The sequence below is a fragment of the Nomascus leucogenys genome, chromosome 2 (genome assembly GCF_006542625.1).
Source record: "Nomascus leucogenys isolate Asia chromosome 2, Asia_NLE_v1, whole genome shotgun sequence".
Taxonomy (NCBI): Eukaryota; Metazoa; Chordata; class Mammalia; order Primates; family Hylobatidae; genus Nomascus; species Nomascus leucogenys.
Genome location: NC_044382.1, coordinates 104,190,311 through 104,262,399, shown reverse-complemented (window position 1 = coordinate 104,262,399; position 72,089 = coordinate 104,190,311). Strand labels below are relative to the sequence as shown.

The window sequence follows — 72,089 nt, the reverse complement described above, 5'->3', positions numbered from 1 at the left end:
AAATGCCATCTTTTTTTCCTTCTATTGCAAAATGCTCTTGTTTTTTCAACTTCTCTGCTGCAGGATTACTTGTTCAGTCAGTCTCCTACATATTGATTTTCTTAGGGTTCTGTCCTAGACTCTTTTCTCTCCTCTTGCTATACATTGTTCCTCCTGGAGCCCTTTCATCTGCTCTCATGGCTTCAGTGATTGCTCCTACATTGATGACTCTCAGATTTCAAATTATCAGATCCCGTATTACTCTCTTGAGCCTCGAGCCTGTATATCCAATTGCCTAGTCATCCCCAGTTGATCCTTCCCCAGCAAGCTTAATAATAAAAATTTGCTGACTTTGTCTAAAAATAATATTTTTATGCAAACTTAACATGTATAGAATTTAAATTACCCAAGGCAAACATAAAAGAAAAATAAAATAGAGATATAAAACATTAGGGAAAAGGGATAAAATCATCATTTTCAGATGATATGATTGTATGCCTGGAAGTCCCAAGAGACTTTAAAGTCAAAATATCAAACAAATATTAATAAAGGTATACTTTGCATACAAAATTATATATATATATATGCAAATGTGGTATTTGTGTGCATATAAAACAATAAATATTGTTGAAGGATTAGATAATGTATTCAGAGTTTCTGTTTAGATAAGACTGAGAAAGGGAGAAATTGTCCTATTTTCTAGTTACTGAAGAAAAAACAAATTAGAATTTAAGAATTTACTTAAATGATGAAAGGAATGAGAAGGGAGAGAAATAACTTAATTTACCTGTCTGATGTAAAGGAGATCTACCTTAGATTATACTGGTGTATTAGTCTGTTCTCACATGCTATAAAGACATACCTGCGACTAGGTAATTTATAAAGAAAAGAGATTTAATTGGCTCACAATTCTGCAGGCTGTACGGGATTCTGCTTCTGGGGAGGCCTCAGGATATTTCCAATCATGGCAGAAGGTGAAAGGGAAGCAGGCACGTCTCCACCCATTTGTGGCTGGAGCAGGAGGAAGGGAGGGAAGGGGGAGGTGCTACACACTTTTAACCAATCAGATCTCCTGAGAACTCACTCACTATCACAAGATCAGCAAGGGGGAAATCCGCCCCCATGATCCAATCACCTCCCACCAGTCCCCTCCTCCAACACGGGGAACTACAATTCGACATGAGATTTGGGTGGGGACACAAATCCAAACCATATCAACTGGGCAGTTCCTCTAGGAAGAAAGTGAATCCTCTCCTTATTGAGGAAGACTTCATAGCCTAATGGACTCAAGTGGGCCATTAAAGGATCTGTTACAAATCAGTCTAAAAAAAGGTCTGAGACATGGGTTTTTGCTTTTGCTGGGAGTGGGAGAATCAACAGGAAAACCAGCTAAAACAAATTGAAAAATTAAGTAAATTGTCTAGGAACAAATGTATGCATGCATAATCTATACATGTAAAGAACACCCACTTGCAAACTTAGTAGGAGAATATATTTCACTTACAGTAATAACAAAAAGGATAAAATCTCTTGGAATGCAACTAACAGGAAATGCATGAGATCTATATGAAGAAAACTTTAAACACTGATAAGAAAAGCAATTAAAAAAACAACATGAAAAAGGCATTCCCTGTTTGCTCTAGTTGCTATTAAGATAACAAATAAAATTATCCTAAAGTTTAGGGGCTCAAAACAGCCATTTCATTTTACTGACAAATTCTGTGGGTCAGAGGTTAGACAGAACACAATAGGAATGGCTTGTATCTGCTCCATGATGTCTGGGGCCTCAGGTGGGAAAACTCAAATGACTTGTGGTGATTCAACATCTTCAAGTGGCCCAGTGACTCGAGGCTGGAATCATCCTGAGGCACCTTCACTTTCATGTCTGACAGTTGATGCTTGCAGTTGGCTAGGACTTCAGCTGGGGCTGATAACCAGATGCCCTACACATACCCTGCCCTTGCATTCCTCACAGCATAGAGGCCTCAGGGTAGTTGGACATCTTACATGGTGGCTCAGGGGTACAGAAGTGGGTGTGCCAGTGAACAAGGAGAAAGTTATATCACTTTTTATAACCTAGTCTTAGAATTCACACAGTTTCACTTCAGCCGCATTCTACCAGTTACAACTCAGAGACAACATGGCTCAGGTTAAAGGGGTGAGGACATAGACCCCATTTCTTGATGAGAGGAGTGTCAAGGCCACATTGTGGGATGGGAAATATTGTTGCAGCATCTTTGGAAAATGTAATCTGACATACATGTTCTTGGATGAAACAGCTTGCCATCATTTGAATCTCAATTCTTTATTAGTTAATATATAAATTTTATGTGAATGTCCCCACGCCCAACTGAGAGGTGACAGTGTGCTGGCAGTCCTCACAGCCCTCGCTTGCTCCCGGCGACTCCTCTACCTGGGCTCCCACTTTGGCGGCACTTGAGGAGCCCTTCAGCCCACCGCTGCACTGTGGAAGCCCCTTTCTGGGCTGGCCAAGGCGGGAGCCGGCTCCCTCAGCTTGCAGGGAGGTGTGGAGGGAGAGGCGCGAGCGGGAACCGGGGCTGCGCGGCGCTTGCGGGCCAGCTGGAGTTCCGGGTGGGCGTGAGGCAATGAGGGGCTTAGCACCCGGGCCAGCGGCTGCGGAGGGTGTACTGAATCCCCCAGCAATGCCAACCCACCGGCACTGCGCTCGATTTCTCACCGGACCTTAGCTGCCTTCCTGTGGGGCAGGGCTCGGGACCTGCAGCCCGCCATGCCTAAGCCTCCCACCCCCTCCATGGGCTTCTGTGCGGCCCGAGCCTCCCCGACGAGCACTACCCCCTGCTCCACGGTGCCCAGTCCCATCAACCACCCAAGGGCTGAGGAGTGCGAGCGCACGGCACGGGACTGGCAGGCAGCTCCACCTGCAGCCCCGGTGCGGGATCCACTGGGTGAAGCCAGCTGGGCTCCTGAGTCTGGTGGAGATGTGGGGAACATGTATGTCTAGCTCAGGGATTGTAAATACACCAAACAGCACCCCGTGTCTAGCTCAGGGTCTGTGAATGCACCAATCGACACTCTGTATCTAGCTGTTCTAGTGAGGCCTTGGAGAACCTTTGTGTCCATACTCTGTATCTAACTGATCTGATGGGGACATAGAGAAGCTTTATGTCTAGCTCAGGGATTGTAAATGCACCAATCAGCACCCTGTCAAAACAGACCACTTGGCTCTACCAATCAGCAGGATGTGGGTGGGGCCAGATAAGAGAATAAAAGCAGGCTGCCCCAGCCCGCAGTGGCAACCCGCTCGGGTCCCATTCCACACTGTGGAAGCTTTGTTCTTTCGCTCTTTGCAATAAATCTTGCTACTGCTCACTCTTTGGGTCCACACTGCTTTTATGAGCTGTAACACTCACTGCGAAGGTCTGCAGCTTCACTCCTGAAGCCAGCGAGACCACGAGCCCACCGGGAGGAACGAACAACTCCAGAGGCGCCGCCTTAAGAGCTGTAACACCTCGAAGGTCTGCAGCTTCACTCCTGAGCCAGCGAGACCACGAACTCACCAGAAGGAAGAAACTCTGAACACATCCGAACATCAGAAGGAACAAACTCCAGACGCACCACCTTAAGAGCTGTAACACCCACCGCGAGGGTCCGCGGCTTCATTCTTGAAGTCAGTGAGACCAAGAACCCACCAATTCGGGACACACAACTTACATGTAATTGTTGTCCAATACTTTAGTATTCTTTTTTTTAACTGTAAAACTTAGTCATTTATGGAGTCCCGGCCTTGCAAGGGTTGGAGCCCCTTCCAGTGTATGCTGGAAAAATTTTCTCTTGGTTTCTCAGAGGATTATGGAGTCCGTCTTAAGAAAGGCAAGCTCCGGACACTCTGTAAATTAGAATGGCCAAAGTTTGGAGTTGGGTGGCCCTCTGAAGGGTCATTGAATCCTACAATTGTTCAAGCCATGTGGCGGGTTGTTACCGAAGCTCCTGGCTACCCTGATCAGTTTCCCTATATAAATCAATGGTTAAGTTTGGTCAGGAATCCTCCTCCATGGCTCCGTTCATGCGCCATTCACAATTCCACCTCCAAAGTCCTCCTGAGCCAGGCCGCATTTTCGCCTCGACCCTCGACCCTCAGCCGAGGGTCAGCCAGAGTTCAGCTCCCTCTGTACTGCCTCCCTCTGAAGAAGAGGAGAGTCTCCCTCACCCAGTCCCACCGCCTTACAACCAACTTGCTCCCTTAGGGTCATCCTGTGTCTCCTCGACGACGTTCCCTGTGGGCTTGCCACCCATTGCCTCTCGACTGCGGCCGCGGCGGGAGGAAGCAGCCCCTCTGCTACCACCGAGAGAGGCACAAGTCCTCCAGGTAACGAGCGCTCAGCCCCCTTCTTGGTTTATGCCCCTTTTTCTACTTCTGACTTGTATAATTGGAAAACCCAAAATCCTCCCTTCTCTGAAAAGCCCCAGGCTTTGACCTCCCCAATGGAGTCCATACTCCGGACCTATTGGCCCACCTGGGATGACTGCCAACAGCTCCTTTTAACTCCTTTTAACTCTCTTTACCTCTGAGGAGAGGGAGCGTATCCGGAGGGAGGCCAGAAAGCCCTTCCTTGCATCAGCCAATAGACCGGAGGAGGAAGCTAGAGACCTATTTGAGGAGGTCTTTTCCTCTACCCAGCCTAACTGGAACCCAAATTCCTCAAGTGGAAGGAGAGCTTTGGACGATTTTCACCGGTATCTCCTCGCGGGTATTAAGGGAGCCGCTCGGAAGCCCATAAACTTGTCTAAGGAGACTGAAGTCGTCCAGGGGCCCGATGAGTCACAAGGAGTGTTTATAGAGCGCCTCCAGGAGGCTTATCGGATTTACACCCCTTTTGACCCGTGGCCCCCGAAAATAGCCGTGCTCTTAATTTGGCATTTGTGGCTCAGGCAGCCCCAGATATTAAAAGAAAACTCCAAAAACTGGAGGGATTTGCTGGAATGAATATCAGTCAGCTTTTAGAAATAGCCCAAAAGGTTTTTGACAACCGAGAGTTTGAAAAACAAAAACAAGCAACACAGGCAGCTGAAAAGGCTGCTGATAAAGCATTCAAAGGACAAACAAAAATCTTAGTGGCGGCTATCCAAGAGGTACAGAATGAAATGGCCCGTTAATTTGGACAGACACATTAGAACAGGCTTTTCAAAACGTGACAAAGGCATTAACTGAAGCCTCTGCTTTCGTCCTCCCTAATATCTCAAAGCCGTTTCACCTGTTTGTCCATGAAAGCCAGGGAGTTGCTAAAGGGGTGCTTACTCAGACTTTAGGACCCTGGAGACGCCCAGTGGCGCATTTATCTAAGAGACTGGATCCTGTGGCCTCTGGATGGCCAAGTTGTCTGCGAGCCATAGCAGCTACAGCAAGCCTAGTCCAAGAAACTGATAAGTTAACTCTGGGCCAAAATTTAACCCTTACGGCTCCTCATGCCTTAGAGACTTTACTTCAAAGTGCTTCTGGCGAATGGATGTCAAATGCTCACATCCTGCAGTATCAGAGTTTACTGTTAGATCAGCCTCGTTTGACCTTCTCTCCCACATGGTGTTTAAATCCAGCTGCTATCCATGACTGTCAGGAACTGTTAGAAACTACCGAAACTGGCCGACCCAATCTTCAAGATGTGCCCCTAGAGAAGGCGGACGCCACTGTGTTCACAGACAGGAGCAGCTTTCTCGAGCAGGGAGTATGAAAGGCTGGTGCAGCTGTTACCATGGAGACAGATGTGTTGTGGGCTCAGGCTTTACCAGCAAACACCTCAGCGCAAAAAGCTGAATTGATTGCCCTCACTCAGGCTCTCCGATGGGGTAAGGATAAACTTATTAACGTTTACACTGACAGCAGGTACACCTTTGCTACTGTGCACGTACATGGAGCCATCTACCAGGAGCGCGGGCTACTCACCTCAGCAGGAAAGGCTATCAAAAACAAAGAAGAATCCCCCGTCTTCAAAGCCTAACAGATCAAGCAGCTCTCCGGTGCACAACCTGTGCCTGGGTAAATGCCAAGCAAGGTCCTAAACCCAGCCCAGGCCACTGTCTCTGAAAAAACTCGCCAGAAGAAAAGTGGGAAATTGACTTTACAGAAGTAAAACCAAACCGGACTGAGTACAAATACCTTCTAGTACTAGTAGACACATTCTCCGGATGGACTGAAGCATTTGCTACCAAAAACGAAACTGCCAATACAGTAGTTAAGTTCTTACTCAATGAAATCATCCCTCGATACGGGCTGCCTGCTGCTGTAGGGTCTGATAATGGACCTGCCTTCACCTCATCTATAGCTCAGTCGGTCAGTAAGACGTTAAACATTCAGTGGAAGCTCCATTGTGCCTATCGACCCCAGAGCTCTGGGCAGGTAGAATGCATGAACTGCACCCTAAAAAACACTCTTACAAAATTAATTTAAAAAACCGGTGAAAATTGGGTAAGTCTCCTTCCTTTAGCCCTTCTTAGAGTAAGGTGCACCCCTTATCAGGCTGGGTTATCGCCTTTTGAAATTGTGTATGGGCGGGCGCCGCCTGTCTTGCCTAAGCTAAGAGATGCCCATTTGGCAGAAATATCACAAGCTAATTTATTGCAGTACCTACAGTCTCTCCACAAGATATTATTCTGCCACTTGTTCAAGGAGCCCATCCCAATCCAATTCCTGAACAGACGGGGCCCTGCCATTCATTCCAGCCAGGAGACCTAGTGTTTATTAAAAAGTTCCAGAGAGAAGGACTCACTCCTGCTTGGAAGGGACCTCACACAGTCATCCTCACGATGCCAACGGCTCTGAAGGTGGACGGAATTCCTGCTTGGATTCACCACTCCCGCATCAAAAAGGCCAACAGAGCCCAACTAGAAACATGGGTCCCCAAGCCTGGATCAGGCCCCTTAAAACTGTGCCTAAGTCGGGTGAAACTGTTAGATTCTTTTTATTTACTTGTTTGTTTTCGCCTAGTATGTCCTCTGTGCCTTTCCTACTCCTTCCTCCTCACCTCTTTCACAACAGGACGTGTATTCGCCAACACTACTTGGAGGGCCGGTACTTCCAAGGAAGTCACCTTTGCAGTCGATTTATGTGCACTGTTCCCAGAGCCAGCTCGCACCCATGAAGAACAACACAACTTACTGGTCATAGGAGCAGAAAGTGTCGACCTTGCAGCAGGATTTGGACACTCTGGGAGCCAAACTGGATGTGGCAGCTCCAAAGGTGCAGAAAAAGAACTCCAAAATGTTGACTTTTACCTCTGTCCTGGGAATCATCCTGACACTAGCTGTCGAGATACTTATCAGTTTTTCTGCCCTGATTGGACATGTGTAACTTTAGCCACCTACTTTGGGGGATCAACCAGATCTTCATTCCATAACTTAGGCTTCTCGTCCTAAATTATGTACTAGAAAAAATTGTAATCCTCTTACTATAACTGTCCATGACCCTAATTCAACTCAGTAATATTATGGCATGTCATGGGGATTAAGATTTTATATCCCAGGATTTAATGTTGGGACTATGTTCACCATCCAAAAAAAAATCCTGGTCTCACGGAGCCCACCCAAGCCAATGGGGCCTTTGACTGCTCTAGGTGACCCTATGTCCCAGAAACCCCCTGACAAAGTTGATTTAACTGTTCCTCCACCATTCTTAGTCATAAAAGATACACTCCAAAAGTTCGAGAAAATCTAGATGGGCACCAACAGGAACGAGAAAATTACATCCCCTGGTATCAAAACATGTTCAACTGAAACCCCTGGCTAACTACTTTAATCACTGGGTTAGCTGGACCTCTCCTCATCATACTATTAAGTTTAATTTTGGGGCCTTGTATATTAAATTGGTTTCTTAATTTTTTAAAACAATGCATAGCTTCTGTCAAACTTATGTATCCTAAGACTCAATACAACCCCCTTGTTATAACTGAGGAATCAACGATTTGATTCCCCAAAAACACAAGTGGGGAATGTAATGCCCAACCTGGTTTTTACTAAGTGTTTTTAGACTCTCCCTTTTCCTTTAATCACCTAGCCTTGTTTCCACCTGAATTGATTCTCCCTTAGCTAAGAGAGCCAGCCGGACTCCATCTTGGCTCTTTCACTGGCAGCCCCTTCCTCAAGGACTTAACTTGTGCAAGCTGACTCCCAGCACATCCCAGAAAGCAATTAACTGATAAGATACCGTGGCAAGCTATATCTGCAGTTCCCAGGAATTCGTCCGATTGATAACGCCCAAAGCCCCGGGTCTGTCACCTTGTAATAGTCTTAAAGCCCCTGCACCTGGAACTGTTTATGTTCCTGTAACCATTTATCCTTTTAACTTTTTGACTACTTTACTTCTGTAAAATTATTTTAACTAGACCCCCCCTCCCCCCACTTCCTAAACCAAGGTATCAAAGTTAATCCAGCCCCTTCCTCCGGGCCGAGAGAATTTTGAGCGTTAGCCGTCTCTCGGTCGCCAGCTAATAAAGGACTCTTAATTCGTCTCAAAGTGTGGCATTTTTCTAACTCACTCGGGTACAACAATTATTCTTGTTCTAAAGGTCCATGTCTGTTTGAACTAATCCATGTGTTAATCACTCTCTTTTCTTATCATTCTTTCTCACACTCATTCTTCCTCCAAGATTTCCTTGTTCCTAAAATTCCTACTTTAGTAGTTCTTTCACAGCTAGGGCCTATTCATGGTAAATTCTTCTGATTTCTGTCTGAAAATAAGCTTTCATTTCACTTTTATTCTTGAATGATAATTTAGCAGACTAATGAATTCTAAGATTCACTAATGTTAGTTTCTGATTTACATATTTTTACTAAAAAATGCTTTTCTATCAAAATACCCTCAAGGCCAAAAACAGTAGGGTCAAAATGGCAAAATCAAAACTCTACATTGCCTTGTTATGTTATACAAGTAACTTGAGAAGACTTGTTTCTGATAGCAGGGATCTTATTGTCTCTTTAACATTAAAGTCAAAATATTAAACAAATATTAATAAAGGTATACTTTGCATACAAAATTATATATATGCAAATGTGGTATTTGTGTGCATATAAAACAATAAATATTGTTGAAGGATTAGATAATGTATTCAGAGTTTCTGTTTAGATAAGACTGAGAAGGGGAGAAATTGTCCTCTTTTCTAGTTACCAAAGAAAAAAAATTAGAATTTAAGAATTTACTTAAATGATGAAAGGAATGAGAAGGGAGAGAAACAACTTAATTTACCTGTCTGATGTAAAGGAGATCTACCTTAGATTATACTGGTGTATTAGTCTGTTCTCACACAGTATAAAGACATACCTGCGACTAGGTAATTTATAAAGAAAAGAGATTTAATTAGCTCACAATTCTGCAGGCTGTACAGGATTCTGCTTCTGGGGAGGCCTCAGGAAGTTTCCAATCATGGCAGAAGGTGAAAGGGAAGCAGGCACGTCTCCACCCATTTGTGGCTGGAGCAGGAGGAAGGGAGGGAAGGGGGAGGTGCTACACAATTTTAACCAATCAGATCTCCTGAGAACTCACTATCACAAGATCAGCAAGGGGGAAATCCGCCCCCATGATCCAATCACCTCCCACCAGGCCCCTCCTCCAACACCGGGAATTATAATTGGACATGAGATTTGGGTGGGGACACAAATCCAAACCATATCAACTGGGCAGTTCCTCTAGGAAGTAAGTGAATCCTCTCCTTATTCAGGAAGACTTCATAGCTTGATGGAATCAAGTGGGCCGTTAAAGGATCTGTTACAAATCAGTCTAAACAAAGGTCTGAGACGTGGGTTTTTGTTTTTGCTGGGAGTGGGAGGAGGTCCATGGATATGTTTTAGGAATTGTTGAACCCCCAAACATTATAGGTAACATTTTGTCTTTTCTCCCATTCTCCTCCCAGCATCCCTTACTTTCCTTACAGAAACAGAAAAGTAAGGAGATAGCTAAATCCTTTTGGAATATCAAAAAAGAAAATCTGGGAAGGTTTCTGAGTAATAAAACCCCATGGAAAAACACTAGAGATATAATTCTGTTGAGATAGATTTTGACCAACTCTTTTGTTGAGATGTCAGTTAATGTTTGTGTGTTTCTTGACAGTTATTAGCTGTAAAATAATCATTGAAAATGAAAAGCCTTCTCATAGTGAAGTAAAAAACTGGGTAACTATTAGATTACAGTAAAATTTGATCTAGTTTATAATCATTATAGAGTTGGGTTTAAAGCAAGCTCCCCACAAATACTCAATTCATTTTCTTTTTATAAAGTTATATTAGAGGAGTGTACTTCATACACATTATTACCAGCTGAACTCTATTGAATTTTTAAAGAAAAATTTTAATCACTTAGTTCTGTAAATAAAACTGAAAAAGTTGAAAATCAGAGAACTTTTTGTTGTGATTTAACCATTAATATATTTTTAAATGGTCACTGACATGCTAGTAACATGGAGTTATTGAATTTCATGAATGAAATACTTAATTATATATGCTATGGTTTAAATTATGGTGTCCCCTCCAAAATTCATGTTGAGACTTTATCCCCAATGCAGCCATATTAAGGAATGTGGCCTTTGGCAGGTGATTAAGTCATAAGTACTCCATCCGGGCTGGGCATGGTGGCTCACGCCTGTAATCCCAGCACTTTAGGAGGCTGAGGTGGGCGAATCATTGAGCCTAGGAGTTCGAGACCAGCTTGGGCAACATAGCAAAACTCTATCTCTACAAAAAATACAAAAAATAAAAATAAATAAATAAATAAATAAAATAGCCAGGTGCGGTAGTGTGCACCTGTAGTCCCAGCTACTTGGGAAGCAAAGGTGGGAGGATCACTTGAGCCTGGGAAGTTGAGGCGGCAGTGAGCTGAGATCTTGCCATTGCACTCCAGCCTGGGTGACAGAGGGAGACTCTGTCTCAAAAAAAAAAAAAAAAAAAGTACTCTATCTTCATATATGGGATTAATACCCCTATAAAAGTTCTCAAGTTTGAAGAGTACACTCTCTTGACCCTCTGTCCCGTCCACCATATGAGGATGCAGCATTCTTCCCTTCCAGAGGATGCAACAATAAGGCACCATCTTGGAAAAGGAGACTGATCCTCACAAAATGTCAGTGCCTCAATCTTGGACTTCCCAACCACTAAAACGGTGAGAAATAAATTTCTGTTCTTTGTAAATTACCCAGTCTCAGGTACTATGTTATAGCAGCACAAATGGACTAAGGCAATATATTTATTTATTTATTTATTTATTTATTTTTAAGGCAATGTATTCATAAGGAACATATTATGGGGCTGGTTTTAACTCTTTAATTGATACTTTATTTTATTAATCATTTAAAGGTGACCTATATTTTATTTAAACCTATTTTTATAGATTGACATGTAACATTCTATACATGAGTCTAAGTAAAATAATTTTAAAAGTTAAGTGGAAAAAATTACTACTTCCTATCAACTATTTCATATTAATCTGTTTTGATTCCACAAAAAGATTTGCCATCTCCTTAGACTAGCAGCTGCTACAGTCATGTGTCTGCCACGTGTCCTTAGACTATCTAATACCCAGAGCTAATAGAATAGATTATTTAGGCACAAAAACAAACAGAGGGGTCAGACAGAGAGCTATTTTTCCAATGAAAGAATTTATACATTTTATAATACACAAACATGAAAAATATTGCAATCAGGGGTTGCAAATGAAAGAAAAATCTAGAGAAATGTAGAGAATAATGAAAACTATTTCCAAGGTCAAAACCATTAGATCTCTGCCAGACTCTTTTTTCACTTATATCAAAGTGAGACTTTGTCTCTGTGTGTGTGTGTGTGTGTGTGTGTGTATGTGTGTGTGTGTATGTGTGTGTATGCACTGTGAGGGAGACAATCTTCTATTTGTTTATCTGCATGCATGTTTGTCAGTGTTTGTGTGTCTGTTGGGTCTTGAATGTAGAATACAGAAAGGGGATAACAGTGGTATAAAATGAAGAAGTCCATTTCTGTTGGAGTCTATCTTCCATTGTATAAGAAAAAAGAAATATATTCTGATTACCAAAAGCTCTGAATAATATGTGAAATAATTGAGTGATTTAATGTCTATAGGTTTTTAATTTTTATGAAACTATTTTATTACAAAAGAAATACATGTTTACTATTTTGTTTCAAATAAATAAATCCAACCACCCATTGAGAATCACTTGATATGTACATTTCCAGATATTTTTATGAATATATGATATATATCCTTCCAGATATTTTTGTGAATACATGCATACATATTTTTGAAAAATGAATTTTTTTTTACTTTTTTTTTTGAGATGGGCTCTCACTCTGGTTGCCCAGGCTGAAGTGCAGTGGTGCAATCTTGGCCCACTGCAGCCTCCACCTCACGGGTTGAAGCAATTCTCCTGCCTCAGCCTCCCAAGTAGCTGGGACTACTGGTGTGTGCCACCAGGCCCAGCTAATTTCTGTATTTTTAGTGGAGACGAGGTTTCACCATTTTGGCCAGGCTGGTCTCGAACTCATGACCTCAAGGGATCCACCTGCCTCGGCCTCCAAAAGTGCCGGGATTACAGGCATGAACCACCATGCCTGGCCCTAAATAAACCATTTTTTAAACAATGTAGCATGGAGTCAATAAATACTTTTTCATTCTATCCCTAATACATAGCACAGCATAGAGTACATGGTAGACATTCAGAAATTATCTGTTAAAGAAACAGAGAAATACTTTGTGATCATCTATATAAGTTCTTTGCCATTTTCCCTAATTTCGAATGTTTTTGTACTTATTTATGAATTCTGTATGAAGTGAGGATTTTAGCCCTTTGCTAAATATGTTCCAAATACTGTTTTCCCCTGCTTATACTTATACTTTCCTTTACCAAAAGAACAGAAAATAATACTCAAACATATAGTTAGACTTAGTCAAATGAGAAATACTTCAGATTTAATGCAGATGGTACTTTATAAAAAAAAAAGAGAGAAATACTTCAGATTTAATGCAAATGGTACTTTATAGGAAATTTTAAAGAAATAAATGAAGTAAATGCAAACTACAGCAGTGAAGTGCTGAATGTTCCTCAGTAGATTTTTTGCTCTATTTCTTTTTTATTTTTATTTTTTTTGAGGCAGAGTCTTGCTCTATCACCCAGGCTGGAATGTAGTGGTGCAATCATTGCTCACTGCAGCCTCAAACTCATGGGCTCAAGCAAACCTCCTTCCTAAACTTCCAGAGTAACTAGGACTATAGATGTGTGCCACCATGCCCAGTTGATTTATGAAACTTTTTTTTGTAGGGATGGGGTCTTGCTATGTTGCCCAGGCTTGTCTGGAACTTCTGGTCTCGAGTGGTGGTCCTGCCTTGGCCTCTGAAAGTGCTGGGATTACAGGTGTGAGCCACTGTGCCTGGCCTCTGACTATTTAAATAAAGATACAGGAATGACTCGTAGATAGTAATGTAGAATATATCTAAGAGCAGCAAATTTTTTGAGTTAGACAAATTGGTTCTTATTTTATTTCTGCTCCTGGGCAGCTGAGTGATAAAGTCACTTGATGCCTCTGAGCATCTGTAAATTGGGGACACTCAGGCCTCTCTCCCAGAGTTGTGCCTGGACGTGCTCTGCAAATGGTCTCTGTGTGAATCCTATCCCTTGATGGATATTTCCAAATTAGATATGTATTTTTAAATATGAGGACAAACTACTTTTTGAGCCCCAGGACTTGCTGTGGTTCTCTGCCAAAAATTTGAAGATAACATGAAAAATTGTGCGTGTGTGTGTGTGTGTGTTTTGGTTTTGCCATACTTTTTTTTTTTAACACCTGGGTTTTATGGTGTCATGTTTTACTCCTCTTAGTGAGAAGGCTCTTTGTTTTCTTCCTCTACTGACTCTGTTGACTGAAAGCAAGTACCATGTGCTCTTAAGTTTCCCCTTAAGAGAATTTTGGTATCATGAAATGGAAGTACTAGTACAGTTTAAAATAGAAAAAGCTACCTTTAAGGATTTAAATATGCTCCATTAACTTTTGTTCAGTAAAAGAATATCATCAAATGATGTAATCCACTATTGTTGTTACTGGTTTTTTCTAGAACATTACTGAATTAGAAATCTAGCTTTATGATTACTGTGTATTGCCGTCAGTCTGTAAAACATATGAAGTCTGTCGAGCTCTCAAATGTAACTGTTGTACAAAGTCTACATCTCATGGCAACTTTCACAAAGTGGTGTTTTCTCAGCATGCAAGTATTTGTTCTGACACTGATCTTACTTATAGGGATCTTCTAACATTTTGTCTAAGCACAAAAGCTCTCACTATTTTCATGAAATAAATTATAGACCTGTTGGGGGGATCTAGTTTATAAATGATTTTCTTGACAACTAGCTTAATATTATTTTCTTCCTAAACTGAGGATGCTTTCTCTTTGTCTAGCCAAGATCAGAATACTACAGATTTGGATTTAAGTGTGTGGGAATGAAGCTCAATACTAATATACTGTATGCTACCAGTATAGATGTTTTAGTTAAAATATTATTAAAACAATATGATAAAAATATTTTTATTACCAAAATTGGTAGATTTTTTGTTAGAGCAACTATTGATTAGGTTATGCTCTCCTTATCAAAGGTTTACAAAGCCCTATTGGAGAAGCAGGTTCCTATGGGAACCTGGTTAAATCTCCCAAGCTAGCAGAGTGTTTTTACTACAATAAGACAGTGATTAATTGTGTCCCACTGGGCACTGGCCTGATAAGGTAAGAGACTGACCATGCCTCCAAAGAATTATTGCAGTTGCCACAATTTTCTGCTTTTTATCAAGAGGTTAAGTGACCTAGGAATTAGAATTCTAGAATTGTAGAATTTCAGAGTTATAAGGGACTTTAGAAATCGTAACTCACATTTTACAGATAAAGTACTGTAAAATAGTGTAAAATACATACGTGTTACTTGTTAATTAACTATTTTAAAAATCTTTGTGGCCTTTGCTATAATGTTTGAACATTAGGGAGTATCAGTAAATTACAAAAATTGTTTTTTCAAATTCTTGTGGTGTGGATTCTTCACCTCATCTAAGTAACTGAAGTGATAAAAAGGAAAATATTTTAAGAAATAAAGATGAAAGTTATATGAATCCATATATGTGATAACATGGCTTAGAACTACACTCATACCACACACTAGTACATGTAAAATTGGTGAAATCTGAATCAAGTCAGTGGTTTACAGCAATGTCAAGTTCCTGGTTTTGATATTGTACTATAGTTATATAAGATGTAGTTATTGGGGCCGGGCACAGTGGCTCATGCCTGTAATCCCAGCAGTTCGGGAGGCTGAGGTGGGCAGATCACTGAGGCCAGGAGTTTGAGACCAGCCTGGCCAACATGGCAAAATCCCATCTCTAAAAAAAATTTTTTGGCCAGGCGCGGTGGCTCAAGTCTGTAATCCCAGCACTTTGGGAGGCTGAGGCGGGCACATCACGAGATCAGGAGATCGAGACCAGCCTGACCAACGTGGTGAATCCCCATCTCTATGAAAAATATAAAAATTAGCCAGCCATGGTGGCACATGCCTGTAATCCCAGCTACTCTGGAGGCTGAGGCAGGAGAATCATTGCTTGAACCTGGGAGGTGGAGGTTGCAATGAGCTGAGATTGCATTACTGCACTCCAGCCTGGATGATGGAGTGAGACTCCATCTAAACAAAAAAAAAATTTTTTTTTAATGTAGTTACTGGGGGAAACTGCATGAAGGGCAAATGGGCACCCATTACTATCTAAAATAAAATTTAAAAATATAGATAGCTACTATGAAATTGCTTTATTGACATGATTAAATATAAACTATAGGTGGTTAGAATTTAATATAAAAATAATTACAACATGAGACACTGCTTTAGCTTTCACCCCTTTGATCATTCCTCATGACTCCCTAACTGTTAATATTTTTATAAGTTTTTTCTTCTTGATGCTCTTCATAGAAAACTGAGTAATATCCATGGTTTCGGGGGCTGGCTCTATGTTGAAGTCCCCAGATCTTTCTGTCTGGCCCAGATGTCCCATTCAAACTCCAACTCTTTACTAGATTGCTCTTGCTAGATCTTTGCATGGTGTCTGACACAAAGGCTTTCAAGAACTATTAGATGAATGAATGAATGAATGAATGAATGAATAACTTTTAAAATAACTATAAGATATTTGTACTTGAAACTCTCAGAGTCTTCTAAATTCAAAATATAGCAAAACAAAACCAGTATTTCTTCCCACTATGCTCACCCACCAAACTTGCTCACTCTGGCAATTTCCGTAATTCTCCCATTTCTACTATTTTCCAATCCAGCCAAGCCTTTGAAATGTAAGCTGCCTTGGACTCTTCCTTCACTTTTATTTACCATATATGTCTAAGCAGTTATCTCTTATGTCCATTTTCCTCTCAAATATTCTTTATATTTGTCCCTTCTGTTTCATTTCTATGGCTACTGTGTTAGCATTTTTTGTTGTTGTTGCTAAATGTTTCTGATTTTTCTCCCTGCTCTTAGTCTTGATTCCTCTTCAGTCTATTTTGTGCACTAGTTCCTGGTAAATGTTTCCCATTGGCCAAGTCACCACACTAAGAGCATGATCATAATCTTTGATGCTACCTATGGAGTGCTCACTGTATACCAGGCACTGCGATACTTACTGTACATATATTATCTCATTTACTCTTTATGATAGCTCTGTAAAGTAGGCATAATTTATCCCCATTTTATAGATGAGAAAACTGAGGGTCCAAGAGACTTACAAATGTGCCACATTGTTTAAGTAGCAGAGCCAGGATATGAACTCAAGTTAGCCTAGTTACAATCATTATGAAACACCATTCTCCTAAATATAAATACATTTTGTTCCTTCATTAAAATATACCCAGCAGAACCTCAACCTGGCAAAAATAGAAGCTCAATGAATCGCCGGCATTGAAAGCACTTTATTAAATGAGTTGAACTGAGCAGGGCGCATGCTGAAAGCTCCCACTGACCTTCAAGCCTGCACCTTCTGTTTGTTCCAGCTCACAGTGCTCCACTCCCACCCCTTTCAAATCTCAGGGAGATTTTATAGTTATGTTGTTGCATTCAGGTAGTAAATGAATAGCCTTTTTTTTAGTAATTGAGTTGAGTTTGCTGTAATAAATAAATAAATTATGATAATTTTGTTGTTGCTCTCAGGTAATAAGTAGTAGTCTTTTTATTTTTGTAATTGAGTCCAGTTCGATGTAATAAACCAAATGTTAATCTCATTTCATTTAAAACTTCTTCCCATTCCCCGTTGAGTTTTGCTGCAGGCTTGGAAGTCTACAGTGGAAGAGTGAGGGAACTTTGGTCAGCTGCTTTTCTTCTCCTCATCTCTCCTTCTCCCTCATCGGTTTCTGCTTTTGGCCTCTTCAAAGCTGCAAGAGGGAAGGAGAAAAGGTAAGATAGGAAAAGCTCTTACTTAACTGCATGGTTATGACTGACATTGGTGCCCTTAGGAGTGGCAAATAGCCCAAGGTTATTTGTCTCTTGGAAGCCTTCTGGGAACCTTCTACTGCATTTCTGGCCAGATAACAATCTAGTCTCTGAGCCTCTAGGAGTCTGCCTGACACTGCCCCTTCAGATGGAGCCTGCTGTGAGAATTTCAGACTGGCTCCCTTCACAGATGCCTGCATCAAGTCCACAGCTTACTGTGAACTTAGCCTTCCCTCTCTTTACTCTAGACCATAACATGCTCATTTCATTCCAGCCCCACTGTCTGCTTATTTTCCTCTCGCACGTTTCCTCCTCTCTGCCAATCTCCATGTAATTCCCATGTAATCACAGTGCACACCTTTTTCCATGAAACAATGCCTTATTTATTCCTTCCCATAGTGATTTTCCCAAATGAAAGTCCCAAGCACTCTAGTATGTACCAAAAGAAAAAAGAAGAAATCAGTTTTACTTAAGAAGCTTGAGTACATATGTTAAATATTGACCCCAGGGTACACATCATTTTTAACATTCCATGTAATTAAATATGAAGTAGTAGGCATAGGCACTTCTGCTGCTTACTGAAACACATGATTGCCTCAAGGAAATGTACTTGTATAATTGTTTGAGCTGTGAGCTGCTTTTTTTTTTTACATGGAATGTCATTTTCATGGAATGTCATTTCATGGAATGTCATTTTCACTTGAAAGAATGACTGACAGAAACACCCAACTATGGTTATAGGGAGCTGGGTATTTGGCAGGTATTTTCTCGAATGTAAAAGAAGCGAGTCTGTCATTTCAAGGAAAACAATTGACAGTGTTTATTGCCAATGATAAATGTGAGCTTTAAAGCAAAAATTAGAACTTGGGAAAACTTGCATCCACAATGATGAGCTTGACAATTTGTGGTGGTTTTGTAGCTGTGGCTACACATTCTTCAATACAGCACTCTACAAGAGGCGGAGGTTACCTTCCCTCCCCTTGATTGTGGAGTTGATTGTCTCTAGTGATGAGCTATCACATTGACATTAGTTATAAAATGACTGTGGCTCCCATCTTGAGTGGACTATCTTGTTCTCTCTGTGTCTCTCTCTCTCTCTCTGTGTCTCTCCTTGCCACCCCTGTTTCTTTTGAACTGCTCACCATGAGACAATCCGCCAGGTTGTGAGGTGGCCCTGAGAGAGGGAAGCCAGCTGAGGACACACTCAAGCAGTAAGGAACTGAGGGTTCCCGGCAACCATGGGAGTGAACTTGGGAGTAGATCTTCTGAAGCAGCCAAAAGGCACACGAGTGAGCTTGGAATTGGACCATCTCTTAGTTGAGTTCTAAGAAGACCATAGCCCAGCCAACAGCTTGACTGCAACCTCTTGAATGATTTCAAGCCAGAACCACCTAGCTAAGCCACTCTTAAATTCCTTACCCAAAGAAACTGTGAGATAATAAAAGTTTATTGTTTTAAGTTGCTGAGTTGGGGTAATTTGCTATGCAAAGATATTGAGAGAACCAATATTATTCAAATAATCAATGCATGATGTTATAAAATTATGCATTAGTAAATGAGCCATTCAATGTGGAGGATAGATTTATAAATTTTAATGTAACAGAGCATAAAAAGTTCATTGATACGGTATTTAGGTTGCACCCAATCTTTAAGAAATTACCATTTTGTTTTGTTTTGTTTTGTTTGGAGACAGGGTCTTGCTCTGTCCCCTGGCTTGGAGTGCAGTGGTGCAATCCTAGCTCTTAGTTCACTGCAACTTTGGACTCCTAGACTCAGTGCGGCTCCCATCTCAGCCACCTGCACACCAGATTAATTCTTTTAATTTGTTGTAAAGACTGGGTCTCGCTATGTTGCTCAGGGTGGTCTCGAACTCCTGACCCCAAGCAGTCCTCTTGCCTCGATCTCCCAAAGTGCTGGGATTAGAGGCATGAGCCACCGTGCCGAGGCATCATTTGTTGCGTGCTGCTGTAGGATCAAGGAGTAATGCCCACTGTTATCTGGAAAAACTATTACAATACTCCTTTCTTTTACAATTACATATCAGTGTGAAGCAGGATTTTCTTTATATATTTCACCCAAAACAATGTACTGCAACAGCTTAAATTCAGAAGCAGATATAGAAAACAAATGTTTTCTATGGTACTAGACATTGAAGAGATTTGCAAAAATGCAAACAGTACCACTCAGCTTACTACATTTTTTATTTTAGAAAATAGTTATTTTTCACAGAAAATGTTATTATTTTGTTAGTTTTAAATGAATTGTATTAGTTTTATTTTACTATGTAAAAATTACCACAAGATTTAGCAGCTTAAAACAGTTGATATTTATTATCTTATTGTTTCTGTGGGTTAGGAGTCCAAGTGCAGCTTAGTTGGGTATCTCTGGCTCAGGGTCTCTCAAAAAGCTATAATTAAGTGTCAGTGGGGTGACAGTCATCTTAAGGCTTGACTGGGTGAGGATCTGTTTTTAAGCTCACTATATGGCTATTGACAGGACCCAGGTCTTCATTGCTGTTGGCCAGAGACATTGGTTCCTTGCCACATGGATCTTTCCATACAACAAGTCTCAACATGGTAGCTGGTTTTCCTTAGAGAGAGATGGGGATTCAGAGAGAGAAAGAGCAAGCAAGACAGAAGCCACAGCCTTTTTGTAACCTAATATCTGAAGTAACATGCCATCATTTCTGCTGTATTCAAGGGAATTAATAACTCCAGCCCACACTCAAGGGAAGTGGATTACACCAGGGCATGAAGACCAGGAGGCAGGGATCACTGGGCTATCTAAGAAGCTGCATATCATATGATTTAACAAATATTTCATACATTTCTCAGTGTCTGTTTCTAATAAGATAATTATAAATAGATATAACTCACATAAACAGAAGCTATTAGGGAGTTATCAACAATATGTAAGAGTGTAAACGTGTTTGTTTGTTTGTTTTTGAGTCAGGGTCTTACTCCATCGCCCAGGCTGGAGTGCAGTGGTGCGATCTCAGCTCACTGCAACCTCCACCTCCCGGGTCCAAGCAATTCTCCTGCCTCAACCTCCCAAGTAGCTGGGAGTGCAGGTGTGTGCCACCACGCCCAGCTAACTTTTGTATTTGTAGTACAGATAGGGTTTCACCATGTTGGCCAGGCTGGTCTCAAACTCCTGACCTCAAGTGATCTGCCTGCCTCAGCCTCCCAAAGTGCTGGGATTGCAGGCATGAGCCACTGAGCCTGGCCAAGCGTGTTTTTAAGACTAAACATTTGAGAACTACTGCTCTAGAAATACAAATATTGACTTGACATGGTAAAGCTGCAGGACATTATTCAGGAGTTGATAATATGTGCCTTACTTTTATTATTATTCAAAACCATAAACTCTTACCTACAAAATAGTATTTATAATAGCACTATGAGATACAGAAATTCATATTGAAATATAGTAGCCTTTGTCACATGCATGTATACAGTAGATGTGATATAAAGACTTCATACTGTATGTACTGTATATTTTTTCACATCTGAAAACACATCATTTAAATTTTTTTAAATGATGCCTATTCCATATATTAAATGCTTAGATTGGTAGCTTTCAATAATTAGTGATTTTATTATATTATTATTTTGTTGGATTGGTGTGTTATGTAGCTTCCTCTGGTGCCATCTCTGGGCTAAATCTAGAGTTGTCTTGGACAAATAAGAATTATCCTGCCCTCCCTGGTAGAAAGGGGAGGGCAGAGAGCTGTTCTTGTGTCTGTTTCTTTTTAATTGACTTCAGTTCAAAATAATTCTTATGTCAAAGTGACATATTTTGAAGTGGCATATTCTTCAATCCTTCACATGTAAGAATTATTTTTGTACAAAGTAATTGAGAAATCTCTAAGATGATTGGTTGGTATTGGCTGAAAATAAATTTAGTTTCATGGAAAATTTAGATAAATTCACACATAGTGAATTATGTCATGTCTGGGCTCCCTCCTGAAGAGGTATCATCATCAACTTGCTGGCAGTGTTGCGTTTAAAAGAAAGGGTGGGATGCATCCTTTAGCATTTTTATTTTTAGCACTGTTGAGTGAACACGATACTTTTCTTTTTTATAGTTATGTAGATTTACATAAAATGACCAGTTTTCTTTTTCATTATGTTTCAACATTGTTGGTTTGACCAAGGAAATTTGCTTTAGTAGCTAGGTGATTAAGTAATATACTCTATGACCATAGCTGAAGGGATTAAAATACAAAATCTATACTTTAAGTCATTCTCTGCAGCGGTTACCATCTAGGTAGATAAATCTAAGACTTCTAACTAAAGATCATAACAATATATGGAGCTTATATATACTTACATATATATACTTAAAATGTATGTAATACTTATTTATTTGCCTTTTTTTTTTTTTTTTTGAGACAAGGTCTTGCTCTCTTTCCCAGGCTGGAGTGTAGTGGTGTGAGCATGGGTCACTGCAGCCTTGACCTCCTGGGCTTAAGTGTTCCTCCCACCTCAGCCTCCAGAGTAGCTAGGACTACAGGTGTGTGACACTACACCAGGCTACTTTTTTATGTTTTGAAGACATGGGGTCTCGCTGTGTTACCCAGGCTGGTCTCAGAATCCTGGGCTCAAGCAATCCTCCTGCCTTGGCCTCCCAAAATTCTGGAATTTACAGGTGTGAGCCACCTGGTCTGGACTTCGCTTTTCTTGAAATGCTTCAATTATAGTTTGCCTATTTCCAACATGGAAGATTCTATCAGGAGATACTCAGCTGGACATTGATGACTACAGGTTGTTAAGATCCAAAAAAGAGAAAGATGTCAATTTAAAATATATTTATAACACAAAATTTTCTAAGGCTAAAATAAGACCTATTTTTTAATCAGGGGAATATTTAATATTATATATAGTTAACTTTTTCAAGTGTTACAGAATGTAGGTATCAAACATTCATCTCAAAATGTGAGCAAGTTACTAATGAAAGAAATGGTTTTTCAAGGTTTTCTTTATAGTTTTACAGCATATGTGTGTACTTCTAACATATTGTTTAGTTTTAAATGTTTTTGACCTTCATATAAATAAAATCTTTGCTTTTTTCTGTACCTTGCTTTTTCTCATTCAAAATTATTACATCCCTGAAATTTATTCATTATGTTGCATGTAGTTATAATTCATTCATTTTTATTGCTGTACAGCAGCTATTATGGATGTATTATGCTTTATTTATTAATTCTACAGTTGATGAATATTTGGGTTGGTTACAATTTCTTAATATTTCAATTGTAGCAGTGAACATTCTCATATCTAGGTCTCCTGGTGTTGGTGGGGATATTTCTAGATTTGGAAGCAGTGATCACAGCTATGGGTATCTTCAGTTGTACTTGATGATACTAATTGTTTTTTAAAGTAAGCATGCCAGTTTACATTCTCACTACCAGTGCATGAGCATTCCTGAGCTCTACATTATTGCTAGCCCTAGATATAATACAAAGATAATGAAGAAAATGAAGAATGCAAGGAAAACTTGATGAAAATACAATTTGTGGAAGATTTTAACATTTCTTTTTCAGTAATATATTTAATAGGCAAAAATTAGTGAGCTATAAAAGAATTGAATAATACAATCAATAAATTCAATGGATCGTATTCTTGCATTATTTGACTAGAGTAATATGTCTCCTTTGTATGATTTAGAACATTTGTGAAAAAATTGGTATGTAGTTGGCTACAAAGAGAACCTTAAAATCAGAAAAAGTGGAGATTTTATAGACCATATTCTCTGATCTAAAAGCCAATCAAGTAGAAAGAAATAATAATATAATATTAAATCTTAATTACTGGGAAGTTATAAAATGTAATTAAGATAGTCCTTGGAGCAAAAAGAAATCAAAGGAAGCATTGAAAAGAACTCTTCTTTCAAAAATAAATGGGATATAGTGAAAGGCATATTTAGAGTACTTTCATTATTAAAGAAGACAAACTAAAAGTAAGGGAACTTTGTACTTAACCTTAAATTCTTCCTGAGCATAGATTAAAGAAAAAGGAAAAAATATACAAGATCAGAAATAATATAGATCCAGAAGACTAAAAATTAAATGCAGTTCTGTGGCAATATATTTGAAATTTTTGCATGAGTATTTCTTAGTAAGACATAAATCACCAAAACCGGTCCCCAAATAAGAAAATTTTAATGTACAAATTGCCACATGTGAAAATTTGAAAGTTGGTGATACTAGCTTCTAAAAAGATATCAGGACCAAATATTTCTACAGCTGAGTTCTAACTAGCATTTTTTAAAAATATGTAAATTATGCCTCCGTTTTTAAGAAAGAAAAAGAAATTTGAAATATTCTGATGTTATTATTTCAGGCACCACTGAAAGATGTAAACCTTTTCAATTCATATTCACAAAAATTTAATACCAATCTGTTAAGTACAAAAAAAGCCATAGACCAATCTCACTTATGAATATAGTGGCAAAAATTATAAATGAAATCTAGCAAGATATCAAAGGAATACACTGTAATCAAATACAAATTCTTTTTTCCAAAAATGTAAAGATAGTTTAAATATCAGGAAAGCCAGTACATACTTTGCTATGTCAACAAATTGAGGGGCAAAGGTGATCATATTCATAGATTATGAAATGGAAGTTGATAAAATTCGATAATCATTCCCAGCAGAAACAAACAAAACCAAAATCGGCATAGAAAGAAACTAAATATGACAAAGATTATTTAGAATAATGTTTGGTGTTGGCTTCAGTAAACAGTATAATATTGAAGTCATTTCATTTTAATTGAAAACAGGAACAACATAGGTGATCCTGCTGTAATAATTATTCAAAATTGTTTTAGAAGTTCTAGCAAACACAATAAAATAGGATAATAAAATAATTGGCATTAACATGGAAAAAGAAGAGATAAAAATATCTTTTTTTAACCCCTTGAAGATACTGAATTTGTAGAAAGTCTGAGAAATTAGCAGAAAAACTGGGATTAACATAAGGAAAAAAAACACTACTACAAAGAATGAAAGAGTGAGAATCTTGCCTTAACAGAAAGTAAAACATACTATTAAGCCACGGTGGTCAAATCAGTATTTTAATGACATAGAAGGAGACAAATAGATCAGTGAGACAGCATAGAAATCCCAGAAATGGTTCCCAACATATATGTGTGTATGTGTTTATATATAAATGTATATGACAAAAATAGTATTTCATACCAATGAGAAAACGATAGTTTATTTAATCTGTGGTACTAAAACAGTTGGATATTCAGATGGATGGAAGTAACAGCCTATTAAAAATAAAGCGTTAATGGAAGGAAATGTTGAAATAATAAATGAATTTTTTTTTTTTTTTGAGACAGAGTCTTGCTCTGTCGCCCAGGCTGGAGTGCAGTGGCACGATCTCGGCTCACTGCAAGCTCCGCCTCCCGGGTTCACGCCATTCCCCTGCCTCAGCCTCCCGAGTAGCTGGGACTACAGGCGCCCGCCACCACGCCCAGCTAACTTTTTGTATTTTTAGTAGAGATGGGGTTTCACCAATAAATGAATTTTTAAAGAAAAGAAACAGAAGAAAATTAGAGAGACTACATGTATAACTGAGGGCCTAGAAAAAAACTCCTTAAAAGGAAAATCAGAAGCTTTAAAAAGAAAAGACAGTTTTATTTGACTATATATAGATTTAAAAATAAACCAGAAATATTGTTTGTCTTTTAAAAATGTGTTTCTTAAAGGGTAATTTGCTTTCAATCTATAAAAGTATTGGCTTCACTATAGTTTGAGAAGCTCTTATTTAGGCTATTCATCTATCTCCTGTATTTCTGGGAAACTGGAAGATAAATCTAAAAGTTAGATCATGCTGGAACTTTTTTGGCTGGAATATATCATAGATGGTACATACTTCATATTGCATTACATTAGGAAACCCATAATATCTGTTTGTCCCATATTAGTGATATCAATATTGATCACTAGATTAGCATGATGATGGCCTGATGCTTCCATTGCAAAGCCCAAATCATCACAACCAAGACCAGTAGGAACCAGCTCAAGCTAGCCTGAGTTTCCTTTTAAAAGGACTCCATTAATCTTCAAAGTTATTCTAACTTTTTGGCATAAGATCTCCCTGGCTCACCTTGTGCTTATCCTGCCCCAGACTTGGTATCACATATTTCTTTAAGGAGTCCTGGTTCATTGTACTAACAAGTGGTATTAAAGCCCAGAATTTAGATACCAGGGTCCTCTTTTCTTTCTTTTTTTTTTTTTTTTTGAGACGGAGTCTTGCTCTGTCGCCCAGGATGGAGTGCAGTGGCGCAATCTCGGCTCACTGCAAGCTCCGCCTCCTGGGTTCACGCCATTCTCCTGCCTCAGCCTCTCTGAGTAGCTGGGACTACAGGCGCCCGCCACCACGCCCGGCTAATTTTTTGTATTTTTAGTAGAGACGGGGTTTCACCGTGGTCTCGATCTCCTGACCTCGTGATCTGCCCGCCTCGACCTCCCAAAGTGCTGGGATTACAAGTGTGAGCCACCGTGCCCAGCCAGGGTCCTCTTTTCTACTGGGTTGGCCATGATTCTAGCCATTTCAGCCTGTACATCTAGGAAAAATATATTCTTAAGAATCATGAGTTTATGATGATATTTCCAATTCTGTTTAACATTGTAGCATTTTACATTGTTCTTTGAACTTCTTTTTTTTAGCTTTTATTTTAGCGGTTCATATATAGGTTTGTTATATAGGTAAACCCTTGTCACGGGGGTTTGGTGTACAGATTATTTCATTACCCAGGTATTAAGTATAGTACCCAATATTTTTTCTCATCCTCTCCCTCCTTCCAACTTTCACCCTCAAGAAAGCCCCAGTCTCTCTTGTTCCCCTCTTTGTGTCTATGTATTCTCGTTGTTTAGTGCCAACTTATAAGTGAGAACATGTAAAATTTGGTTTACTCTTCCTGCATTATTTTGCTTAGGATAATGGCCTTCAGCTCTATCCATGCTGCTGCAAAAAAACATTATCTCATTCCTTTTTTATGGCTGCATACTATTCCATGGTGGGTATACATTTTCTTTATCTGGTACCTCATTGTGTTTTTGATTTGCATTTCTCTAATTATTAGTGATGTTGAACATACTTTCATATGCTTGGTGGCTGCAAGTATGTCTTCTAATTGAGTCTTCTCTTACACTGGAATTTTTGATTCCTAACATTATTAACCCAATAATGTGTTTGTCCTGCACTATAAGAAAAATAATTTCAAATAACAAAACCAATATTAATATAACAAGAAAATGACTGAATGAGACTTAACATGTCTTTTTGGTTTATTGTCCTTGGAATGTCTTGTACTGTGTTTTAAATTCACTCCAAATCCTTTCTAGGTGTTATTATATAATGAATTTGATATACAGCTTTAAAAAAATTTTAGGGATTGCTTTTTAAAAATAAGCATTTTTGAAATTGTTTACATGTATATTCTTTTGATCTCTACTGCATTACATATCTACATTTACCTTACTCATGTATTTATCAATACTACCCCCAGAAACCTGCTACACGTTTATTTTCTAGTCTCAGAGATGTACAATAATAGACTGTCTGCAATTAATTATATACAATAATGGACTGTTTCCAATTAATATAGTCGGTATTATTTACCAGAAAACAGCAGAAAGGGAAATGTTCTTATCGTGTCTGTTTTCTGTTCTTATGGAGCTCATAGCGTGTTGTTGGGATGTGTCACATGAGCCAGTATTCAGTATAACGGGTTACAGTTTTTAAAATGTAGTGCTTTGTGGGAGAAAAAGTTTTCTTTCTGTAATGTTTGATAAAACGTGTGTGTCCATGTGTATTTATATGTGTGTCTTATGTGTCTTAGGTGCTTGCATTTACATATATGTTAATTGACTCCATAATGAATTTTTTAATGATAAAATTTTTCAGCTTGGCTGAGATGTAACTAACAGATTTTATTGTATTCATTCAGGAAGGTTTTTAAAATTATTATTTTTATATATTTAGGGAGTACTAGAGCAGTTTTGTTATATGGATATGTTATGAAGTGGTGAAGGTTAAGCTATGAGTGCAATCATTACCCAAATATGGTACATTGTACCCATTAGGTAATTTCTCATCCCTCACCCCCTTCTACCTTCTCACCTTTCTGAGTCTCCAGTGTCTATTATTCCACTCTCTATGTCCATGTTTATGCATTATTTAGCTCCCACTTATAAGTGAGAACATGCAGTAATTGACTTTCTGCTTTTGAGTTATTTCACTTAATATAATGGCCTCCAGTTCCGTCTACGTTGAGTAAAATGCATGATTTCTGGCCAGGCGTGGTCATACCTGTAATCCAAGCACATTAGGAGACCAAGGTGGGAGGACTGCTTGAGGTCAGGAGTTCAACACCAGCCTGGGTAACATAGCCAGACCCCATCTCTATAAAAATTTTAGAAAATTAGCCAGGCATGATGGTACATACCTGTAGTTAGCTACTTAGGAGGCTGAGGTGGGAAGATCATTTGAAACCAGGAGTTTGGGGCTGCAGTGAGTTTTGATCACACCACTGCACCAGCTTGGGTGACAGAGATACTGTATCACAAAAAATAGACAAGATTTCATTCTTTTTTTAATGGCTGAATAGTATTCTATGGTATATACAAACCATATTTTCTTTATTCAATTACACATTCATGCACACTTAGGATGATGTCTTTGCTATTGTAAAAAGTGCTGCGATAAATGTAAGAATGCAGATATCTTTCTGATATAATAATTTCTTTTTCTTTGGGTGGACACATGGTAGTGGGATTGCCAGATCGAGTAGTAGTTCTATTTTTAGTTCTTTGCGAAATCTCCATACTGTTGTCCATAGAAGTTGTACTAATTTACATTACCACCAACCATATGTAAGTGTTCCATTCTCTTCATTCTCACCAACATCTGGAAAGATTTATTGAGTGTCTATCATGTAAAAGCACTGTCTAGGTATTGGAAATACACCCTTGAACAAAACAAAGACCCAGAACTCAGGGAACTTATATTCTGATAGGGGAAACAGACAACAAATAAATCTGGCCATTTTTGCTTCCTACCATCTAACCAACTCTCAGCAACTCCCAAACATGGGTAACAATGCTAATGTTGCCGATTCTCTCTTCTATATAGCCTGTTACTTTACTATAACTATTTGAAGACATCCGTTAGTCTTTCCCATCGCCTGCTCCTTATTAATGGTACCCAACTGGAATTGTAAAATATGGTAATTATTTATGAGCTATGTAGCAGGTATTTATTTTTGCTATTAAAATGATTATTTGCCTTGCAGGAGAATTTTATCTAGGGCTATTTTTAAAGAATATGCTCCCCTAATACATTTTAAATGATTCAATTTACAAATTTCATATTTACACACAAAAGGCTTCAAATTCTTATTAGAATGAGAAGGTCTATACATTTTCTCTTGTGACCCAGGATTTCCCAAGCTTGGCCAACCTATGATTCAAAGTGGGATCACAAGAATAATGATAACCTGGATTTCACTGGCTTCGCCCTACCTGCAAAACTTCAATCTCTACAAAGGTCTGAATCTGCTGTCTCCTAAGTATTTTTGGGAATTCCCACAGGGTGTCTAATTATCAGGAACAAATCTGGTAAGCAGCCTGGCGAGTGGCATCTGCTTGGCCCTTTTAATTATTTCTGTGAATACCATCATGTTTCCTTTGGGATCTGCTTCGGTTTTGGCTATTTTGTGGACACAATAGGTACCACTACTGATGTAGTAACACTTTCAAAGAGACAGAGTAGGTACCACTACTGATGTAGCAACACTTTCAAAGAGCCAGAGGCAAAGTCCGAGAGAATGCCTCTTTTCCCTTTTTTGTTTTGCTGTCCGTGAAAGGAATACCCTAGTTTTATAGCTAACTTGTGTCCACTGCCTTAGAAAGTTTAGGAAGACTACTTAAGGCTTATCTTTTCCTCCCATCTACTCCTAATCCCTGTGGAATGTGAGATCGAGGATAGCTCTGAGGGACATACCCCAGGCTGTGCTCAGAATCACATCTCTCCTCTGATTATTAAGGCATTGCTACCAGATTGGATTTTTCAGAGTGGGATGCCTTACTGAATCTGAGTTACCCCCCAGGAGGGTCCTGCAGTCTCATGCATGTAGGATTTCATCAGGTTGCCCCATCAGTTCTCCAACATCAGGACCTGTTTGAGTCTTCAATAGTAGATGTTGAGACTTCTTCTGCACACTCGATTGATTTATATAAAACTTTTCACTAGTCTCTAAGGAAGGTGATACACAATCATACTTTCAATTCATGTCATAAACTTGTTATTTAATTAATTAGACATAAGTGAACAATCCTATGGAAATAATATTTCCTAGTTTTTTTTTTTAACTTGGAGGTTTTTGGGGGCTTTTTACTACTAGATTCCTTTCTAAGTCTCATTTGTGTACATATAATTTTGGATGGTTATAAACTATATTGTTTTACATAATTTTTTGTAAATTAGTTTTACCTACATAGTTAAATATAGAATCCACATTTTACAAACGTAATGAATAGAAACTTTTCCATAGTTTTGAGGTAGCAACCATTTAATGAATGTTGGGTATTTGAATTATTTCCATTCTATACTATTCAGAATAGCCCTGCATATATCATATAATGACACAACTATCATTATAAAAACTATTATTGACTGGGCACGGTGGCTCACGTCTGTAATACCAGCACTTTGGGAGGCTGAAGTGGGTGGACCACCTGAGATTAGGAGTTCAAGAACAGCCTGGCCAACATGGTTACCTGCCTCTACTAAAAATACAAAAATTAGCCGGGCGTGGTCGCGGGTGCCTGTAGTCCCAGCTACTCAGGAGGCTGAGGCAGGAGAATCACTTGAACCTGGGAGGCAGAGGTTGCAGTGAGCTGAGATCCCGCCACTGCATTTCAGCTTGGGTGACAGAGTGAGACTCCATCTCAAAAGAAACAAACAAACAAATGAAAAAACTATCATTGAGGATTGACAATTGGTATTGGTGGATATTGGTAATACCAATGTATTTGTATTGATACTTTTAGATTGTGTTCAAAACATTCCTAACTCACAGGATTGTTAAGTGAATTAAAAAAGATAAATGATGTTAACTTAGGCCCTAGCACAGTTACTAGTACTTAGTTGGACTTTAATCTATATCAGTTCTCTTCCTCCAGATAAAAAGTTTTAAAATTACTTTGACGTGTTTAAGCATTTGCCACTCATTTAGATGTGCATAGTCACAAAGCATGCTGTGAGCTGGAGGACATAGTACTGGGACCAATAGAACTGATCTGTTTATCGGGTTAACATCCAAAGGGGGTTACTTTGAGTCCAAATCCTTCATCTAAGGCCAACAACAATTCTCAAAGAAGTCTCACGTGGCAGATAGGTTTTGAGGATTGGTAGGTAATACATGAAGTGAGGAGTATGACTTCATCTCTGATGAATTTGAAGTAGGTTTGAGGGAAGGATCCAATTAGGAAGGTTGTCAGGGTTCCAGCCAGTTTGGTGCAAATCAAAATGCTGAAACCCAGGTGAATCGGGCAAGTCCAGCGTTGACTTTTACTCAGGTTTTGCAAAATTTCCAAAACCAAAAGGTCAGTGCATATTTAATGAAACCTGCCACTTATTGGGTATTTAATGTTCATCAAGTATTGTTTCCTTTTTAAAAGGTAAGAGGCTTATAGAACTTATGTAATTTGCCCATGGCAAAGCCTGGTAAGTGATAGAATTGAAACTCAAACCCAGATCTGACTGCCCCCAGATTTCTATATTTCTATCACTAAGTTTATACTGTCTATATGTGAATTATGTAAAATGTTCACTTTCCTCAAAGCTGTGTGCAAAACAAAGGTTCTGTTCTTCTGTATTAAAGCTTTTTAAGTACAGATAAATCTGTACAGCTGTTATAAAAATTATTTGGAGATATTTTTAATTGTTTCCTAGTTTATTTTATAATTATGGGGTACTCTTATGCACTCTAAAGAATAACATAATGAAGAATTAACAAGAAAAAACAGACATTGTTATTTATTTTGTCTGTTTATTTTTATCTGAAATAACATAAGATGCATAAGGTTATTGGCATAAGAAGATAATTAAACACAAACAAAAATATTATAAGATCATAATGTAAGTGCTGCAGGGTGAGATTTTCTTATTCCATCACCGTCTGTCATTTTTCACCACTCTACTTCCGGGGAGAGGGCTCTTAAGTAAGAAAAGACAAAAAGGACGTTGCTAGCAAACACAAAGAGTTGGTTATGCTTTAAGTGTGGTAAACATTAGCCGGAGAAATGCTTTTCCTCTAGATTTGTTAATTTTATAGGATGCCTAGGAGGGAGAGGACTGATGAAAAGAGAAGAAAATTGGGTAAAAGCAGTTGGGCAATGACATCGGAATCAGTGGATAAAAAGAACTAGGGGATGATGGAAGGGAGGAGAATGGAGAACAGGGAAGAAGACCAGAAAGAGAAGGATCTGCCAGGTGTTCCTCTGCAGTGGACGCTGATGACCAACTATCTTGCTAGGACAGATAAAGTATTTCATTATCTCATAGACTCCCAGCATGTGTATTCATCATTGTCTAGTATGATTTTCTTTCTACCAATGGATTGCACTTTCCAAATCTTAAGGGCATTGTTATCTTAAGCATGAGAGTCATGAGAGGCAAGCAGGTTCTATTTTGGTTAGGAGAGGTGAATGTGGTATGGTGGAGGCTGTTCTAAGGCAGATTGTGGACTAAGAACACCATGAAAGCTGGGGATTTTCAGGCTTCCCATGCTAGAGGAATCCTGGGATGAAGATTGCTCTTTCCCAAACTGTTCCCATGAAGAAACTTTCAGCAGCCGTGGCTTTATGCTTGCTGAAGAAAGTGGTCTAGCTGCAATTAAATATGAGGGCTTCAAATTAGAATGGGATTCAGGTTAACCAACTATTTCATTCACACTAAAATATAACTAGGCTGTCGGCTGGGCGCGGTGGCTCACGCCTGTAATCCCAGCACTTTGGGAGGCCGAGGCAGGCGGATCACGAGGTCAGGAGATGGAGACCATCCTGGCTAACATGGTGAAACCCCGTCTCTACTAAAAATGCAAAAAATTAGCCGGGCGTGGTGGCAGGCATCTGTAGTCCCAACTACTCGGGAAGCTGAGGCAGGAGAATGGCGTGAACCCAGGAGGCGGAGGTTGCAGTGAGCCGAAATTGCGCCACTGCACTCCAGCCTGGGCGACAGGGCGAGACTCCGTCTCAAAAAAAAAAAAAAAAAAAAAAAAAAAATATATATATATATATATATATATATATTATGTATATAAAACTAGGCAGTCAATCAAGTCTGCACGGTATCAAGTTCTTCCCGTATTTGGTCAGGGGAGCTAATGGTCATCTGACGTGTGAGGATACTAGGAGGGTAAAAGATGAAGAAAAGAGATTGAGATTATAAAGCAGAGAAACAAAAGACTTTACAGTTTTGCCTGAGTTTGACCTAGTGATCCTCATTGGTGAAGCAAAAACAATCTATTCAGAAGTCTTTCTGAATTCACTGCTGGTGTTTCTTTTCTATTTGGCATCATATATAAAGCATTTCTTTTAAAGCACACACCAGTTTTTTTTCAAATGGACCTTTGTTCTCAGATGATCCATTATTTGTGGTATCACTGCAGAATTTGGGACAAATTTCAACTTATTTCATAGAACTCCTTAGTGTACTTTATTATTCAATCCCCTCACTCCTTCCCTTATGCCTGCAAACACACTCTTCTTCCTCTCACTGCCAGAGTGATGTCAGAAGATTCTGTAGCAGGTTCTCCGAAGCCTATTGTGCAGTAACAAAGAATTTCAGCAGTGAGCTGTGAGTTCTGTCCTTGCTGGCTTTCCCAAGTGGAAGGCTACCCTCATCTTTCACTAATGGCAGACTAGGACAAGCATTACCCGGGCCTGCAAGCTTGTTAAGCACTAGGAACCCAACCAAGAACTCACCATGCCAATCAAACCTGTTGGAGGGATATGTGGGCAGGTGTTGAAGAACTTTTCTGGAAGAAGTACACACAATCTTGTTGTAATGGGCATATGGGTGTGGGAACAACTGGGAATAAGATCCCCTAGGGTTCCTTTACTTTCCCAGTCATCTTGGAATTTGATCAAGTGTTTCATGTTCTTTTGAAACATTTAGGGGACGTTTTCAAAGTTTTCTTTTTCCTAACCTCTTTTTGTCTTAGTCGAGGGGATCCAGAAAGCAATCATGGACTTTGTAGATGAGTTTAAAGATGAATTTCCCACCATCCTAAGATTATCACAGTCTAATCAGGTAATGTGATTTTATAACCTTTAAAAGGAATAGAAAAAATATATTCTATTTTTAGTATCATACCAATTATTTAATGCTTGATTTTGAGATCAGTGCTCAAAACTTTAGAAAACACTAATTTTGCCTCAGAAAAACAAATTTCAAATATTACTCATTAAGAGGGGTCTTTGGGAAGCAGAGAGGTTGTGGACCAAGAAGTGAGGTAGATTGAGAATTAAGTTTAAAGACAATAACTATGTCATTAGGGTAAACACCTGGCAGTCTCTCATCACTACAATTGCAATGCAAAATCAAAAAAATACCTAGATACACTTTAGCAAAAATCTATATCAATTAAATCAGTGCAAACACTTGAGATAAATTGTAACAATGGAAAGATAAATACGACATGGATGTGTGTTTAATAAGGAAAGAAAACAGTAGTATCAATTTAAATAAGGTATACATGTATATTTTTTAAACCTCTGTTCCAAAAAGGATTTGAAACAAATAAAATATTGGGAGTGAAGGAGGAGGGAGGTGTATATTTTGAAGAGACATTAAGTCAGGAAAAAGTAACAACTTGTTTAGGGAACACATGTAACCTAATTTACTCAAAGGAGTAAATTAAAATTAAATTAAACCCAATTTACTCAAAGGAGCTCTTAATGGAAAAATGTGGTTCGGTCATTTTGATCACAGTTGGAATAGAATATGCTGTGAAGGTACATGGTACAGTAACAATCCACTTATCCAGAAGTCAGACTCTTGGCGATGTCAAACATGAGCTGTATAACCAAAACCTGGCAGTTAACAAAAAGCACTCTAGTAACACAGTAATCACAAAGTATACATATTTCATTGCAAAGGAGGGGTATTAGAGCTAACTTTAACCATGCCTGCAGACAACCAGCCATCAGACATTTACTAAACACCTCACTATTGCTTGGAACTGGAGAGAGGAAATACAGAGATAAACAAGACTCGATCCTTTCCGCCAATCAGCTTAATCTAATGGAGATAGAGTTGTAAATTAGTAATTGCATTAGAATATGGTAAGTGTTACATCTCTATATCTAATTTAGAGGAGTGAATGACTCTACTGAGGAAGGTCAGAGAAGGCTTCATGGAGGAAGGATGCTTTTAAGTTGGGTCCCAAAGGATGAATAGTAGTTTTCAAGGTAAAGAAAAGGGTGGGATCAGTGGGTATGGGCAGGGGAGCATATTCCATTGGCAGTGGGCGTTAGGTCAAAAAATAGGAAACAGCATAGCATGTTTCCAAAATGTCAAATAAATATAAATTAAAGGCATGTAGGATAGAAGGGCTGAGATAGGAAATAGTAGAAAAAGGGGTGGAGGTCTTTGTATGCCATGTGAAAAAGACTGGACTTTCCCTTATATGTAACACAGATATCAGTCACAGAAACGTTTTGGGCTTGGAAATGACATTCAGTTTGCACATCGAAAATACTTTTTTAGTGGTAATGAGATCCGAATGGAGGCAGAGCTTCTAGGAAGATTTTGTTGCAAATGACAGCTAGGAACAAGGACATTAACATTGGGAATAGAATGGGTTGAGCATAAGAGATATTTAGCATATTTTGAAACTGACAGTGTGGGGTGAGAGAGAATGTGTAAAGGTTGAGGAAGATTCTGGATTTTGTGGGTGGCTAGAAGAATAGTGATCCTGCTAACTAGGACCAAAGACAAGATGAGGAAGAGCAGCCTTGGAGATAATGAGTTTGACTGGATCACAGTTTAAGGGGTCATGCCACATCCTGTCCAAGCCTTGGAGTTGAGTTATAAATTGCATATGTAGGTTGGAAGCTCAAGAGAAGTCCGGCTGAAGATGTATATTTGGGAGTCATCAGTGCATAGTGTGTTGTTATAGTGTATAGTTAAACCATGTATTTAACTAACTATAGTGTACATTTAAACCAAAATGGCAATCATCACTGCTCAAGAAGATTGTGTAGTAACATTAGGGCATAGGATAGAACCCCCGACAATGCCATTGTTTAAAGGGTTAGCAGGGCATCAGAGAAAAGAAGAGAATGAAGAGAATGAAATTCTATGAAAGCCATAGAAGTGGAGAGAAAAAGGAGAGAGGAATTAGCAGCAGTCAGAATCCTCAAAGACGTCAAGTATGGGATACATTTTTTAAAGTTATTTTGCATGTCAGTAAAAATTTAGCCAACACTAAGTGGATAAAATTTTAGTTACCCAGAAAATTTACTTATGTGGAACCCCTCATTCACCGATAATGGTTGCTGTGACTTAAATTCTTATTTAGCAAAAATAATTTTCTGTTCTGAATAGAAGGTAATCGTTATATATGCAGATGATTCAAATTACTGAGCCCATGCATTTCTAAAAATAAGTTAACTGGGCCAGGCGTGGTGGCTCAGGCCTGTAATCCCAGCACTTTGGGAGGCCAAGGCAGGCGGATCACGAGGTCAGGAGATGGAGACCACCCTGGCTAACACGGTGAAACCCCGTCTCTACTAAAAATACAAAAAATTAGCCGGGCGTGGTGGTGGGCGCCTGTAGTCCCAGCTACGCGGGAGGCTGAGGCAGGAGAATGGCGTGAACCCGGGAGGCGTAGGTTGCAGTGAGCCGAGATTGCGCCACTGCACTCCAGCCTGGGCGACAGAGCGAGACTCCGTCTCAAAACAACAACAACAACAACAAAGTTAACTGATATGCATTCTTATTTACCATTGAATCGGATGAGTTTTAACTGTCAGGACCTGCTGAACTCCCTTAGCTATAGTAGAGTTCTGGGACTTGTAGAATGGACTCCTAGATGGTATAATAGAAGACAATACTGATTTAGCCTGTAAGATAATAGCCCTGGGGGAAGTGGACATTCCCAGTATCAGTCATCATAGGAAGAGGCGGTCATATTAGATACAGGACACCAGAACTTGGAAGGTTGGTCTTAGTGTCAGGGGAAGCAACTGCTTTCTGCCTTTGGCCGGCCCTCTCTTGGGTCTAGTGTTTGAGGAGGGGTGATACTAAAGTGTAGGAATCTGCAGGCGCAGTGCTAAGATGGCATCCAAATGCTGGTCAGATCAGCTAAGCATGAGAGGTAAGGCTTAAGAGTTTCTGAGGGCAAACTGGGTTTTCTAATGCTGTATCTTAGACTTGGCATCCAGTTGCTCCCCCTTTTTGCATTCCCCTAGCCTTGGTATAAAGTCTTTTGAAACACTGGAGACTATTTTGGCTATGCTCTGGAGTAGGAAGGAGAGAGATGGGCAGATGTACATGCCTGGTCAATGTCAAATAGCTCAGGCCAGCACAGTAGTAGTTACTTAGAAGGCTCAGGGTGAATCCTAGGAAGCCAGAGACAGGCATGGAAAACCTTGTTATCATTTTCAAGTTTTGATTCTCCCACCATTGCTGAAATCAGAGAAACCGGGGTTTTATTTAATCAAAGAAATGGCAACTTCATTCATTCATTTCTACCTTCTGAATAGCCTCATCATTAGAACCATAAGCATAGTTTATGGTGACATCAATTGAATATTATGATCCCCAAAGATAAAGCTGTGAGTTCCTATTTCCAACTAATTGAAGTAATTTCCTTATAGAACTTTATCCAACTCAAATAGGAACATAATTAGTTACTTTATTTCTCATTTTCAAAACACTTAATATTGCTGTTTTCCCACTATTTCCTTTGAAGAATGTGTTGCTGAGATTGGCAAGAAACTTGAGTAGTTAGGGGATATTATCACATATTTGAGGTTATTTACCCTTCAAATATAAATTATGTGGAAAACATTACTAATACTCAGTTGTTAAGCAGATTATTTTTAAAAGGTTAGATTGTAAGTGCTGCAAATTTTTTTTATTTCCAGGATGATCCATACTTCCCAAACAGTGAAAGGAATGGTCTTAAAAATTCTTAAAGGGCTTTATTAATTGGGTTGTATCTTAAAATTCTAAATTTTGTGATTAGTATTTAAATCTCCCCCCCACCCCGCCCCCAGGCATGTATTTATTTAGGAAAAGGCCATCTTGCTGGCCTAGAACAAAAAAAGATTTGATGGGAGTGACGATGGAATTTTTATGGAGGAATATACCTAGAATACAACCAGAATAATGATTACTAAATCGTTCTTCCTGGATAGATTTTGAAGGAAATTTTCTTTTTGAGGCTAGGAAAGTTACTTTTATTTTATTTTACTTATTTTTTTGAGATGGAGTCTCACTCTGACACCCAGGATGAAGTGAAATAGTGCAATCTCCACTCACTGCAACCTCTGCCTCCTGGGTTCAAGCTATTCTCCTGCCTCAGCCTCCCACTAGCTGGGATTACAGGTGCCCGCCACCATGCCAGATTAATTTTTGTATTTTTAGTAGAGACAGGGTTTCACCAGGTTGGCCAGGCTGGTCTCAAACTCCTGACTTCAAGTGATCTGCCCGCCTTGGCCTCCCAAAGTGCTGGGATTACAGGCGTGAGCCATGGTGCCTGGCCAGAAAGTTAATTTTAGAATCTTGGCTTGAGATGATGGCTTCTGGGGTTCAGTTCTTTCCACCCCTTCTGTCCTAACCAGCCCAGACAACAGCCTTAGTATCTACTTCCTTAGTAAAGAGTAATTTTTAAAGTTTTACACTTCAAATTTCAAAAGATTTCCATATGATGAATTTAAAATAGTAAACCTTTAAATTATGTACTACAATTGGGTATCTAAAAAATTTTAATTTAGATGCTCATTCTTGGAATAAGAGAAAAATATCTTAGGATAAATAGGGTCAATTTTTGTGAGTTTTTAAATATGAAGGATGAATATATCTTTTTTCTGTTATCTTGTACTTAACCATATACTACAAAATAGAAGTTGTAGACAGGACATATTAGAATCCATGCCAAAAATTTTGGAGTTTTATGCCCTTAGATGTACTTTTCTGAATTCTCTATGCTTTTTTTTTGTTGTTGGTTATTGTTAATGTGTGAAAAAACTGCTAAGAAGGCACCAATGATGTTTGGAAATTACCTGTGATGGCATTTAGGTTTCTGAAAGTAATGAGACTATGACTGTCACTAGAATGCTAATTCAATTATATTTTTGTCTTTGGTGAGTTGTTTCTTGTGGAGAATTATCACTATTGTGAAAGTTATAGAATTGTGAACTGAAAACTTTCTGTGTGGTTTCTAATATTTGGTATTTTTTTGATGTTTCTCAAGATTGATTTGTTTTATTTTCTGATACTCTTCATTCATTAATTCTGACAAAGATAGAGTGCGTATTACATGCCAGACACTACTTTGGCTCTGGAGAAAAAGAAGCAAGCTAAATGGATATAAAACACTTACAATTTATATTCCAGTCAAGTAAAAAACAATGAACAAGGAAAATAAACAATATAGTACATTAGTGTAAGTGTTACGGAGAAGAAAAACTATAGCAGAGAAGAGATGCAAAATCAAGGTGCAGGGATAGAGAGCACAATTGATGATTTGGGTAGAGTGACCAAGAAGGTCTTAGTGGGAAAGCAATTCTTGAATGAAGATGTGAAGGAAGTGAGGGAGTGAACCTTGGGATGCTTAAGGAATCAAATAGCATAGCTAGTGCAAAATCCCAGACACCTAAAAACTTCAACAAGTTTTAGGGAAGGGAAGGAAAGAGAAAAAGATGAGGCTGAACAGGTGAAGAAAAGATAAACTTTGTAGGGCCTTGTGGATCACAGTATGTACTTTGGCTTTTACACTGAGAGCAACTGGAAGCCACTGAAACAGTTGAATAGAAGGAAAATATGATCTGACATAAGTTTTAATTAGATCTCTCTGGCTGGTGTATTGATGAACAGAATGAAAATAGGCAAAGGTGGATGCAGAGAAACCACTTAGGAGGCAAATTCACTAATCTGGAAAATACATGATGGTAGAATTCAAATATAATAGACTGGGTACTGTACTGGGGGTAATGAGAAGTGGTCAAATTCTGGGACAAGGTAGAGAAAGAATTTAGTAAGATTTTCTGACAGGCTAGTTTGACAGATATAGAAGAGTAAAGTTCAGCATCATAATTGCCAATGACAAAGAAATGGGCATGGCTGTAGCAAGAAGAAAATAAAAAAAGAAAAGCAAGATATATATTTAAAGAGTAGAGCTCAAATGGAGAAATCAGTTAAAAGAATTCTTGTTTACTTAATAGTTCTTTAAAAATTCAGTGTGCATTTGGTACAGTGTACACTGCTCGGGTGATGGGTGCAGCAAAATCTAAGAAATTACCACAAAAGGACGTATTCATGTAATCAAATACCAGCTGTTCCCCAAAAACCTATTGAAATTCAAAAAAAAAATTTTAAGTAAAAATTCAGTGCACAAAATATGTAAATCTAGGAGGAAAATGAAACATTTGTATCTTTTGGCTGATTACTTCAATTCTTGATATTTATCCCAGGGGGAAATATATATATATATATATATAAGATTTAAAGTCTGGGTGTGGTGGCTCACACCTATAATCCCAGTACTTTGGGAGGCTGAGGCAGGCAGACACCTGAGATCAGGAGTTCGAGACCAGCCTGGCCAGCATAGTGAAACTCCATCTCTACTAAAAATATAAAAATTAGCTGGGCGTGGTGGTGCTCGCATGTATTCCCAGTTACTCGGGAGGCCGAGTCAGGAAAATTGCTTGAACCTGGGAGGCAGAGGTTGCGGTGAGCTGAGATTGTGCCATTGCACTCCAGCCTGGGCCACAAGAATGAAATTCCATTAAAAAAAAAAAAAGATTTAAGTACATGGCAGGGAATTCAAGGGGTTTCACCGGAGGACAGAATTATTGGACGTTGAATATATGCATGACAGCATGCACAATGTAGTTATATAGTAGTCAGTCTCTGCCAGAAGTAGTTTTAATAATGCATTGGAGATTACACATCAGTTACTTTTCAAAGGCCTATTTTTTCAGAAAAGAGAACCTGCGCAGAAAACATCCAAAATCAGGATGGCTATTGCTTTAGCTAAGATTAATCGAGCAACATTAATTCATGGATTAAACAGCATATCCAGATCCTCCAAATCCGTGGCCAAACTTCTGCATCCTCAGCTTGCATGCAGACTTTTAGAGCTAAGGGACATATCTGGTCGTCTGCTGAGGGAAGTTAATGCGCCGAGGCAACCCCTATATAACATGCAGGTAAGGGAATACTGCATATGCACAAGGACCCCTTTTTAAGAAACTTTTAAATTTGCAAAACTTGAAAAATAAAATGTGGTGAACTTGATTGTCCTATGTGTAAAACAGATATACTTGGATAAGAGAAATGAATGGTTGGGGCTTTTTAAAATATAATGCAATGTGGACTTTTTTCTACCTTATTGTTTAATTGAACTATATGAAACTGTCCATTTCAAATGGTGCAACTTAAATATATGCATGTAAATTACCATTTATGTTAAATCTAACAGAAATCTTACAACTAGCCTTAAAAATTATTGTGTTTTGTTCCTTTTTCCTCATAACTTTGTTATGTTTCCAAGGCAACCTTTGTTTGACATAATATATTGAGTATATTTACCTATAAATTCAAATTATGTTTTCTACATTCTTATTGAGACTCTGTTATATTTTGTCGAGGACAACAACTCTTAAAACTTTTTTGGAATCAATTTCTTGCTTTCTAAACTTCACAGCACAGAACTCAGAGTTTTTCAATTTGGGCATTATACAAAGCATCCTAAATGTCACTACAAAAGATTCAGAATTTTGCAATTCTGGCATCTAAACTGCAGGACAAATTAATTTGAACTCTTTGTTGAAGGAGAAGAAAATGAGGCTCCAATGGAGTTAAACCAAAAAAGAAGATGTGTTAGCTCCCTTAAGCAACCCAGAGCTGTTAAGATTCCCGACATGACTGGATACAGGTATTCAAACGATACCTTCCGGATCCTTTCTTGCTTTTGCTCAGTGTCTTGGTTCTGCTTTCTGTCTTGACTCCATTATTAGGCTGACTTTCCCCTCATAGTTGCAAGATAATTTGCAGCTGTTCCTTGGCTATATTCTTCCAGGTTCAATTCCAGCAGAAAAAAAAGAGAGAGAAAACCCCTGACCCCAATGGCAAAGTCTACAGGTTCATTCCAAGAGCATGGCTTGTGTTCTCAGTGCTTACCTCTAAACCAAGGACATGAGATGCATCCATTGGCCTAGAACTTGATTACCTGCTTATCCCTAGAGCTGGGGTTGGAGCTCTGTCACCACACGACCTGAGAGTGGTGTGGAATGGGGGAATCCTCAAACGAAAATCTGGGTTGCTTCAAGAAGGTAAAAAATGGATCCTGGATAGCTGAAATCAACGAATACCCTTTATGTTGGAGTCTCTCTTTAATGAAAGATTTTGACATTTCTAGAAAGCCATCATATATTTTAGCTACAAATTGCCTGAAAGCAGCATTTATAAAAGGCTCTTTTATAATTTCTGATGTCTGAGAAAGTAAAAAATGGTTTGTGTTTGCCAACCACTGGATTCTTTATGAACTACAAACCTTAATCCTGTATCTTTAGATCACTGAAAATAAACATAGCTGTGGCTCATGCCTGTAATCCCAGCACTTTGGGAGGCTGAGGCGGGCAGATCCTTTGAGCTCAGGAGTTTGAGACCAGCCTGGCCAACATGGCGAAACCCTGTCTCTACTAAAAATACAACATTAGCTAGCATGGTGGTGTGCCTGTAATCCCAGCTACTCAGGAGGCTGAGGCAGGAGAATCACTTGAACTGGGAGGCAGAGGTTGTAGTGAGTCAAGATTGCACCACTGCACTTCAGCCTGGGCAACAGAGCAAGACTCTGTCTAAAAAAAAAAAAAAAAAAAGGAAGAAAGAAAGAAAAAGAAAAAAAGGAAAAGAAAAGAAAAAGCAAAAAAGAAACAAAGGTAAACCATATTATCTTAAATCCCCACTGAAATATCTTTCTAAACCAAATGTTTTGACTTTATGTTTCTTTCCTTGCATTGTCAAACCTATAGTTTTTTATAGAGGGTTGGTAGAAGAAATGTCTTTTGAAGAATATTTCTGTATTTAATATGAAATATGTTTAAAGACACAGGCCATTATGCTATTCACGGTCTTCCTTTTTGCTTCTCTGCTAAGTCAGAACTGTGAAGGATCTGAGATCTTACACTGTCCACAAACTAACAAATTAGCCTGCCACAATTGTACACACACATATGCACATGCGCACACACACACACACACACACACACACACACACACAAAACGAGCCTTGGGTCACGAACACATGGTTTATTATTCACAGCAAAAGCGTCAGCCAGAGCAGTATCTTGTGCTGGTTCCCTAAGCTTAAATTCCTTAGGGCAATGTGATGTGGGCCAAATGTTGCCTGTGCACACAGTATGTTGCATCACAGGAGAGAGGAACCTTGAAATCAGGAGACCCTGGGGACTTTTTATAGGGACACTGGCACATCTCCCTAGCCTCCTCTCCAAAAAGATATGCAGATGGAGAGACAGAGAGAGGGAGAAAGAGAGAGAGATTAATTATTCATTACCCTGGAATATAAGTACATGTTTCAGGGAAAAAGGAGACGGCTTTATTTTTAGTGGCCTATGACATGTTCAGGGAGATACATGTCTCTCTAGAGGGATATACTTTTTTCTACTTTGCAAGGCTGTTTACTATTCAAACATGTCCTTTGCTCAGAAGGGCCAATCTGCACAGGAATGAGAGAAATCCAGGGAGACTTATCTCCCAACATTCATGAAAATTCAGTGGCAAGAAAAAAAATCTGTCTTTCCAGTTGAATTTGTGTGTTTTTATCCAGTAATGAGAACTAAGAGATATAATCTGTTTGCCTTTTTACTTTGACTGATAATGAGTTTCTGAGGTAAATTTAGAGATCAAGTGTGATAACTAATTCCAGGAACCTAAGAAAAACAGGCTTAGGGACTAAGTGACTTGTGCAAGGTCAAGATGTTAACTGTGACTATCTTTGCTGACATTAATTTAAAATCCATGACTATGAAATCTCTTCTTTGCCCTTATTCTCTTATGTGATCTATATTGCATCTCACTTATAATTTTCTTATGTTATAATTTTAACTGAAAACTTGAAAAGAAAAGAACTTCAGAGTTTTGTTTCTAAAAAATAAAAGGTGATCCACCACCTCGGCCTCCCAAAGTGCTGGGAGGCCTCTTTTGGCCTTGGTGGTGAAACTGTCCCTCTAGAGAAATTGTGCTTGTTGCTTCAGGGATACCAGCAACCTGAGACCAATCTTTATGTTTTTTTCAGCTTAGGATTCCCTGCATCACACTGATAGGGTAAATTCAGATCCCTTTATAAGGGGAAAGCTTGGAATTTTAATCTCTCATGGGAGTCCCACATGGAGACCAGCTTCCTTACTTTCTTACTGTACTGGTGGATGCAAGTGTTTGAGTCCCAATTTCACTGAAATTGCAGTTCTGCAAAGGCTTGATCCCCACCTCACATCTATCCAAGTCTCATATCCAGTATCTGTATTAATTACTCAACCACCCAACCATTACTTTAGGGTCCAGTAACATCTCCAGAGTTCCTGGGATATAAGCTCACACACTTGCTGCTCTGGTTTTTTGTTCCGTTTTTGTTACTGGCATTGGGGATGGGGGAAAGGTCCCTTTCCTTTTTGTAAGCTCAATTTTGTATTACATCTTTTGAAAGTCATTTTTATAGCATTTCTAGGTGGTTTTTTTTTTTTACTTTTGTTATTATACTTTAAGTTTTAGGGTACATGTACCCTAAAACATTTCTAGGTGTTTTTGTGTGAGATGCTCCACATTAGCTCAGTCTGCCATGTGTATGGAACCAGATGTTTTTCAGCTTTACTTCTTAATATCTTCCAAGTTTTAAGATGATTAAATTTTTTGGAAGTGAAATATAGTTCTACATTTTTATTTAGTCAACAAATAGCGGCCAGGTGCGGTGGCTCATGCCTGTAATCCCAGCACTTTGGGAGGCCGAGGTGGTGGATCACCTGAGGTCAGGAGTTCAAGACCAGCCTGGCTAACATGGTGAAACCCTGTCTCTACTAAAACTACAAACATTAGCTGGGCATGGTGGCAGGTACCTGTAATCCCAGCTACTCAGGAGGCTGAGGCAGGAGAATTGCTTGAACCCTGGAGGCGAGGTTGCAGTGAGCCAAGATCGTGCCACTGCACTCCAGTCTGGGCAACAAGAGCAAAACTCCATCTCAGAAACAACAACAACAAAAGTTATTGAAAACCTGATATGCAAAATCACTAGATTAGGTACCAGGGACTCAGAGATGTCTCACCCTTGCCCTACGGACTGTGGGGCTCACAGACAAATAAGCAAACAGTGTCAGTAGGATGTAGCAAGTGGATGATCAAAGTATGCAAAGTGCACTACAGAAGCATCAAGAAGAGACATAGCATTCCAAAGGGTGGTCCATATAGACATTCTAGAGATAGGATCTGAATCTGAGTCTTGAAGGAGGAGGAATTAGCCAGATGAGAAGTAGGAGAATCATTCCAAGAAAAGAACAGTATATACGAAAACACTGAGGTGGGAAAGAACATGACTTACTTGGAGAACGTAAGTAGTTCCATACGGCTGGAGTGAGACCAGTAAGAACAGTCCCAGGTCAGAGGTTCCAGGGTCCTTGGAGGCTGGGGGTTAGGAAGAAGCTTTACGTGGGGAGTATACAGTAGCTAGCGTTGATAATCAGAATTGCCAGTGAGGGAAATCTAAGTTGTAGTAAACAACGTTTCTCAAATCTCAAAGGCTCAGTGAGGACAGAAGCAGAACTGACTATGAGGACAATGGCCGGGAGAGTCAAAGGTACAACCGGAATGTATGAGATGTGGCAGAGGTCAATGGATTGGTCTGTAAATGGAGTGTATCCATGGCACCACAGTGTGCTGAGAGGAAAGTGCAGTAGTATGAGAAGCCACATCAGACAGAGTTCAGCTTATCCAGAGTGGATTCCAGCATGAATTCTTTTAAGAATTGTCAAACTGCCTGTCTCAGATGGAGCTTTGTGTGGGGAAGTAAAAGGGGTGAAAGCTGGAAGGACTATTCAAGGGGATATGCTTTGTGGTTGCATGAAAGATATCACTCTAGGAAAACTTAGCTGTAAGAAGGTAAGTGGCCTGGTTAACTTATCTGAAGGTATCTTTCAAGTATCTTCTGGATGTGTTCTGTCTGGTCACTGTTTTGTGGATGACAAATGATGAAAAAATGCATTTGTAGCTGGAACACCTTAAATAGCTCTACCAGAACTCTCTGTTATATGGCTGAGAATACCAGTGAGGCAGGTGACTTCTTTTGGAAACAAAGAAATAGAGGAACATTTTCATTAGGACACAAACAATAACTAGAATAGTGTTTCAGCTCTTCGACTTGGGGAGTTCTGAGATGCAGCATCCAGTAATGGTCTCCTCAAAGTGAAGAATGGACACTGGCTCAGGAGCTCCCTCTGCCATCCACCTGGGCCTTTCTGCTTGGATGTTCAGCTCTAGAGCATGCTTAATATGTCATAGCATATTGAAATGTTGTGCCAAATAGAAGCCTCCCAAAGACCCAACTGGCAGGAATGGCCTAAAGCGATTCTAATGGCCTGAAACATGTGCACAGATGATTGGGGTCAAGCCTTTCCAGCTTGCCACCTTGTTAGAAGAGGGTTCTTTTGCACTTGGCTCTATGGATGCTGAGTAAAATTATTCCTCAAACCCCTCCAGGTTCTGCAGAAATGAGACTGCAGTGATAGGATTGTGGCTAGTTCTATAAAAAGCCTCAGGAATGGAAAACTCTTAGTAGAGAATTTCCTGGTAGTTTTCAACATCTCCAGTGCCAGTAATTACAGAATGGTGCATCTGCTTAGCCTTGTGAGTTGCCTGCCTGAGTGGAGTCCGCCGCCGCTCTAGGCTGCAGTGACCTAGATAATCGCCTTGAATGCTGACTTCAGCCAAGACACGTCAGCTCCCAGACATCGTTGTTGATTCTGGCAGGCCAATGCAGAGCCACAGGACCAAGAGCTCTTCCTGTGATAGACTCATCCCTATAATGGCATTAGAGTTGACTGTTTCTACTTTGTATACACACTGCAGCATGGTATAGGATAAGATAGGGACTAAAGTGAAGAAAATCCTCAGCGTTTACAAGCCTGGGCTGTAGGTGGATCCCAGTGAACTTGTGTTCTTTTTTCAGGATAAGGATCAGAAACTTACCTATGTAAAGTTTCTTCCTTACCCTACCCTCTAAGTTAGACTCCAATTTGGGGTTTAAACTATAAACCTCATAAATATCAGGAAGTTCTGTAGGTCCTACATGGGACTGCCATGAGGCTAACTTGGCTGGTATAATCTAGACCCGGGGAAAGAGGGTATTTTCTAGATAGTAGAACTCCTGGGCTCTTGAAGACATACAGTACTCCTCCACGTTGGCAAAGGGATTAGGACATTTGAGCCTTTACAGGACCACTGGATTAAAAGCTTGTTTAAGAACAATGTTCTACAGAATGTTAACACTGGGGTTAATAAAGTCAGGTAGCTTTCTTTAAAGTCAGGAGTCTTTCCTGTATTCAAAGGTGTTGTGAGTTGCTAAGCAAAGACACATTCGTGCAGCTTTTCCAAACTTAACAGGAATACTTTTTTTCCTGGACCTCTCTATAAGTAGCAGTCAGTGTTTCCTGCAACATTTGTCTGAGTTAGAATTTCCCCTATGACTCCCCTTGTAACTCTCATCAGGGTGGTTTTGGACAATGTAAACTACACGGGGCCTGGTAATTCTCCAACCTTCAGGTCATGTATAAGTGAATCTTTACTGCTCACTGTTGGGTTTTTTGTGTGATTTATCTTAATAGTGAAAATAAGATGAACACACGTACTTCTTTTATGAGATAAGGCAGTCAAAATTATGTGGAAAAAGTTGAATTAAAGGTTCAAAATGTTTTTACTGCTCAAATATCCATGTATTTTACGTGCTTTACATGATCAAATTTAAAAAGAAATATATGGACATAACATTGATACCAAGATATTTTTTAACTCAAATATGCACATAAAGTGAAATTAATATAACAAGGTTGAGATAAAAATTTTGAAATAGGCCAAGATCATCTAAAGACTGCCACTTACTAAATTTCTCCTGTTTTTTATCTTAGCTTTTACCATACACTATTTCTGCTCAAAGCAAGATAAAAATGAAACAGCATGGTTTATAATACGAAAAACATGTTTTTTAAGTGAATCATAAAGTTGAAAAATGGCTACTTGCCAGAAGCCACATATATTTTGGAGGAAATATATTTTCTTGTTACAGGAATAAAAAGTAATTATTAAAAGCATTAAAATAATTAAATATGACCCTTAAACAGTATAAAGATTAATTATTCAGAAGCATAACATATATCAAGTACATAATTTATTTTGAAACTAATCAGCTTTAATTACTTTTAGGTGAAGGACAAAACCTGAGAAAGAAAGATGTGATAAAACAGAAAAAGTAATTTCTCATGTAGACACCTGTATTAGTCCATTCTTGCACTTCTATAAAGAAATACCTGAGTCTGGTTAATTTATAAAGAAAAGAGGTTTAATTGGCTCATGGTTCTGTAGGCTGTACAGGAAGCATGGCAGCATCAGCTTCTGGGGAGGCCTCAGGGAACTTACAATCAAGGTGGAAGGCAAAGGGGAAACCAGCACTTCACATGGCTGGAACAGGAGGAAGAGAGAGAGGTGGGAGAGGCCATACACTTTTATACAACCAGATCTCATGAGAACTCACTATCCTGATGACAGTACCAAGGGGAGATGGTGTTAAACCATGAGAAACCGCCCCCATGATCCAATGACCTCCCACTAGGCCCCACCTCCAGTATTTGGTATTACATCTCAACATGAGATTTGGTGGGGACACAGATCCAACCCATACAACACAACTTTTATTTTTATTGTATATGGCCTACCAATGATTGAACATGGACCTCCCACTATGAAATCATATATTCACAAGCTCAAGAACCTTTTCACTCTGCTAGGAGGTATATCTGCTTTTCTTCCTCCTAGAGAGTCTGCTCTCTACTTGTGTATTTGTCTCCATGTAGCCTAAAAGTGGGATTCAAAGGCATGCTATCAATTTGATTCTTTCTAGAGAGAAAAAGCAGCAGCTGCTTCATTTCCTGGAAACTCTTTCGAGAAGCCAGGAATTCTGGGAAATGCTGCAGGTGACCTATGGAGGGAGTGGGCAGAAACTTTCCCTACCTATCCCTACATCTAGGAGTTAGTACGGCCCGAAGAGAAAGGAAGAAGAAAGAAAACAGCCTTTCCCCAACCCCCAGCACCCCACCCCCCACTCTTAGCTACTAGGCTAGATCCTGTTCTTGGTTTCCTTGTTCTGTAAGTCACTTAAGAGGGAAGAAGGAAATTGCAGTGGGCAATTTTGTTCTGCATTCAGTAATGGCAGCACTAAGCAAACACTGAGCATACTAGAACAGGATGTACACATATTTTAATAATTTCATTTACAAAATACCATATGTACTTTCAACCTAACATAGAAAATATAGAAAACAAGAAAGAATTTAATTTCTCTGAACCTGTGTTCTCTCTTTTTTTTTTTTTGTATTTTTAGTAGAGACGGGGTTTCACCGTGGTCTCGATCTCCTGACCTCGTGATCCGCCCGCCTCGGCCTCCCAAAGTGCTGGGATTACAAGCGTGAGCCACCGCGCCTGGCCTGAACCTGTGTTCTTATTTCATAGGTTAGAGGATAAAATGAGACAATGCAAGGAAAGCCAGTAGAATAGAACCTAGCATGTAATGAGTGTTCTACAAATGTTAACTATACAAAGCCACATAACTCAATCATAACAGTAATTGAAATTTTGGTGCATTTCTGTCCAAACTTCTTCTATGCAATGTTAATTGTGTTTATTTTCATCATAAAAACATGGGACGTAGAATTTTTAAGCTTTATACTGAAGTATACAGAATCGTGCACAAATTAAGTGTATAGCTCCATAAATTTTCATAGATTGAACACATCTTGGTTAGCAGCACTCAAGAAATCTCATGCTGCCTTACAGTCACTAATTCTCACCCTTGCTAGGATAATTGTTTCCTTTTCTTCCAACAGCGTAGTTTGGCTTGTTTTTGTATGTTATATAAATGGAATCAATCATACTTGTTATGCTTACTATTTTGAACCTTGATCTTTCTCTATTATTACTATTATTAATATTCCCTCTCTAATAAGGGACTATTAATGTCCCTTAATACTACCCATGCACAGACATTTTACTAAAAATTTTACAAACATTTTCTTATTTATCTTTACAGCAAATCTATGAGATAAACATTAGCTATTATTCTCAATTTGGAGATGAGGGAAAAAAGCTTAGAGGAAAGAATTAATAGGCCGGGCGCAGTGGCTCACGCTTGTAATCCCAGCACTTTGGGAGGCCGAGGCGGGCGGATCACGAGGTCAGGAGATCGAGACCACAGTGAAACCCCATCTCTACTAAAAATACAAAAAATTAGCCGGGCGTGGTGGCGGGCGCCTGTAGTCCCAGCTACTCAGAGAGGCTGAGGCAGGAGAATGGCGTGAACCCAGGAGGCGGAGCTTGCAGTGAGCCGAGATCGCGCCACTGCACTCCAGCCTGGGCGACAGAGCAAGACTCCATCTCGAAAAAAAAAAAAAAAAAAAAAAAACAAAGAATTAATTTGTCCAAGATTTCATTACTCAAGAACTCTGGGGCTAGAGATTAACTACATCTATTTACTCCAGAGTCCATCGCTGTAATGCAGTCCTTTACCACTCTTCGTGAGCAGTAGTGTATCCCATGGCAGCATAGCTTAACGATCAGGTTAACAACTTGGGCCCTGGAGTACAATTTCCAGTTTAAATCTCACTTTGCTACTTACCAATTATATTACCAGGGGCAGGTTGCCTACTTTTCTTTTTTCTGCTTTCCAGTTGTGGAATGAGGATAATAATAATACCAACTTCATAGGATTGTTTTAAGAATTAAATGTGAATACTTATAAAGTACATTGAACAGGACCTGGTAGACAGTGCCATATAAGTGTTCGTTCAACAAAAAGTTATCACATGTTCTTCAGAAGTACCTTTTATTTATTTATTTTGAGATGGAGTTTTGCTCTTGTTGCCCAGGCTGGAGTGTAATGGCATGATTTCAGCTCACTGCAACCTCTGCCTCCCAGATTCAAGCAATTCTCCTGCCTCAGCCTCCCAAGTACCTGGGATTACAGGCATGTGCCACCACGCCTGGCTAATTTTTGTATTTTTAGTAGAGATGGGGTTTCACCATGTTGGTCAGGCTGGTCTCAAACTCCTGACCTCAGGTGAAGCACCTGCCTCAGTCTCCCAAAGGGCTGGGATTACAGGTGTGAGCCACTGTGCCCGGCCCAGAGGTACCTTTTAAAAGGCTGCATACTATTCACAATAGCCTAGATATAGAATCAACCTACATGTCCAACCACAGGTGAATGGATAAAGAAAATGTGGTTTGTATACACAATTGAATACCATTTAACCATCAAAAAGAATTCTGTCATTTGTGATGGCAAGGATGAATCTGGAGATCACGTTAAATGAAATAAGCCAGGCACAGAAAGACAAATACCACATGATCTCACCCACACGTAAAATTTTAACAACAACAACAAAAAGTTGATACATAGAAGCAGAGAGGAGAACGGTGGTTACCAGAGACTAGGTAGGGAAAGAGGAAAAGGGAAGGATGGTGAGAGGTTGTTAAATGGGTACAAAATTACAATTAGACAGGAAGAATAAATTCTGGTGTTCTACTGCACAGTAGGGTGACTACAGTTAACAGTAAAATATTATGTATTACAAAATAGCTAGAAGAGAGGATCTTTTAATGTTCTTACCACAAAGAAATGATAAATGCACAATGTGATACAGATGCTAACTACCCTGATTGGATCATTAAATAACATAGACTTCTATGGAAACATCAAATTATACTCCTTAAATATGTACCATTACAATGTGTCAATTAAAAATACATAAAAGGTTTGAAAAAATAAAAAGATTGCATAATATACCACTGAGTGGATATAACATAATTTTCCTAACTATTCTGGAATCATTGTTTTAGTTTTTTCAATGTTATAGCTCTTTAATGAACGTTGTCTAATGAACATTATGTGCATGTTTTTACCATGCATTTATATGATTTTATCAGTTACAGCCTGTACCTTTTGGAAGTTCATCGAAGCCATTAAGTTGCTTGGCTCTTACTTCAGAGGAGCCTGGCTAACTGTCACTTCACTGCTGAATGGAAAGGGAATGTTTTTCCTAAAGTCCTCATTTCATACCTTGCTCAAGGCAACAGAGGTGGCCCATGAGACAGTATAACTGAGTATGTTAAAATGTTATGTTTCAGGCTGGTACACCTACTGCCAGAAACTAGAAACACAGGAGAGGCAACTTCATCATTGGTGTTAACCTTCTCTGTGTTTCATGAGAGCCTGTTGCATATGAGCACAGAACATTTTCTGAAGCTTAATGATCATCTAAGGTTAATGCTGGCCTTCAGCAGTCTCATGATTAACATTTCCAAGCAGGTCATTAATCTCTAGGAAAAGCTTATTATTTTGATTGCTGTTTACTTAATTGAGGTTGTGAATAATTAGTAAAGAATGATTACATGAATTTGAACAAAGGAAAGACTGTTTTTCTAATATGCACAGCAGCACCTCCTAGTGTGCACAGTTGGCAATTGGGAAAAATTAGTCATTTAGATCGCAGAAATGCAAGATTTTTATAGATTTGTCACAGGTTTTGATTAGCACAAGAAAGTGTCTTCTTGTTAAAAAAGGAAAAATAAACAATTTTCACAATACGAAAAAGCCTGGATAGCTCTAAAGTAGAAGACTTTCTTTAGAAAAAAATAAATTCTCATTTTATAGTAACATTGTACAATATGACATTGAAACATTGAAAATGTTTGTTTATTAAGAAAATCTTTTCTGTTTTTGCAGGTCAGAAAGGGTTCTTTGTTTGAAATCATCTCCTTTCCAGCAAAGACTGCTTTAACTAGCATAATATATGCTTCATATGCAGCACTCATTTATTTGGTAAGTTAAGAAAATTATTAGAATCTAGAAATAAATCTACTTATGTAATGTTAATAACACTGTGCAATAGTATACTGTACAATATTTAATGTTACCATTCACAAACAGTCTCGTTACACAAAATAATTTTATATTAAAAAGTTCCCTTTCTGATGAGCCAGGTCAATCCACCAAAACCCAGTTTGCTTAAATAACTAAAATTTTATTTTTATAAAGTTTATTATTACCACTTGAATATTTTTGATCAAGAATTTTTAGTTTTACTGTTATTTAGCTACAGCTGTTTTGTTTCAGCCATTGTACCATGGTTGGCTAAAGTTCAGTATTCTAACATTTGGGGTCTCTCACTTTGGGGAACACAGGTATTAGTATATTTTGGATTACAAGTGCTATGCATGAGAAAAATATAAAAGATTTTTTAATGATAAGGGTTTTATTTTCTATTAATAGCCACTTAAAAAAACTGTAACACACAAAAAGGAAAGTGTACAGCTTAATGAATTATCACAAAATCTATTAATCTCTATACTACCCACGTCAAGAAACAAAACATCACCATAATTCCAGAAGCCTCTTTCTTGCCCCTCACAATCACTACCCTTTCCTATACAGGATGTCACTATTTTGACTTGTACTACTACTGATAGTTTGACTGCTTGAATTCTATATAAATAAAGTCATATATTACGTTCTTTTGTGTTTGTCTTTTGCCCAACACTGTTTTAAGATCATTCACTGCCTGTAGCAGTAGTTTGTTCATTTTCACTGCTGTGTAGTATTCAACTGATTGACTGTATCAACGTTTATTTATCCATTCTACTGCTGATGGACATTTGGATTATTTCCAGTTTTGGCTACTATGAATAAGGTTGCTATAAATATTCCTGTACGTATCTTTTGGTGAAACTGCTAGGCCATAAGGTATGCATGTGCTGATACCTAGTAGATATTGCCAAAGAGTTTTCTAAAATGGTTTTTTAACAATTAACACAAATCTCAGATTTTTTAAGTCCAAGTTGCTCCACATCATTACTGACAGTATTGTCAATCTTTTCCATTTTAGCCATTTTTGTGGGCATGTAGTATAATCACATTGTGGTTTTAATTTGCATCTCCTTGACTATTAATGAGATTGAGTACCTCTGCATATATTAGTTGGACATTTGGATATCCTCTTTGTTAATTTCTGTTAAATTCTCTTCTTGCTTTTCTATTGAGAGATGTCTTTCTTAAAACAATTTTTGATTTTTACTTTAAAAAACATATTCTAGGAGCCTGTCCTTTTTTGATTATATATGGACAAATTTCTTCTGTTAATCTGTGACTTGCCTTTTCATTCTTTTAATAATGTCTTTTAAAGAAGAAATTCTTAGCCAGGCATGGTGGTGTGTGCCTATAATCCCTGATACTCATGAGGCTGATGGGGGAGGCTGAAGCAGGAGGATATCTTGAGCCCAGGAGTTTGAGACCAGCTTGGGCAAAATAGTGAGATCCAGTCAAAATAAATAAAAGCATATCATAATTTTAATGTCATCCAATTTATTAATCTTTTCCTTTATGTTACGTGCTTTCTGTGTCAAACAGAATCTTGACTTACACCTAAGGTCATGAAAATATTCTCCTCTGTTATATTCTAGAAGCTTTATTAGTTTAACTTTCACCTTTAGATTTATAATCCATCTTGAACTAATACGAGGTAAGAGTCAAGTTTTTCCCCATGAGTATCCAATTAATCTATTTTTTCTTAAAAAAAGCCCCTTTTCTATTGTCCTAGAATACTTTTTTGCATAAATCAAGTGTCCTTTATACATAGGTCTGTTTATAGATTCTCCGTTCTATTCAGTTGGTCTATTTGTCTATTCTTGCACCAATTAAGCACTGTATTAATTACAGGAGCTTTATATCTTAATAACTGGGAGAATAAGTCCTCTTTCCAGTTCATGAATATAATATATCCTTCTATTTAGTTTGGTCTTCTTTACTTTCTTTTAATCATTTTTATGGTTTTTTTGTTAGCATTCTTACACATTTTTGTTAATATTTTATATCAATATCAAAACGTACAAGAAGTCCCAATTAAGAGCGAAGCAGGTGTGTGTGTGTGTGTGTGTGTGTGTGTGTGTGTGTGCGTGTATAAGTTGACTAGATAGTTCTAAAATATATAGGGAAGTGCATAGGGTCAAGACTAGCTAAATATCCTTGAAAAAAGGTAGAACTTACTTTTAAACATATTAATTCAGTTTTTTAAAAACTAAATTTATCAACTATTTTGCCATTGTTTTAAATTTTCAAGAAGTGCTCAATATCTTAAATGTGAATCTTATACAAAATTGGCATTCAACTAAGCTAGGATGCAAATACATTGCACAAAATGAATAGGATGACATGTCTATGGGGAAATAAAAACTAGACTAACACAAAAATTAGATTTCAATTTCTCAAAGGCTGTTGAAATCATCTCACACAATTTATCATGCCATGAACTTTATAAGCAGGTAATAGAAAAAAATTTTTGGTGATCTGATAATTGGTCATATATGTATCTAAGGCCTGGGAGAGGTCAGGTTATAATTTTGGTTTTGAAAACAATATATATGTTAGATGCTAATGTCCTATGAGTGGAACCATATCAAAAGAAAAGACAGGTAAGTCAACAGAAATATGAAGAACAGCAATATTTAAGTGAGCTAAAAAAGAATCCATTTGGGAGACAAGCAGCAACAATCAGAAAGGCAGAAAGAAAATCAGGAGAAATAGTGCCAAGGAAATAGAGACTCAGGATGTTGTGACAGTTAAGTGTCAAATACAAGCAGAAAAAGTCAAGTAAAATGAAGATTTGAAGTGTCCATTAGATATAGTAGTAAAGATGTCGAGGTTAACCATCTCAAAAATGACTTCAGTGGCATAACTGGATAAGGAAGACAGAAATAAGCAGGGTTCAGAGTGAACAGAAGGTAATAACATGGAAACAGACTCTGGTTTGACTAAGAAGACAATGTGTAGCAGTCAATAGAGAAGCAGATTCCCAGAGATTTTCAATTTTTAAATATTAGGATGAAAGATACTCAAGCATGTTATAGATTGCAGGGGAAGATCCAGTCAAGAGTAAAGAGGCTGAAGAGACAAGGAATAATGGATAGAGAAGATGGTAGGATGTAGGTTAAACACAAAGATAGAAGGATATATACCTTGATCAAGACCGTTCATTTCTGAGACTGGGAAAAAGGTGGTTAGAATGTGCACAGATATAATTTTTTGTTGGTGAGGGAAGAGAGAACGTTTCAAATAGAACTTTCCAACCTTTTTCGCAACATGAATTCATAGAGAATGATTGTATTTTGGATAAATGGATGAGGCTGTTTATAGCTAAAGGTCATGACTTCAAAGGTTTCTAGTGCTGGGTCTGGATACATAAGAGTGCAAGTAACAAAGCATATCTGTATGACAGTACCTTAATCGATAAAGATATTTAAATATCTTAATTAGAAGTTGGGAGTTAGGCAGTTCCCAGGTTTGTACAGTTATGTCTGAAATGTTATCAAAGCTCAGGTCTGAATGTCTGTGCTTACCCCAAATTCTTACATTAAAATCTAACCCCAAGGTGGTGGTATTAGCAAGTGGGGCCTTTGGGAGGTGATTAGGTAATGAGAGCAGAGTCCTCATGAATGGGATTAGTGCCCTTAGAAATGAGGCCTGAGATAGCTGCCTTGTTCCTTCCACCATATGAGGACATAGATAGAAGGTACCATCTATGAAACAGAAAACAAGCCCTCACCAGACACTGAATCTGCCAGTGCCTTGATCTCGGATTTCCCACTCTCCAGAACTGTGAGAAATAAATTTCTATTGTTTGTAAGCTACTCAGTTCATGGTATTTTGTTACAGCAGCCCTAAAAGCCTAAGACAACAGGGTCTTTCCCTCTTTTTCTTCTAAAAACTTTTTAGTCCTTAGGTTTGTTGCCTCATGATCAAGCATCACAATACTATCAGTGTTCAAAGAAGGAAGAGGGAGATAGGTAGAGGGAAAAGACAGTCTATATAGGAGGAAAAACTTTTCCAAAAATCCTTTCTGAGTTCCGTCCCAGCAGACATACCATTTTATTTCATTAGTTACAGGGTAGCTAATGAACTAACTGCAGGGAAGTGAGGGAAAGTGTCTGTGTTCCTCAATTCTATAGCAAGAGGCAGGCAAGAAGGAGGAGGCAGGAGGCAGGAGGGCAAGAGGAAGTTGAGGCTGTTCAAGACTGAGGACCTCAATCCTTTTGCTGTTACCTCTTTAGGAAAAACTTCTAAGTGTTTATAATCCTTTATATTACCTTGAGGCATTTCTTTGGTGAAATAAACTGGTTTAAGTCTTCTCATATTTCATGAATTTTCTTTTCTCATTGCTTGCCTTGAATACTTAGCATCATGATCATCTTCATCATTAGTAAACTTACAGAGTAAGTTTAATTAATGCAGTCCTTAGTGGTTCTGAATTTTTGAAGTTATTTTTCTCTGTTTTATTTTTGACACTCCTCTCCTTAAAGTACTGAGTGGCATTTTTGGAGGGAACAGTGGATCACGTATTTGCTCAGAAACCACTGATAGTAGCTTACTAAATTCTGATATGTTGATATCCTTTCATTGTACGTGTAAGTATAAGCAAAGTCTAGGGGGAAGAAAATTAAAACAAAAAAACTACTTTGAGAAAAACCATGTTTGAGGACAAATTCCATCTCTCAGAAAATGTTTCATTTAATTACATCAGGAGAATAAAGATGTAAAACATCTAATGAACTGGGGGAAAAAGATGTAAAACACATATTTATTGAAGCATACTAGGTTTTAAATTGCTGTCTAGATTGTAATGTATTATTTAGAACAATCTCCCAATGCTTATTATATTACGTACTTGAAGGTCCTGAAAGTGTTTTTATTAGATTATGTAGATTAAATGACTTTATGTGAAACACTATATTGTATGTTTTTAATCTGTGGTTAGTAGCTTAAAAAGAAACTTTACTTTTCAAACTCTTTTTATTGTATAGGCAGTCTGTGTTAATGCTGTGCTGGAGAAGGTAAAGAACATCTTCCAGGAAGAAGAATCCGTAAGGCAAAACAGAGAAGAGAGTGAAAATTGTAGAAAAGCCTTTTCTGAGCCTGTGCTTTCAGAGCCTATGTTTGCTGAAGGTGAAATCAAAGCAAAACCTTATAGGTCATTGCCAGAGACGGCAGACATTTCAGATTACCCCAAGCTTCTTGCTAATAAGCAGAGTAATAACATCCAAGTTTTACATTCTGTGTTTGACCAATCAGCTGAAATGAATGAGCAAATCTGAATACAGATATCACTGAACAGAACTTGAGTTATCTATTTAATGGCACAGTTCATCTGACAAAACTCAGAGTCTAGTTTACATATTCTCTGCTTTCTTAAAATTCTTAAGAATTGCTCTGCTTTCTTAAAAAAAAAAGAGAAGGGGCCTACTATTAAAATGTCATTTTCTAGTATTTACATGATAGAGTAAATAAAATGAATATTGATGTGGAATATATGTACTGACTACATACTTTTAATGAACAAGAAAATCCATCCTCTGGTGGGTTAGACTTTACACTGTGGTTTATAATATAAGCATATTTATAATACATTAATGTTTTTATTAAAGACTTGAGTGTCAAATTCTTTACTTGGGAGAAAAAAAAGCCCCATCAAGATGCTGCATATCAAAATAAAAGAATGTTTTTTATATGCAGACTGAAGAGTTTGAGTCTGCCTATTATTATTTTGTAAATCACTTGTAAAGTTATGAAGGATTTGCAATTCACAGATGTCATAAATTTATAAGACAAAATATTATTTACAAATGTGATGAGAAGATTTCTGTATATGAAGACAGTACATGATATGGTTTTTATTTCTAGATTTAGAGATACAAACTTAGAATGAAAAATCAAGTGCACACTACTCATTATTGCCAGTGGCTCCTATGAGAAAATATTTTTGTAATTATTCCTGCAAACCAGGGCTACAGTTTTTGCCTGAAGAAAGTACTTTGATTTCTTCTATACACTTTATATTCTGGACACGTGTTAAGACCTGACTGGGCATTGAAGGATTATCACATGATAGAATTGACTGGGATGTACCTTCCTGAGAGATAGTACATTTTCTGTACTTAGTGAGTAGCTGCTACCACAAACAGTATCTATAAAAAGCCCAAGTCTGGTTCATTGGTTGTCTGAGAAATGAGGACCAAGTGCTACTCATGCTATCCAAACTCCAACAGAAAAGGAAGTGTAATAATATGTAGTAAAGGTCCCTGTAAGCAGAGTCTTTACTATACAGACCTTACTCATTTACTATTTTTATAATAACCAAGGGAAAGAGTCCAGGTCGGCTCCTTAGAATGTTAAGTATTAGATTTAGATTCTTAATTCTATTCCTCTAAAAATACTACTGTGCTTTGAGACTCGGTTCCAATCTTCACAGTTCTTCTCACTCTGAATTCATCATCTACTCATTTTAGCTATTTCTGGTCCCACATAGTGGTGATTTTTGCATGAGTACTGACCATGCAAAAATCACCACTATGTGCTGCTGATTTCTGCATGGTGGGGGTGCTTGGGGTGTTATTTTAAATACATTACAACTGGTATGGTATGAGCACCAGGCAACTGAACGGTACTGACCATAAATAACTGACATGATAAAACCAGGGTGAACCAACTGAACATCAACCTTGCCTGGGAACTCCAAGGAACAAAACCCTAGATCTCCTCTCTATAATATTTATAGGAGACACTTAGTTGTGCACACATTCACAAAGTTCTAAAACGTTTTTAAAAACCTTTATTTGAAAATTTCATATAGGCATTCAAAGTACATTGGCTCACTGAATAGGAGACCTTACATCTCTCATGGCTGGGCAGCAGCTGTGTCTGGCTTCCTTACTTCAAGATCTGCCTTGATCACAGATCGCTTAACAGTGGTTAAGTTTCTTATTTTCAAGTTCAGCAGGTAAACTTATCTCATTTTTGGAGGCATTTTTTAAGTATAAAAAGTCTGCTATGTTATTTAGGAAAGTTGCACAGTTCAGATGTGAACATTTCAATGTATTTAAACTTTCCTAAAAATGTAAAAATAATAATCAAATAGCAGAGGTAGGGAATCCATAGAGGTATAAATAAAACAAGAATGGAAGAATGCTGATAACTGTTAAAGCTGAGTGATGGAAGTTTATTATACAGTCTGTTTATTTGTATATACTAAAACTTTTCCAGAATTAAGTCTGCTACATCAAACAGGGATTTTTTTTCCTATTTTAAAAATTATATTTTTTAAATTAAAATTTTTCTCACTAAACCTTAATTGTTACCTATTATTTGTTTACTCCAAATTTATTTTCATCCTTCTTAAACAGAACATGCCAAACCTATAACCTTCAGGTTCTAATTAATCCAGAAGATTCGATAAAATGTATTCTATTGATCCTGATGATAATCCTTACATCATACTAAGTATGTGTGCTCTTAAACCTCTCAAATGTATATGATTTTTAAATAGTTGTGCCTACGTTGAAAAATTTCATCACCTTTAAAATTGAAGCAGAGTTATTCTAAAAATGTTTTCAACATACACAATATTTTTCATTTCTATATATTTTTTATCAGGAAGAACTCTTAATTACTTTGAAGTCTCCAGTGGCATAAAAATCAGAGTCACACTTAAAAGGTTCATTAGAAAGAGTCACATAAATATTCCCATTGTCTACTGTCACTGTGTGAATCCTTTGCTTTATTCCTTTGGAGCACCACTTGGGTTTTGCCGATGGATCTTTAGGGTTTATAGACTGGTACAGACCTTCTCCTGTTGCCAAAGTAATTTTGTATTTATGCCAGGGGCAAACTATACACGGTCGTCCATCAAAATCCTGGGGAAGAGAATAACTCATTTAATATTCTGACATGTCAAATGTTCTTGATACACCATAGACTCTGAAGAGAATCTGCTGCAGAAGAACCAGGTTAAAAAACAGGTTAGCTTTGCTTTTTTCCTCCTATGTACAAATTATTCAGCATAAAGCAGATCCTAATCTGAGAAGAGTCATCAAGCTCTTTTACAGTTGATTAGAAAGCCAGTTAGAGCTCTATCAGAAGACTGACATGCTCAGGCAACTAAACCATGTGACTGCAGCTGTGCTGTTATCTATTAGATGTTAATGTCGCCGCCTTGACAGAAATGGGGCAAGGACTTCAAGTGCTTCTATAGGAATTTTCACTAGCTTCTAGAACTGTAAGGTTCAGATATAAATTCAAAAGGAGTTACTAAAGGCATGAGTGCATACGATAATAGAAGAGCAATTTGTGATCCAAAGTAGTTAATTCTCAACTTTTTAACTGTCTTGGTGAAGTGCTTCTCAAACTTTAAAAAATATAGGAAGCACCTGGATCTTGTTTCAATGCATATCTCTCTGTTTAAATGTAGTAGGTCTAAGGGGTTGGGGTGACAAGATTCTGCAGTCTAAGAAGCTCCCATGTGATACCAAAGTTGCTGGTTTATGGACAACAGTTTGAGGAGCAAGGTCTTCAAGCTCTCATGGACTGAAACTGGAGAAAATTCTATGGAACTATTATCAGCTCACAAATGTAAGTGGGTGCTTTCATTTTCCCCTCTGTATCCAAAAGTGCAGGAATACTGATTTGTACTTTCATAAAACTGTCAGCAAAGATTCACATTTTCATAATTTACATTACATAAAACTGTCAGCAAAGATTCACATATGTGGGTTTGGACAATGGGAAAAAATAGAAAAAATAAACACACATACGTTCTTTAACATGAGGACAGGTGTGTACACTCATCAAGTGTAGAGAGAGTGGAACGCTAAGTTCAAGCTTGTACTTTGCATCGATTAGAGAGAGAGAGACCAATTTCATGAAGAAACAAGAAATTAGGTGACTAGTTTTGGAATCCCAAGGAAGCAAAGACAACTTCCCGTATTCCTCCTCAGTTAAGACTACAGTGTGGTTTATTTCTTTAAAAATATATTTATACTGTATATTTTCATTATATTATAAAAGTAATATATACTCATTGTAAAAATTCAAATTTTGCAGTGTATACAGTAAAAAGTGACTATTCTTTTTGATGAAAAAAATGAAATCTCATAAGACTATTATCATCCTATGACTTGCTTTTTTCAGTCACAAATACATTGTTCACATCTCTCCATACCCATATAGATCTGCCTCATTAATTTAATGATTGCATGGTACAGTTATTCCACAGCATGCCTGTATCATAATTTATTTAACCAGTTTCCAATTGTTAAAACATTTAGGTTGCCTTCAATTATTCATTATAATAAATAATGCTACAATGAATCATTCCTATACAAATACTTAAACATCTGGCAATTATGGCCATAGAATAGATATAGAGTATAATTGCTAGGTCAAAAGATATGCATATTTCTCATATTTATCTTATGAATTCCCAGAATACTTGAAATTATATTCAAAGCATTAAAATATAGTTCAAACCAATTATAAATTATTTTTGAATATATTTGCTGAATTTGCTGAAAATAAATTTAATTTTACATACCTCTATATCTCCCAAATGTAAAGGTCCTCCTGAGTCTGAAAAGGAATTGAATATTACCTGCAGTCACTAAAAAACTGAAATTTTGATAGTTTTATGGTTTAAAGTTTTACAAATGAAAAATAAAATCTTACGGTAACAGCGAATATCCATAGCATGATATTCTCCCTTGTGGTAGAAAATGACCACTTCTCTATCATGGACAACAGCTGTCATTCTTTCGGATTTTTTAATGTCATCTTCTCTGCCCACACAGACAGAAGAATATTCCCTCTTTTCAGGATCTTGTGCAGAGTCATCAAGATTCATGCTAGTTGAACATAAAGAAGGAAAGTTACAAGAAGTATTCACTAATTTGGTTCCAACTTAATGGAGATAACCATAAGAATGAATAGTTTGGACTTTTCAAGATTTATGGAGGCACTTTCTGTAGCTATATAAAACATTTATAAATACTGGATTATTATTATTATTATTTTGAGACAGAGTCTCACTCTGTCACCCAGGCTGGAGTGCAGTAGCATGATCTCAGCTCACTGCATCCTCTGCCTCCCAGGTTCAAGGGATTCTCCTGCCTTGGCCTCCTGAGTAGCTGCGATTACAGGAGCCCACCACCACACCTGGCTAATTTTTGTATTTTTAGTAGAGACAGGTTTTGCTGTGTTGGCCAGGCTGGTCTCAAACTCCTGACCTTAAGTAATCCGCCCACCTCAGTCTCCCAAAGTGCTGGGATTACAGACGTGAGCCACTGCGCCCGGCCATAAATACTGGATTATATTAAGTAGGTAGTCATTACTTTGTGTTAGAGACTCAAAGACTGCCAAAATTAGGGAGGATTCCTCACTCTGAGGTTAGAGTTGTATTAGATTCATTTCAAGGTCAAGAAGGAAATTTCAGAACTTGTAAAACATAGAGATTTAAGTTTCACTGTCCCTTTATTTCCTATCAAATCCAACACTAAACAACATTCAGTTATCTGCATTGTTTTCAGCCTTCTGCTGAAGGCAGGATTCTTTGATTGGCTGAATAGTCTTCAGCCTCTTGGCTAAGGTGGTCCACTTGGTTTTGCCTGGAGTACACAGTTGGCTCTTACAGGCACAACCAGATAGCTATTACAGCAAGAGAAGATGGGTAAGAATGAAAACCTTTCATTTTCTTACCTCAGATAAAAACTGGTCACTGAGATGACAGCTGAGCTGAAATGCCCAAAATGCAAATGAACTAGACATGCCAACAGCTGGGGGAAGAGAATTCCATACTGAAGGAAGAGCAAATACAAAATCCTGAAGGAAAGAAAAGGCTTGGTGAATGTGTTCCAGAAGACTGGAACATAATATGCAAGATTGGTAAATAGGCAGGAGGCAGGTTGTGCAGTGCTGTGTGTGGATTTTACTCTAAGAGAAAAGGAAAGCCACTAAAGAGTATAAAGCAGGAAAGTGTGACTTGATTTCTTTTTGAAAGAACGCCCCAGCTCTGTGGAGAATGGATTATAGCAACACAACAATGGATGCCCAGAAATCAGAAAGCTAGGGGTCCATGAAAAAGATGGTGGCTTGCCCCAGGGGGTTGACGCTGTAGGGGATAAAAAGTAATAATAACAGTAGCAGTAGTAGCTACAATTATATTGTGTTAACTATGTGCCAGGCATTATTCAAAGGCTACATTTATTTATTAACTCCTTTAATCCTCCATGTTACTAAAAAGGTATTATTATTTTAATTTTATAGTACAGAGAAGTTGGGTTGATGAACTAGAATGAAGATGCTACAGAAAAATAAAGAAAGATGACTCCCAAGTTTTAGGTTTGTGCAGCTAGGTGAACTGTAGTGCCAAAGACTGTGAGGAGAAAGGCCAAGAAATGAATGGTACTTTTGCAGGATGGAAAATCAAGAGCTATATACATTTTACACATATTGAGTTTAAGGTATCTCAGAGACATCCAAGTAGAGATGTCAAGTCAGCAACCAGATATATGAGACTAAAGTCGAGAATTTCTAGAGAGAAAAACTGGGGAGTTTCCAGGTTACAGAATTCTATGGACTCACTTGGAGAGGAAGTGTAGATAAGGAAGAAGGTCTAAGACAATTCCTGAAGCACTTCAACATTTAGAGGGCAGGTGGAAGAGAGGTTGTAGAGAGACAAGATCAGTAGAGTGTCCAATCTATTGCTAATCAAATGTAATTCATTCACAGCTTTCTTCTCTATCTTATATTCTCCCTGAATTGCAAATAGGTGGTAACCTAGAAAAAAAAACACAGGCAATGAGGCCAAATAAATTCCAATGCTGGTCACGTCTGTGTACTAAACAATAAATAATACATGAATAAAACTCGAAGTTCCTAGGAAACTGTCCTGAAACTTTGGTTGTTCTATAAAGAGTTGGCCTACCCTGTATCCTTTTCTCTTTGTAAGTTCACTTACTCCCTATACATCCACCCTCCTAGAAATCAAATACTGATTAGCATCCAAGTAAGACCTTATATTCAGAATATAACCATTACTACTCTCTTTTCCCTGTATTTCTAAAGTTTGTCTCCTATTCCACTCTTTAATATCCTTTCGGCCAAATATAGAAATTAAAAGGTGGGAAAAAAATCGAGACTAAGAAATATCTCAATATTATTTTTAGGAACAGGCTTAAGGGTTATAGGTTTGATCCTGTCCTTGAATCAAAATAATGACTCAGGCCAGTGGCTCACACCTGTAATCCCAGCACTTTGGGAGGCCAGGGTGGGAAGATCAATTGCCAAGAATTCAAGACCAGCCTAGGCAACATATCGAGACCCAGCTCTACATAAAAATGTTAAATTACCCAGGTGGGTTGGTACTTGCCTGTAGGGTTGGCTGCTTGGGAGGCTGAGTCAGGAGGATCACTTGAGCCCAGGAGTTTGAGGCTTCACTGAGCTATGATCATACCACTGTACTCCAGCCTGGGCAACAGAGTGAGACCCTGTCTCTAAAAATATTTTTTTAAAAAAAGAAGTTTGCTGTGGAATGCTCAAGATATTAAACACACACTTGTCTACAAATATTTAACAAAATTACAAATCAGGTGTCAACTTCAAATAAATATTCTAACGTTAGGAAGATACTTCATCATTCACACCTTCTTCAAATATAGTAATATTGTAATATCTCACAGGAAGTTAAACAACATGATAATATACCTTTCCTTGATCAACAGGAATCTGCATTGTAATTCCACTCAAGTCTTAGGTTACCATTTTACATAAAAACACATATATCCAACTTCTTTTTTTTTTTTTTTTTTGAGCTGGAGTCTCGCTCTGTAGCCCAGGCTGGAGTGCAGTGGCTCCATCTCAGCTCACTGCAAGCTCCACCTCCCAGGTTCACGCCATTTTCCTGCCTCAGCCTCCCAAGTAGCTGGGACTACAAGCACCACCACCACACCCGGCTAATTTTTTGTATTTTTAGTAGAGATGGGGTTTCACCGTGTTAGCCAGGATGATCTCGATCTCCTGACCTCGTGATCTGCCCGCCTCGGCCTCCTAATGTGATAGGATTACAGGCGCGAGCCACCGTGCCCAGGGCTATCCAGCTTCTTTAAAGAAGGCATTTGTACCTCGGTGTACCTAGCTTAGAATGGTTACACACTATGGGCTAGTCCCTTCCCAAAAAAAGGGAAATTGTTTTCATGGAAGTGCCAAGTGACTTCAGGACTTCTGCAGATAATTTTCCTGATGGCTTCTCTAAATATTTATTTAATCCTGTATAATTGATTGGAAGTTTTAAAATGTTAGCTGAAAAACAGCATGGTTTATTTAAAAAGTAAGTTTATAAAACAAAAATTATTAAGAGTAAAATCTCTGTTGGTGTGTTAGGAGTGAGCTTTAGAAAAAGAGAATTTATAGGTCACTATTTTGAGATAAATAGTTCTGAGCCACGTAGAAGACAGATATCAGATATCATTGTAAGTATGGGCTCCAAAATTGAGGTGTAGGTAGAGAGGTATATGTGTGCATGTGTGTTGATGGGGAGAGGCAGGGGCTTTGAATTCAATGTATAAAAGAAGGCATTACACACATCAAGCTTAGAAAATTATAGGGATGTCAAATTTGTACTCTGAAGTTTGCATTTTTAATTCTTGCTCTAACTAATCAATTTTTTTTAAAAAAAGGGGGATAGAAAAGTAATACATATTGTTTTTAAAAATTATCTCACAATAAAAAAGCAAAAGTTTATTATTTTAAAGCAAAGGCAAAGAGGACCATGGCCATGATTTTCTGGGTTAGCTATGGCTGATAGGAGGCAGGAATACTATTTCTGAATGGTCATCTGGTTTTATTTGATTTTGGCAGGTACTCAAAGAACACAAATTGCTCAGGTGGTAGTATCTACCTTCAGAGTTGGGCATGCAGCCTTCATCACATTTTGTGACAGAACAGAGGGGTAATAATAAGAAAAATGGGAACAGACAAAGGAATGAACTAAAAGAAGGGGAAATAGGCTAAAGAAAAAGAAAAGAAAGAAATGTGGAATTTGCATACATATAACTGACAAAGGCTTGAGATTCGGAATATATGAAAAACTCCTATAGGCCAGTAAAAAAAGAACAAATAATCACAGAAAAGTGGGCAAGACATGAACAAACACTTCACAAATAAAGAAATCTGAATGGTCAATATATGTAAAGACTCAACCTCATTAGTAGGAAAACGCAAAGGAAATGCAAAGCCAAGCTATTAATGTGACACTATTTTCTATCCACCAGGCTTACAAAAAAATTATACCAAGTATTAGTGAAAATATGGAACTGCTAGTGATAACATAAATTAGTGCTACCAGAGTTTGGCATTACCTAGTAAAGTTAAACATAACAATAATAATCCCACTTTGGGTATATGCCACAGAAATGCGCACAGGTACACCAGGAAACATACATAAGAATAGTTATAACAGCAAAAAACAAAAACAACACAAAACCCATCAACAGTAGAATGGAAAATGTGTATGTTCATTCAATGGAATGCTGTACAGCAGTGAAAAATGTATCTCTACATCAAGTTGGCTTAATTTCAAAAAACATAATTGCAAGTGAAAAATTTAAAAAGGAATTCAGAGTATGTTTCTGTTTTTATCACAAAAGTGGCAAAACCAAACAGTATATTATTCATGGATATATGTACTATAAGGTAAATATATAAAGAAAAGCAAGGGGATAATAAACATTTCTTAAATGTCTAAAAATATTTACTTATTTCTTAAAATTAAAATTATTCTTTTCAAGATTTAAGTTGTATCCTAATCTATATTTATGTAGCAAATGACCCCAAACCCAAGAAAAATGGAATAAAATTGCCCTTTCTATCCTCAGAGAATGTGCCTGTGCATAGGTCATGAATGAAATATTTGAGAATTTTGTACAGCTAATTTCAAAACTTGGCACCAAAGGAGGAAATAAATGAATAGTTCTTTTTTTTTCCTCCAGGCAAAAAATAGAAAAGTACTACTATCAAAAAGTAACAAAATACAAGAGATGTAGTATAATATCAAAAGTTAATTATGTTTTCCCAACTTCCAAATAAATGAGAACCAAATACAGGTCTTTCTCAAATTTGAGTCACTACAAACTTACAGTCTTTGCAAGGTTTGCCTCCAACCCGAAAAACTGGTGAACTTTTACGGGGCTGATAAGAAAGGAGCAGAGAAGACTGGGGCTAAATGATAAAGGTTTCAGAGAACTATGATTATGGCCTTGCATTTTGCTTAGAAAAGTATTATTTTATATGCCAACAGTTTCCTCTATGTATCTTAAATGGTACTATTTATAATATCTGATGACTTTTTGACTTTTTACATTTAACACCCATATTATTCTTACTATTGTGAATATCATGATCCATTCAGACAACAGGGAAAGCCCATGTGTTCACCTTAATTATCGTTATTTTGATGAACTATTCATAAATTCCCAATATATTTCGATTTTAAGTCTACTTTAAGATAGTAGAATCTTAACTGAATGAAACAGAAAATTAAAGGACTCATCCAATTTGGGGACTAGATGAAAACATCCCCCTGAAATATTTAGGTGTTGTGTTCCATGTTCTCTTCGAGAAAAATTTTTGGCCTGTCCCTAAAATTGGTTTCTAAAGGTGCTAACTCCATATAAAATTACAAATTAGCTAAATGGATACTCGGTCACTATTAGATCCCTTTCCAACATAAGAAATAAATTCAAGTGGAATTTTAAAAAATATTTAGTGTAACTCAAATGTCCACAAGACACGGGGGACAAAAGAAACATGAAGTGAAACGTACTTACTTGTCACTCTTCTTGAGCCATGACTAAGGTGCTTTTACCAAGTCTGGAAACTTTGCCTACACGTTATCAGAATGCTTATCTCAAGTATGACACCCTTGCTTTTATGTGCAGGGAAAAGAAATGCCTTAAAGAGTAGTTTTGGTATCTCTCTGAATGGCAGAATAATAATAGATAAAGCTAGCTGTCCTTCAGTAAATGCCTACTGCTTGGACCCATTGAATATAATAGTTCGTTAGTCTTCACAAAACCGCCAAGGGGTAGGCATTAGTTTCATTCAGGTAGCAGCCACGTTTTTATAAAAACATGGGGCTTGCAAGTAAACTACCCTGAAGACACAAAAAACCTTTTAGCAAAGCAAATATGTATATTGGTGATATATATAGTTTGATATTTGTCACCAAAGATGGTCCTGAATTTTTTTTTTAAAAAAAGGAACGCTAATGTGCAACAGCTATGTTCACGAATGTTTACAATTGAACGCTTGCCCAATAATTTTATACAAAGTCACAGAGCTGCTCTGGAAATCAGCACCATCGTATGATGTTGAACTGTGATCACGAGTGAGCTAGATCTGGGTTTGCATCCCAGTTCTGCGTGATTTGGGGCAAGTTGCTTAACTTCGCTGTGCTGCAGTTTCTTTTACGGTAAGAAGGGCCCGCCACATATGGGTGTGGGTAAAGCACATAAATGCTTTAACACATGTCAAATGTTTAGAGCAGGCCTAACCGCAGAAAACGCTCACAGCGCGTTAGCTGGCACCTCTATCCAGCTCTGGCAGTTATCCTGCCTAACTTCAAGTTGTGTTTAACATTTCGGTAAAGACCACCTGCAGTTGAGACTGCACGTGGCTGTCCAGGTGCTGTAAATTCTCGACACAGACTCCAGACTCCAGGAGACTAGCATCTCCAGGACGGCCAGGGCTGCGGAAGCCCTGGAGCAGCTTCTATACTTTAGAGCTTTCATGGCACAAATGCCATGAAAGCTTGTTAGAAACGACTCGCGTACCCCCCTGAGGTGGCAGGTCTCAGGTGTGGCCCAAGTTTCAAGGTGAACAAGCTCAGTGGGTCTCCTGTGCCTGGGCGGAAGCCTGCCCTGGCGGGTTAACCGTTAACTAACGCTGAACCGAAACCCAGGAGGGCCTCAGGACTCGCAGCGGCCGGGCCATAGCCGGAACGCGGAGTCCACGCCCGCAGCCCGGCCGGAAGCAGCTGGTCCCACCAGCCCGCCCCCTGCGCGGCGAGAACAGAACTTACTGTCCCCGAGTCCTCGCTCCGCCTCCGCGTGACGCTACTGCACGAGCCAGAGCTCCAGACACGCGCGGCGCCTCGACAGGGCGGGGCGAGGCCGTCCACGTGACCCAAGAAGGCCCGTCCCCGGGACCGCCTCCATGGCATTGCCGGCAGATGACCCTGGTTGATAGAGATCTCCGGCCAACAGCGCCGAGCCAGCACCTTCAAACTGGTAGGCATACTCGTGTGCTTGACAAATGTGGATAGCATCAGCTTACTTTTTAGTTGTTTGTTGATCTCATTACATTTATTTCAAATTTTAGATGCGCCCAGCGACTTCATTCAGGAATTTACCCTATAAAAATATTCGCAGAAGGTCGTCGCGATGCTGGTAACCCATGTATAAGGATGTTAAGGCCTGGCGCGGTGGCTCACGCCTGTAATCCCAGTACTTTGGGAGGCCGAGGCGGGTGAATCACCTGAGGTCGGGAGTTTGAGACCAGCCTGACCAACATGGAGAAACCCCGTCTCTACTGAAAATACAAAATTAGCCAGGCGTGGTGGCCCATGCCTGTAATCCCAGGTACTCGGGAGGCTGAGGCAGGAGAATCGCTTTGAACCCAGGAGGCAGAGGTTGCGGTGAGCGAGATCGCGCCCTTGCACTCCAGCCTGGACAACACGAGCAAAACTCCACCTCAAAAAAAAAAAAAGAAAGTTTATTACAGTGAAATAGTGAAAATAGCTAAAGTGATAACACGGAGGAATGGTTCAATAAAACACAGCACAACAGTACAGACGTGAATTACTTCGTAGCTGTGTACTGTATACTCAAAGGACAGGTCCATGATGTAATGAATATTAAAGGCAAAGCATAGAATACTATATGTGGTGTGCTCTAATGTAAACAAAAATTATTTTTTGAAATACAAACATGCAGGTATGTACATAAACTTTTTCTCGAAAAATCAAAAGAAACAATAGTGGTTGCTTTGGGAGGAGACGGAGAGTTTTCACTTTCATATTATGAACTTTGCAATTTTGCCTTTTTCTCATTATACTTCCCTGAATTGACAACAACAAAGAAAACCACCAAAACCCTCATATTTGTGTTCCGAGCTGGGAAACTAGATGAGCCTACGTTTTTAAAAGTTTCCTTGACTACTTTCCAATGCAGTGGTTCTTAACCCTGGCTATGCCTTAGAGTCGCTTGGGAGTTTTGAAAAGTCGTAACGCCCAGTGTGTATGCCAGACCAGCAAAATAAAACACAGATTTATTTGGGGTGGGGAGGGAGTGGGCAGATTCAATATATGTTTTTAACTTCCTGAGTGATTCCAGTGTGAACCCAAGGTTGAACACTACAACTTGTATTTAGTATGGTATCTCAGGCTCTAGGGTGGCCCAATGAACTGGGGCAGCTGAAACCCAGGAACTTTGTCCACTTACCTCAGTGTGCTATATAAATGCCATTTTTTAAATGAGCCTCAACATGTAAGAAGTTGAATAGCTCAGAATAATTTGCCTCCAGTGCTAGTTTCTTCTGATTTTTTTCTCTTCAGTACAGTTTTAGGGTGATCAATAATATTTTATTGGGTCATTTCCCTTTTGGCCATTTTTTTTCACTGACCCAAACACAAATTAACTATCTAGTTTTGATGTATCAGTTATCAAAGAGATAAAATATATTTTGATTTATTATAATTTCCATTATCTGTTAGTCATCCCAAATGATTTTATTGGCACATGGAAGGTGTTAGCAGTCCCCAGCTTGTCATCGAAGGATTAAATAAGGTTTGCCATTTTAGAAATCCTTTTTTGCTTTGTCATATTCTGGGCATTAGAAAAGGACACATCTTAGATCCATCGACCTTAAATTTGATTTTGAATAAACTGAAGACCTCAGTAGTTATACATGCATATGCACACAAGTAGTATGAAAGAAGAGAAACTTTCTTTTATCTCTACCAAAAGTATTCATATGGTTAGTCACGTGATGTTTGGAAAGCTATAATGGAGGTCAGAATAAACTACCCTTTTCCACTTCCCAAGTGCACACACACACAAACGCACAAAACCATTCACACACAGGCATGCACATTAGGTAACAGCAAGAACCCATCCAGTCTATTTGGAAGTCATTATTGTTCAGAATAAAGGTCATGA

General features: G+C 38.4%; 2 protein-coding genes across 6 annotated transcripts; one reads left to right on the top strand and one right to left on the bottom strand.

The window, feature by feature from the left end:
• Window positions 1-33,272: 33,272 nt before the first annotated feature.
• On the top strand, window positions 33,273-64,609 carry SPATA9 (spermatogenesis associated 9). 2 transcript variants are annotated; one of them, XR_001115307.2, is made up of 8 exons: window positions 33,273-33,464; window positions 33,667-33,755; window positions 40,658-40,885; window positions 52,729-52,824; window positions 57,855-57,996; window positions 60,709-60,845; window positions 61,295-61,455; window positions 63,579-64,609. XR_001115307.2 is itself a non-coding variant. In XM_003261625.3 (5 exons), exons 1-5 carry the CDS (start codon window positions 33,429-33,431, stop codon window positions 58,143-58,145), a joined length of 765 nt encoding a protein of 254 aa, XP_003261673.1. In that variant the 5' UTR covers window positions 33,273-33,428; the 3' UTR covers window positions 58,146-58,474. The 2 variants fall into 2 exon arrangements, 1 of the variants encoding a protein (XP_003261673.1); XM_003261625.3 differs by lacking the exons at window positions 60,709-60,845; window positions 61,295-61,455; window positions 63,579-64,609 and having other exon boundaries at window positions 33,273-33,489; window positions 57,855-58,474.
• On the bottom strand, window positions 59,640-70,003 carry RFESD (Rieske Fe-S domain containing). Of its 4 annotated transcripts, none has more exons than XM_003261627.3 (6): window positions 69,953-70,003; window positions 64,459-64,653; window positions 63,574-63,671; window positions 62,548-62,723; window positions 62,417-62,451; window positions 59,640-60,740 (listed from the first exon to the last, which is right to left on the bottom strand). In XM_003261627.3, exons 2-6 carry the CDS (start codon window positions 64,516-64,518, stop codon window positions 60,477-60,479), a joined length of 633 nt encoding a protein of 210 aa, XP_003261675.1. In that variant the 5' UTR covers window positions 64,519-64,653; window positions 69,953-70,003; the 3' UTR covers window positions 59,640-60,476. The 4 variants fall into 4 exon arrangements, with proteins under 4 accessions (XP_003261675.1, XP_003261676.1, XP_003261677.1 ...); XM_003261628.4 differs by lacking the exon at window positions 69,953-70,003 and adding an exon at window positions 68,700-69,891; XM_003261629.4 differs by lacking the exons at window positions 63,574-63,671; window positions 69,953-70,003 and adding an exon at window positions 68,700-69,915.
• Window positions 70,004-72,089: the final 2,086 nt, after the last annotated feature.

Bases quoted from the DNA above. Each gene is read 5' to 3' on its own strand.
- SPATA9 (XM_003261625.3), top strand. From the start codon at position 33,429: ATGCCAATCAAACCTGTTGGAGGGATATGTGGGCAGGTGTTGAAGAAC. The intron at 33,490-33,666 runs GTACACACAATC...TTTTTGTCTTAG, and splicing joins GAAGAACTTTTCTGGAAGAA to TCGAGGGGATCCAGAAAGCA. The intron at 40,886-52,728 runs GTAAGGGAATAC...CTGTTTTTGCAG, and splicing joins AACCCCTATATAACATGCAG to GTCAGAAAGGGTTCTTTGTT.
- RFESD (XM_003261627.3), bottom strand. From the start codon at position 64,518: ATGTTGAAGTGCTTCAGGAATTGTCTTAGACCTTCTTCCTTATCTACA. The intron at 63,672-64,458 runs GTGAGTCCATAG...CTCTTCCTTCAG, and splicing joins TATCTACACTTCCTCTCCAA to TATGGAATTCTCTTCCCCCA. The intron at 60,741-62,416 runs GTATGTAAAATT...TCTCTTCCCCAG, and splicing joins TACATTTGGGAGATATAGAG to GATTTTGATGGACGACCGTG.